The 72,089-nt window shown below is 42.0% G+C and overlaps 2 protein-coding genes across 3 annotated transcripts in view; one reads left to right on the forward strand and one right to left on the reverse strand.

Annotated features, from left to right (window-relative positions):
- Positions 1-2,529: 2,529 nt before the first annotated feature.
- Positions 2,530-55,754, reverse strand: LOC119661201. 2 transcript variants are annotated; one of them, XM_038070422.1, is made up of 3 exons: positions 55,612-55,754; positions 29,480-29,615; positions 2,530-3,640 (listed from the first exon to the last, which is right to left on the reverse strand). In XM_038070422.1, the coding sequence occupies exons 2-3, from the start codon at positions 29,613-29,615 to the stop codon at positions 3,078-3,080; spliced, it is 699 nt and encodes a 232-aa protein (XP_037926350.1). In that variant the 5' UTR covers positions 55,612-55,754; the 3' UTR covers positions 2,530-3,077. The 2 variants fall into 2 exon arrangements, with proteins under 2 accessions (XP_037926350.1, XP_037926349.1); XM_038070421.1 differs by lacking the exon at positions 55,612-55,754 and adding an exon at positions 55,304-55,447.
- Positions 55,755-67,077: 11,323 nt separating this feature from the next.
- Positions 67,078-72,089, forward strand: part of LOC119647230 — an 18,969-nt gene continuing 13,957 nt past the window's right edge. Inside the window, exon 1 of the mRNA XM_038048072.1 lies at positions 67,078-67,180. Within this exon, the coding sequence (XP_037904000.1) occupies positions 67,078-67,180 (103 nt within the window). The remainder of the gene's footprint in view (positions 67,181-72,089) is intronic.

A 72,089-nucleotide genomic window follows, 5' to 3' on the forward strand; every position in this document is an offset into this window, starting at 1 on the left:
GATTTACCACCGAACCAGACGAACGGCTCAGAGGGCAATAGATAGGATCGATCAAGGGCAAAAGGAGCATGTCTATAGGCAAGCTCGCAAGAACCTCAAGCTCGACATTGAACGAAGTAAGAGGGAATGTTTTGAGGAGCGAACATAAATCCGTGGGGTAGCGCCTATCAAATTGTGACAGGGCATTTCAAAGGCCGTTCGTCTCCGCAGATCACGTGCCCTATGCTCGTGCTGGAAATAATCTGGGGGTACTTATACCTTCCAGCGCCCGCTGAATGGGACGACTTTTCTACCAGTTACTAGGGGCGAGCTGCTGGGAATCTGCAGTCGAATATTCGCCAGTAGAGCTTGGTTTAGCCGAAAATGCAATTCACGGAAGGGGTTGTACCAGCAAATATTGACTGGTGGTGAATTTGCATACGCGGAATGCATTCAAGTCGGCCAATTGGAATCTTATACGAAAATCTCTGGCGACGATTGGTGTTTCTTCTTGCCTCGCTGCTATTATCGATACCTACTTGCAAAAGCAGTCACTTCGGTATGACACCGATGGTGAATGACCCAAAGAGTACGTTGTCTCCGCGTCTTCCAGTTCCGGAGGAGGCCACGGTGGTAGGGGTACGAAGACGACATAGATTGTGGTCGCAAAGCATCTCGAAGGTGCTGAGTTGTACACAAGTGGAGCAATCAGTGTTATTAAGGTTTGGTTAGAGAGTGCTGGACTAGCACTTATGGTGGAAAGGACGTAAGCGGTGCTTATCACAAAGTGACGCAAGGGAAATTATGCCTGCATTAGAATCGGAAATCGTATCATCACTTCCAAGCCGGTGAGTATATCTTGCTACATGCAGTCCCATTTTGGTGAAAAGTGCTGAATGTTTTAGGTAATGCACATAAACTGAGTGCAACCTACAGAAGAACAGCTTTCAGGGTGTGTTAGACTTTCAGCACCGTCTCAGATGATTCAGCGTTCATCACCTCGGGAACGATGCCGATGAACATCCTGGCAACCGAGACGATGTACATATTTATTTATTTAGGAGAAAGCAAAAATCTTATCCTACGTTTAAAACTACTTAAAGTAGAGAAGTTAAAAGGACCAAGCTGTTTTGCGTTGTAATTTCGGCAAAACCTAGGAATGGGGGAATGAAAGTAGACTTCGAGCTCTGCGGAGGGCACGTTGAAAGTGTCGGCGCTACGTGTGTTATAAGACGCAGGACGGCGGGTGATCTCGGCAGCGGCGGAGCAGTCCATCAGACCCGAGGAAAGTTTAAGGAATGTGCATAGATCCAGATAGGATCTACGCTGTTGTAGGAAGGGAAGGTTAAGAAAGCGGAGGCGGGAGGGGTAATCCAGACGAGGAAAGCTTTTCCTAAAGAAAAGGGAGCGGGTGAATTTACGTTGCACATTCTCGCGAGCAAGACAATCAGAATTACGGGAGGGTGACCAGATCACGGAGCAATACTCGAGGGTATTCCTCACGAGAGAATTGAAGAGAGCTAAGGAGGGTTGGATGGAGTCAAAATCAGAGGAGGAGCGAAGTATAAAGCCTGATAATTTTGCTGCTCGATTGATGACCTCAATGGGTGGCAAAGCGGAAAGTGACCCCGAGGTCTTGAGTGGAATGCCCGTTAAGAGAGTAGGAGAAATAAGTGGGTGAGGATTTTAGTGAGTAGCAAATAGAGTGGCACTTTCTGATATTTAGCGCTAAACCATTAGTCGAGCACCAACGAACCAGAGTATCCAGGTTAGATTGAAGGGAAAGACATTCCATAAGCGACGATATAGCGGAAAACAGCTTAAGGTCGTCGGCATAGAGCAAACAAGGACAAGTAAGGAGGAGCGGAAGGTGGTTTATAAAAAATAAAAATAATAAAGGACCCAGAATAGATCCCTGTGGGACGCCAGAAGAGGGGGAGAAGGAGCGAGAAGTACAACCGTCAAAAGACACGCGGCAGGATTGGTTGGAAAGGTAAGAGGCAAGCCATAAAACAAGTGGTATGGGAACGTTTAGAGATGAGAGTTTGGATAGAAGTATCTTGTTATTTACAGTCTCGAAGGCTTTAGCGAAGTCAGTGTAAATGGTATGCACTTCTTACTGTGAATTTAGACATTGGGCGACAAAGTTGGTATAGCCAAGCCGGTTGGAAGCAGTCGACCTACGTTTAACGAAGCCGTGTTCCTCTTGGACTATGTGTTGGCCAAAGTGGGTGGACAACCAGTCGCTGACATATCTTTCCAGGATTTTGGGACAGGAGGAGAGGAAGGGAAATGCGACGGTAATTCACGGCAAGCGTACTACCGCCGCTTTTCTGTATGAGGATGACGAGAGCCTCTTTCCATAAGAGAGCGTCTTTATAACACCAGGTCCATCTCTCCTTTGTTGCAGCTGAAAAGACCCGAAAGAGGGAGATCTATAAGCAGATGGCAACAGCGAAGGGACCAGTCAGAAAGGAGTCGTTGCTCTCTCCGGAAGATGGCAACCTTCCTGTAGATCTAGTGAATGAGTTTAATTAAAAAATCTTCGGATTCTTTTCAATATTTTTGTGTTTATTTTAAAGAAGAATTACAGAGAAATTATTGTATAATATTAATAAATATAATGAGAACTTTGCAGTTTTGTCCTTCGAATTGAAGTTTCGCAATAAGATGGACTGTCTTTCATTTCGCTTACTATGTTTGTGCTTTTGTGAAATAAAATAGTGGGATATGAACTGGATTAGGCAGTTTGAGATTGCTCAACGTAGATACTTCTGCGAAAGGTGAAAAGTGATGTTAAGTCAAAAGTTTCCCATGCAGGAATATACAGTCACATAATTGTCATCTCACTCTGCTAGAATAAAAGGGGGATGGCAAAACCAAATCGTAGAAAAATGTCTGCTATCCAAAGTATTAAGGAAAACCTTCAATCATGTTCTTTGAATCTTCACATTCCGTCTAAACTTAAAAATACAGAGGCATGTCTTTTGTTTTCGACTTTAAAAATAAGTAGTACATAGAAACAATATACAAAAAGGACTTTCTAAAATACTAAAACGAAATTCTATAACATCTCAGCACTCTCCCATTTCTCTCACTTAAAGACGAATTCCAGGATTTGTTGCTGCAACGTATTGCAAAAGTTCATCAGAATCCTCGCAGATAACTGGCTTTTCGTGGTAGCAGGCCACGTCGTGCCATGCAATACCGTCATTGTAGACATTGTTCAAAACGGACAAGCATTGTTCCTTGGTTTGGTTGATGTCATATTCAGCGTTGTCTGGTTGAGGGATCTTCTTGTGACCAGTTTGTGACCATGGATTGTATCCCCATCCTTGTGGAATGCGGTTGGTAGCTTGGATCTTCTCCCGGGTTGAGGACCAGAACCATCCGAAGACGTTCTTTGGTTCCAAATCGGGGCGGTTTTCGCAGCCGGCAAAATCGCAGATACGTCCTGAGGTCCAGATGTAGGGAACGTCATTTTGTTGGATAACACGGAAGATAAGATTGTTCTTTTCCTGGGTTTCAAGTGAGACTAAGTCCATACAGTATTCACGGCACAAGTTGCGACCATCTAACCAGTCAACCTTACGATTGGCCAAGGCTGGAACGTGGGTGCTCAAGAAAAGATTCTTTCCTTTGTAGGTGAATTCCTTTGGACCTGGAAGAGAAGAAAAAGGGTTGGTTAGTAAGTGTATTTGGAGAACTGGAATCAGGTGAATGTAGCAACGTTTTGAGGAAACAATAACTTATTTCTAGAAGTCCATTGCATGCGAAGCTTGAACTGTAACCCCAATAGATACATTTGCCCTTTTCACTCTTTAAACTATGGCAAGCTTCGAAGAATTCATCCTAAACGCTGTATCTTAATGAAATATTTACTGAACAAACTCGAGTGCCTAGATTACGCTAATGACCATACAATTGACTTAAGAAATACCGGTAATTGCGGAACGTGTGAAAATACCGGCGTCATTACTATCCAGAAACGTGGAAAAATCCAATTGTATGCATATCTATCTTTTCATTCCACTCGAACTTTAATCCACCAACACAGCTCCAGCTACTAAGCAACTTGAAGGCCTCAACTCGGCCCCCAAAATAGAAATCGACATGAAATTTTCCTGACATTTACCTGAAAGAAAATAACTCCAGGCGATAAGCTCGGATTACTGCATCGACTTTTCCAATTATAAAAATTTTACCGTGAAAAATCTTTGTGAAATCTGAAAACAGTGGAACCATGGCGGAGACGGTAGGGAAAATATCTTGCGTATCTTGAATGGCGTGGGTATCGTGCGGTCTTCTCAAGATGTGCATAAAATGCTTTTCTTATGGTTTTGCCGGAGTGGGTTCCGTTGGAGACTTTGGCTTGGGGGGTCTGAGATGCATCGAACATGGGCAGGAAGAAGCTTCATTGCATAACCTTTTGCACTTGTGTCATGATTTTGCTGTGTTAAGCCTCCGGTGCTGAGACTGGGTTGGCGCAAGCTGGTATTGATGGTAAGTCTTGTACTTGATGAATGTTTACATAATGAATTAACAATGAGTAATTATATATTGCATTTAGTGTTTGCTTTTCAATGTGAAGATGGTTTTGATGATGCTTGTTTGGATTGGAAACTGTTGGTCAAACCACTCAAAAGAACAGAAAAATGACAAGGTAAACTGACAAAGTTATGACGCAATCAGTATTGAATGACGCTATTAACGTGTTCCTCTAAGGTCGAGCTGCATGAATCTTTTCCAATATAAAAAGCGGTTCATCTTTTGATATTAAGCTCTCAGCGTAGGAGGTGATAAAGCATAATGTTTATCACAGAGGGTTTGACAAATTCGGCACTGCAAAGCTCAACCAATTCCTGGATAAGACACGCTGATTTAACACTCAGAGATGTACTCCCATGCTACAACTTGGTAAACCCCAAACAATGTCAAGTAGTAGACAAAAGAGGGCAAACGGCAAGTGCTTTGCTCTCTAAAACAGAGATGAGTCGGCTCTCTAGATTGGAAGCTATGCAACCGAATCTGACATATTGATGGCGTCCCCCTTGAGAAACGAACTGAATCTAGGATCCGCCGGCAAATTGCCAAAGCGACCACGATCTCGCCAAAGTGAGATACTAAACAATGAGAGTAGCAGGCTGACCCCCTTTCAGGTTCGAAACTGGAAACCTCCAAACCGAAGAAATGGTATCGAAATCTAACGAGCCCACACCAGAAAACCCATCTAATTTAGTTCAATTGGGAGAGCCGCAACTTCAAACACCCTGGCCTTCTGGCTGGCTCATCGCATTATCCCCTAAAAACACCTACTCAATGACCTCCCGCCTGCATTGTTATCAGACTTTCACGAATCTGTGAACATCTTCCAGAAGTGAATAGTATTTTCATCTGAAGTCTGACGAGGCCGAGCAATTTCATATGAAGTGGCTACATATAACCGAGATCACACCCCAATTTTGTCCACGTGGTAGATTAAGAAGCAATGTCCCGTTAAAGGGTTTTCATTCCCTATTTCCTAAGGAACAATAAAAATTCGACCTATCTTTCAGAGCAGACTTGATAGTGGACGGCAGGATGCAGGATGCAGAATGCAGACTCTGGTCTCCAAATAGGGGATCTAGACCCTTGCCGAGCTAGTCTGTCAGCCTCGCCATCACCAGCGATGTTCAAGTACCCCGGCCCCATGTGAGGAATGTATCGTCCAGTCGGCCAAGTATTGAAACAGTTTCGAATGGTATGACTCCGCCAATTTCATCAGCTCTCAATAATATGTATTTATGGTCGTCATTTTTGCGTGAGGTCAGCTCCATAAACTGATTTTCCAAGAACACCGCTCATTGTTGAAGATTCTTCCCTTTTAGATCTGGAAACTATATGATCTGCGGTCATCAGAGTTATTTGATGGTTGCCAAGGAATATCCGGATAGATGAGCGACAATATCATCGGTCGCTTTTCTATCCGCCGTTAATAAGCCTAAATGCGTTATTATCTGCTTTCAAATTTACTGCCAAATGAATAAGGGTAGATTTAGGATATTTTCGAGTTCCGTGATCGACATTGTATTATTTAGACAGGCAAGCCTTTGAATTTGTGCGTTTCTACAAACAGAGTCTTGCCCTCCAGACGATGAATACATACATCAGAATGAACTATATTATGGATGCGTATATCCAATAAATCCGTTGTTGAAAAAGTGTCCAAGTCATACCTGCCAGCGCCAGTTCAATCTCCAGGATTTCCAGGATTTGTTCTGGGGTACAATGGTTCCAAGGTAATATCTAGGAACAGAAACGTACCCTTAAATACTTGACTGTTTATACCAGTTGGGTTTCGGCCCCTGATAAGATGGAAAGCCCGCCTCACTTAACGCTCCTAATGAACATAACTAGTCAAGCCATCCTAGCGTCCACCGTAAATCCGTTACGGAGGCAGGAACTGTGGATTACTTGCAGATTTGCATTGAAGCGGTCACATACTACATCCGTAAACTCGCCGATAATTATCACAGCATCATCTTCGGGAGGATGGTACCATGGCAGGAGCCATTATTAGAAGTCTTAGCAGAAGAGAGAGGCAACACCGGAGACAACTCGCATCAACTGAATCTCGTCCAACCAATATGTTGATCTTCCTCCCCTCTAGCATGTGACGAATCCAACTGGCTAACAGCGGATCAAGTCCCTGTTGCCGCGTCACAAATCACCCCGAATAAGGCATAATTGAAGGCAGCTTCAATGTCCATGAATGCGCAAAAAGCGTATTCCTTGCCGGATGTTACCTTCACAATTTTTGCGCTAAACTTATTGATTACTGCCTTCATGGGTTTCCGTTTATGGTAAGCGGTTTGGCTGCAGTGAAATGGCTTCCGTGGCCTAAATAACGACGAAATCTATGAGCGATATCATGACCGTATGGTTGTGGATAAAATCTGGTTCAACAATTTATGGTGGACGGGTCACAGGATGGTTGAGGGTTATCTAGCCCGGAAAGTCTATTAGGGGAATATCTATACCTTGCCTGAGATCAGGACGCCAGACAGCTTTTAGGGATACCGAATTGGTGGACCTAGGAGGAAAACCGAGGTGCCTGGAATTCCTTACTAAAGCTGGCTTAGGTCAAATACCAGTTGCTGCGCCATTGATGATGATGATTAAAAAGCGAACTGCATGTAGTCTCCTTGACGTGCGCTTATACTTCGAGGCAAATTGGAACAGCGACCACCACCTTGTCAAAGCAACATATAGATCCCGAATAGCAAATAATGGGAGTAGTAGATACCCACCCTGGCTATCGGCTTCAACATTGAAAATCATCTCATCAAAGAACTGATATCGACATTTTTTGGAGCATTCGACTAACAAATTCTGCAGATGCTGAGCCGACACCAGGAAGCGAATAGCATTGATGTGAAGTGGGGCAGCTGACATCTGGCGAAAGCATACACTAGCGGCACTGATCGGTCCGATGATGCAGCATTTTATATTACCGAGGAGTACAATATGGATCCTAGATGTCAATTGTATGAAGCAAAGAGCGGGCAGGATAACAATCATAAGTGTACCTTACAGAAACCGTCACCGTAAGTCACACGACTGGTTGATCGTTAATATAGACATGCGGTCGCAAGATATACAATGCATCATAAGTCACTCGACCAGTGCCTTTATATGATCTAAAAAATCGGTATATCAGTGTACAGCTAATGTGTCCCACTTGGTCTCACATTGCCTGAACTTAAAGATATGCTAGACAAGTTGATTGTCGTTGATTTTAAACCACGCTCCTTCGAATAGGGGAGCAGTGAAATAATGCTAAGGGCCAAAGTCAGGATGCAGCTCTGGTCAACAAAAGTGATGTAAGCACCTTTCGCTAAGGCAGTTCTGCCTCAATCATAGACCCGATCTTTGTCAGCCCTGCACTGGTGCGTCGTATTCTCTGACAAGAAGGGGTACATCCACAAGCATCACCGGGCGACTATCTTTGAATTATGGAGGAAGCTCCGTGGCAGAAAAAAAGTATAGCTAATGCCAAAAAGGACATTCGGCTGGGCTACAAAAGGGTTGGACAAGCAAGTCTTCATAGAAGCGAGACCATCCTAGGAAACGCAGGCTGCCAAAGGATTTGACGCCTCCATACCTAGGAAATACACATTCGCCAGTAGAAGATACAACTACTGGTTGCATTATGCATTCACCAGCCTTTGATCAGCCTATTACTGACCCAGACGAATTCCTCGAAAGGTAGTAGATAGGATCGATTAGCTTCAAAAAGAGCATGGATGGTATTCCTCACAGATCAGCCTTACCCTTCAGGCATCTCTGAATGTGACCGCAATTCCTGCAGATTGAAAGGTGACATTAAAGCCCCGAATTTGATTCATGGAAAGCGTAGTACCAACAAATTTTGTGCGGTGATGACCTTCAACGTGAGGGATGCATTCAGTTTGTCAGTTGGTGGTTCTATCTGTCTCGCCGCAATGGTTAGTAGCTATTTAGCAGAAACAAGGTTTGGTATGACAATATTGAGAAGTATGTTGTCTCCGCGGGTATCCCACAGGGTTCTATACTGAGCTAACTGCTGTGAAACTTCATGTACAATGCTGTTAAGATTAAATTTTCCGATCCAGTAGCGGTCTACGGTGGTGGCGAAAGTATAGCATTAGTTGTAGTCGCAAAGTATTTAGAGTATGCTGAGTTATACTCCTACTGAGCAATCACTTCAGTTAAAGTTTAGTTAGAGGGGGCTGGAGTTACAATAACTGAAACGCCCGCATTAGAATTGGTAATCACATCATCACTGCCAAGCCGGCCCACACACATCCGTACTTGCAGGTTACTTTCATTTTGCCGGAATGGTGAGCTCAATCTTGTTTTAAACAACCCTAATTTGGGGGGGGGGGGGTATTACAATTATCGTTGAATGCGCATAAAATGAATCTAGTCTATAAGGGGGCATACCTTAAGGTATGGGTTGTCTTCAGAACCTTTTCAAATGAGGTAACATCCGTCATCTCAGGAATGATGCAGGTTTAGATTTTGCTGGGTGTTTAGAAAAAAGTGCGTTGACATGCAGGCCATCCTCACTACCAAGGAGTGATTGGAGAGGCAGCATGGTGAGGATAATTATAATCTTACCCAGTTTTCACGAGGCAAGGAGGATATCACCAATGCCTCTACAGGTCCATAAAGTCTCTGCGACGGGGAAGGTTTTAAGAATGAGCGCTTAAAATAAGTGACCACTTTGTGGACCCCGCAATCTCTCTTCGCCGTTTTATAACCAACGCCAAAGTTAAGACCCACTTCGAAAATTACTAATCAAGAACTTGGTAACATCACCCGCCTGAATTCATGGGGTTCCCTTCCTTAATTCACTGCATGCATTGGCGCTAATAGTTTCAACTTGTACACCTAATTTCGTGCCAATAGATATAAGCATGTCTAAAAAGAGACGGACTGACAGATAAATAGGCTATAATTTTTTAGATATATTAATGTACAATGTAGAATGAATTCGTCCCGGAAAACACCTGTAAGATGGGCAATCAACAAGTTTGCGGAAGAGACCTTCAAAGAGGCGTTGCTACAAAATGGAACGCTGGAAGGAAATGAAAAAGATAAGGCTTCGCAGATCGACAAAAAGTTAAAGCGAGCGTATGATGCGTTCATGTCATTCTAGAAACGAGAACCGAACTTTTGGTGAAACTCTCTTATCGAAGAATGCTGCAAAGCTTGCCTCAAAGCTAGAAGAGGCAGTCAGCGAAACAGAAACCGATATGGGCACGAGTAGTTACATAGGCAATATAAGGGGGCGCGGAAAAAATCACAAAAGAAAAAGCAATTTAAGCGGTTGTGCATGGAAGCTGATTCGAACTCTTCCAGGTTCTAGAAGCTGCCAAGAAAGTAGTCCAAAATAGAGCGAATAGCTTGAATCCCCAACGAAGCTCCTAAACAGCAGTCAAAATTTGGCGAGATGAAGCAAAATACTGGAGGCCATGAAATCAGTCCGACCAAAGTACCTGGAGCGCATCATTGCCAACTTCTCAATCAGTAGGATTCTATCCTGGGAATGTGATGAAGGATCGACATCTTCCAACAAGGGCTCGTCTGTGATCCCAATTTATGGATTATTGTGTATAGCTGCGTACTGACCAAGGTTCCTTAGAGGGTTATTACAGGGGTGACTACCATTAATTTCGAAGACAGCGGCAGTTCACATGGAGTGAAACTATCACAGGGTGGTGGGAGAGGTAGAAAAGGGCTATTGATCAGAAAGGCCATCAATGGGGAACTTGCGCGATGAAATAAGTCTGAAAAAGTAACAAGGGCGGAACACTAACGTACGTGTACGAGCACAAGATACATTCTGATTTAGCTGTTGCGACGTAATACCATGTGACAGATCCGCAGAGAAAGAGGTCGTTTTATTGGGCAAAAGTTCCATACAACTTTCTAGCAGGAACCGGGGTTCAAAGGTAAGAGGGTAGCAACCTATGTACTGAGTCAATACCAAGTAGCCAGAGGAGAATCTACAAGTAGCGGCACGGAAATACGTTATGTGTTCATTGAGTGCCGGTCATGGATACAGTAGGCGAATGCCCTGAGGTGCTGCACATTGACTAACACAAGCCTCTCGAAAAGTCGAATAAACGTACATCTTTGTCATGGTGGAAATATACTGCACCATGAGCGGGATTTTAAATGAGGGAGTCTGGTGTGCCATCTGAATTTGGGTACGGATTACAAAGGGTGCGCATATAGTTTCTTGGAAGGACTTGATCGAACCTTAAAGGTGAAAGTTAAAAGTTTTGACATGACAAGACTGTAATCACCAATACGTGTGAAATATCAAAGCATACCTTAACGACCTATCGGCCCTTTTTTCGGTGGACTGTTCAACGATCCACGCCTAGGGGATATAATTGGATAGAGCTAGAAGGGTGGTATCAAATCGATCAAGTCTGTTAAATGGTTTGAATGGATGATTGTGCTGGATTAAGAGGAGTCTAAAATGCACACTTACCTTCGGGTTGAGCATTGATTTAGGCTATGTTTGGTATGTACTCCACGGGGACTCGACTCGAAAGGGTTGCGGTATTACAGAAACCAATTGCTAGATTTGTGAGAGCCTCGTCTTGGGAAGCCTTCCATCTGGTTCTCCAGCAAAATGCCGCTCTTTTGAAGTGGGGAGTATTGCCGAAAGGATTAGATATTCTTATTAGCAAGTTAAGTAGACACAAACAACCTTGCTGACGGAAACCAGCGATAGCTTTAGAAGCTTTCCGCCTTCTATTAAAAAAGATAGTCAGACGGAGACCAAAAAATCAATGCTGTCGAAAGTCGAGTCTTCAAAAAATGGCTAATAAGATGCAACAGTTAGCTGTGCCTATTATACGAAGAACACAGATGCCGTCATCCATACCAAGATTCGGAAGATCCAGTGGGCAGGCCATGTAGAGCGCATGGATAACAGGAGAATTGCCAGAGGCCTAATCAAAGGCAATGTCCAAGGTGAACGACCACATAAGAAACACCGAAGCAGATGGGGTAGTAGACAACAAAGTTACACGCTTCTCAGTTTTCTCATTCAAAAAACGATCGCTCGACCAAAAAGAGGGGAGACAGGAACTTGAGGAGGCCAAGGACCGACATGGGACTGTAACGCCATAGTATAAAAGGAAGTACGGGAACGGACTGGATTTTTTAAAAACTGCGCTTTCAGTTTTATATGATAATTTAAACCATGTAAACTTTATTTCGTCGGTCACACACTATAGCTCGGTAATTAAAATTTCACTTGAATTGGATTTATTTATGGTTAACTATAGGACTCTTGCGGTGCGTCGAAACTCTACAATTTTGAATTTAATAAACCCATTAACTGCAACCATTGAAAGTTTCAAGTTACAGACTTGTTCATGCACTGTAGGAAAGTCAGAACTGCCCACAAACTAAATCTAAATTGAATGAAAGTCGACTAACTTCCAAATTAGAGAAATGGTCAACTCTTAATTGGTAATTTGCATTTTACGCTTTTTCAGCTTCACAGTTGCCTTCATTTAAATCTCCAAAGATGCAAATGAAAATGACGATGATAATGCACCAAACCAAAATTGATTTACATCACCACAAAAAATGGTATCGCCCAATAGATACTTGTATCTATTTATTTTGCATGACGTCGGTATCACCTAATTTATCCAAACATCAACCAGTTTCTCGATATAGCAGAGTTGATGGTATTTTAGTCGTGATTGATTAAATTGGTCATTTCGTATAAAAGTTGTAAAATGCGACTTTATCGACTTTTATCGGCTTTAACTTTCTACTGAGTTTCTGGTTTTGGATAAGTTGACTGGTTCGAAATATTTGACTTGGTTTTAGTTTGTTTTTGGCAATGATCCGATCACTTGATGGTTTATTGATTGACATTATATAATAAATGTAACGTACATATTTCTTGATTAAAAGATATGTGTATTATGTCATTTCCAATATAAAGAGAATGTTAAGAGGTCAATCAGTTAGTTCAGTTGGGCGATGGTTATCGCGCTGTTTTTGACAGTGAGGAGCTAATCAAGTAGCTTGTCGGTGAATGTGATAATTAGCTGGAAAATTTACCATTGAGGACAGACAAGTAACATGTTACTTGTATCCACAGTGGCTAATTATTATCCATCTTATTCCATGCCTCTCACTGCAAACGTGATAACAAATCCAAAACCAGATTTTCCTTTCCAAAGAGTTATTCAAAAAAGCCGCTTGCTTGACACACCCTGGGAAAACTTCAGACCATTTTCATCAAATTCTGTTATTTATGTAGATGCCCTTAAGAAAAAATGGAATAGTACACGGTTTGAGCTTCAAAATGGTATATAGATTGTGGGGTCTGGGGTGCAGGAAACCCTCGGGCTTTGTGGGCAAGTAAGACTTTGGTTTCGGATATATGGAGTCAAAATATCTTTTGAACTTTCGCATTCACTTAAGATCGTCACCTTAGCAGCGAGTTTCACCAGGCTGAAAAGTCAATCTTTCTTAATCTTTCTAGGATAAGTCTACATTCCTCCATGATGGGTGTCTCCAGACATCCCGGATTTGCAAAGAGGTCCGTAAAAGCTGTCTGACGTCTTGACCTATACCATCGCTCCATCCCAGGCAGGGTCTGCCTCGTCTTCTTTTTCTACCATAGATATTGCCCTTATAGACTTTCCGAACTGGATCATTCTCATCCATACGGATTAAGTGAACCGCACACCGTAACCTATTGAGCCGGTCAACGGTCTCAAAATTGAAGTCTCCTATCTTTATTCTTTGACTAGTGCGGTTTGATGTTGTTGGTTGGTTGGTTTTCGGTGCTGATGTGCAGCTCAAGAGCTCGCCCCAATTGCCGCCTGCTCGATCTGGATGAAGACAGTTTGTACATCTCAGGTCGTTCATCCCATGATGTCGATATCGTCAGCATAGGCCAGTAGTTGGGTGGACTTAAAGAGAATGGTACCCCTTGCATTTACCTCAATATCACGGATCACTTTTTCCAGGATCAGGTTAAAGAGGAACCATGATGGGGCATCCCTTTGTCGTAGACCGTTGTTAATGTCAAGTGATCCTGCTGCTTTTATCTTTTATCAGTGCTACACTGATGAAGGGAACAAGTGGTTCCCGAAATATCGGTATTTGCAAAATAGAAATCAACACTAGCGAATAGGAAAAACGAGTTTTATTTCAAATAATTAATCGCTAGAAACACCGCGTAATTACACTCGGACAGTGACTGTTACTTCTTGTGTAGTACCGTGGGATGGTCCTAGATGCAGCGCTAAGTTGAGACTAAACTTGGGAGATACGAGCTAAGATCACCTGAGTGGCTTTCGATATTTGCAAAAAACCCTTGGGAACTGCATTTGGAAATGGTTTCATGAAGTATGTAGACATAGTTTTTCCTGAATTCTTATAAGCGTGGATTATGTGATGGCCTATGTCAACCAGAGAATACAGTAGGATCACGTCCGACAGAGTTAAAAAAAAACATATTTTTGGGGTTGAACTAGTGAGTTACGCTTTCCTTATGTACGTCCTTAGCGTACTACAACAGTTCTACTCCCTTCCCTCGATACAAAATATAACTAAACCTTAAGACTTACCAACAATCAGGACTTGATACCTAGTGAACTTTGGCAGCATCAATAGATTACATCACATGGAAACTGGTTTTCAAAACAATTTTTCCAGCGAAGAAGGACAGTAGTGCGATGCTGTAGGGTCTGCCAATTCATTTTATTACCGACTGACAACACATCTGAAATGCAAGTCCTCCAGAATATGGCATTGCATTGCAAAAGGAAATGGATATCGGCGGTGTTTCTTATTTCCAATCGATACATAGCCATTTCGACTGGTAGCCAAGCCGCCACGAAAACCTGACCAAGCTGAGACAGTGTAAAGACGAATTGTAAATCTGGACACGTCATCCAGAATCTTTCTGCTCTGATTTACTAGACATAAGTACACAGGAGTAGATGATCTACAGAGGAGAATGGCCTTACTTTAACTAGAATCTACTCGTTCTATTTATCAGCTGCTCATTCCAGATTATTCAGGCTTATAGCTCAGCATGATGAATGCGAGTCCCTTGCAATAAAAGTCGAATAAAAATTTTAAAGAAGGGTTTTTGGGGAAAGAATTTTGGACACTATAGAGGGTCCAATGGATTCCTTTCGAAGGGATGAACGATTTCCAAAGAAATAAATAAAAAAAAAATCGGTCCAAAACCAGTGAACCACATTGTACCCTAGTTAGTTTAGTTTAGGGGGGGGGGTCGCAGCTCCAAGCACTCAGACCTTTGATAGGCCTATTGTTCTATCCCCGGAGATCGCCTATTGATCGGCCTCTAAACGATGGCATTCGCAGGTTTTCGCCAATTTCAGAACATTCTCCAGAGATAGAGAATTCACGGACTCTTCGTTCCAGAAAACCTTACCACGGTATCTTTGTCTGAGGTCTGAGGAGTCCAGGTAGTTGCATAGGAAGTGCAGGGCCGTCTCTTCCTCCTCTTCACATATGGCCGAGATCATCAATCCAATTTTTCCCATGCAGTAACTTAAGGGGCAGGGTCTCGTTAAAAGCCCTACTAGGGTTTTCATGCCCCACTTCTTAGGTGATAACAAAAATGCACCTCTAGCGGCCCCGGGTTCCTCTACAAAGATTTTCGCCTGCCAGCAGAAGTTCAAATTTCTCCATTCAGCTGCGTGAATCCTTGCCATTTCCGTCTTCAGAATAAACTTGACAGTAGATGGCCGAATGCCAAAAGTTGGTTCAGGCCCCACCAATGTGGATCCAGGACTTCGGTGAGAAAGTCTGTTAGCCTCCTCATTACCAACGATATTAGAGTGCCCTGGCACCCACATCAGCAATGTCTCGTTCAGTCGGCCAAGTTTCAGCAGCACCTGATGACAACTCCACATCAACTGGCTCAATATATCGTTGCTGTTTAGTGCTGATAATGCTGCTCAATCGTAGGAACAAATTCAAATGGTGCGACCCCTACATTTTTGCCGCAAACATGCTTCTGCTGCCAAGAAAATGGGGCATTTATCGATCATTCTTCTCTTTTAGTGATTAGGATAGAGTATGTCTTTTCGAAGGCGAATCTAAAGCTCATATGATCGGCTGGCATCAGAGCCACCTGATGTTTGCCAAGAAATTTCCAGATGAACGCATGGCCGTACAATTGGCCACCTTTCCACCCGCCAAAAGTATGAAGCATATATACGTCGTTAGCTGCTTTCCGTTACACCTCCAAATGGATTAACGGAAAATTTAGAAAAGTTTTGAGTGCCACGGTGGGCGTACTAGTCCTTGCTTCAGTAATAATGGAGGCTTCTGAATCTGCGTTAGCAGCTTCCTTCTGTTAGCAAAGTTTAGTTTCGGCCACCAGACAATGCATGCATACATCAAAATGGGCTTTATTATGGAGGTATACTTCCAATGAATCCGTTTTGGTGAAAGTCCCTAGATCTTACCTATCCCAGTCCTGCAGCACCAAGGCAATTTGCAGGATTTTTGGAATAGTTCCTAGATATGGTTATGGTTGCACTTTAACTTCGAGTCGAAATGTACTCCTAAATATTTGACTGTGTGTACCAGCTGGATGTCCGCCCTTGCTAAGGTGGGTACCGGGTAGCTTCCTCACCTGATGTTCCCAGTGAACATAACTAGTCCAGTCTTCCTAGCGTTCACCATTATGGAGGAAACAACCGTGCTTGCAAACTTACCGATAATTATTACGGCTAGATCGTCCGCAAATGCTTGTACGGAGACTTTTGTATCCTCCAGGAGCCATAGAAAGGTATCGATTACCAGAAGCCCTAACAAAGGACTGAAAACTCCTTCCTATGGGCAACCCCTAAGGTACCCAGCCTCAATGGAATTCTGTTCGACCAATATGTGGATCTTTCTTCGCTCTAGCATGTGAATGATCCAGGAAGCCTGATTGACAGCGGATCGATTCCATGCTGTCTTGCTGCGTTACAAATCCCATTCGATGTCGATGAATGCATGTGAAGCGTATTCTTCTTAGGACATCGCCTTCTCAATTTTTGCCTTTAGCACGTGGAGTGCTGTCTCCGTGGCTTTGCCTTTCTGGTAGGCATGTTGACTAGCGTGAAGTGGTCATCTAGAGATATATGTATCCCTTATGAAACGATCTACTACTGAAAGGACTGGATTCGGCAGACTGATCGATCGGAAGCTATTTGCATCTATGTAGGCTTCCTCTGTTTTGGGAATAAATATTAATTTTACATGTGCTAGGCAGGCACAGTATATGTTCGGAATGTGTAAACCCAGGGCAACCATTGGAATGATGCCATCCGGACCTGCAGACTTGTATTTATGAAACAAGTTAAATGCCCATTTCCAGTGAAACTACTTTGCAGAGTCCAATCTTTCGGTTAAGGGCTGTATGTGCCTGTCGGCTCCAAGATGAGATTTTGGAGGCTGATTGGGAAGCGCACTTCAGGCAAACGGTTTGCCGCTTTTTCATCACTTTCTGTGTATTTCCTACAGAGCAAAGGTAGATAACCCAACTACTGGTTACGTTCTTTGACAAGGGCCTGCTTTAACTTTGAGGTTGCCTCAAGAGAGTTGGTTTCTGCGCAAAAGCCCTAAGTTCGAATCCCGGTTGCGTCGTCAATGTTGTATTGTCTTCATGTTTGTCTTGCTACTGTACGGCTCCCACTCACAGAGCCCCATAGTGATAAGGAACCGTGATGATAAGGAAACTCAGTCACTGCATTGTTGAAAATGAAAGAGGAGGATTGGGGAAACAAAAATAATGAAGTCTTACGCTCCTAAACCAAGAGAAGGTGTATTGTTGAAAATTTAATACAAATTTTCGACCTTCGCAGAGCATATAGATATTGCCTTTTTTTATATAATTCTTGAATGCAGCCCGGAAGATGCAGTCCAATGCACTTTGATCTATTGATTCTTCTACTTCCCATGCATCATTTACCTTCAACCAAGCAAGAAGCCAAAAGCATACTATTCAATTTCGAAGCAAAAAGCAAGTCAGCTCCCAATGAAGATGGCAAGGTAAGGCTCAAAAGAAAAACCATGGAAGATACACCTGTTAGACAAAAGCCATCGTTTACAGGTACAGATACTACTTGACCTATTGCATCGCAAATTTAACTACCACCGGAGCACACTTTTGCTGCTGGTGCATTGTACTCGCGCTGTTAGCTAATAACAGGTAAATAGGAGATCGTTACAAGATAGAGAAAACAATGCAGCCATAATATGCAACACAGATACATAGATACAGCCTCAGTGTAGCTGCTGCAATTTACTTCTTCATTAACATACAATATTTAGTATGGAAAAGTACTTTTATTTTCTTTGTCTCCATCATCCTTCAGCAAGCTTCAAAGTGAACTGGCTCATAATGAGCCCCTTCAAAAATAAAATTAAACTACACTTGCTCATTGCCTATTAGTGAAAAAAAACTATCTAATAATATCCAACTTGAACTTGAAGAGGGACCATTTAATTAGCTATGCCTCCCCGAGTGTGGAAAAGGTTAAAGGCTCTCTCGGCCAACAAATGACCATGAGGTGTCCATTATCAAAATTAAAAATTTTCAAGAGAAGAGCTCGTTCATTTTTACGGCCCAGAAAAGCTTATAAACAATTCATATGTAAAAGAGGCGAGTAACTATTAATTTGAATGGTTATGCATATTTAACTATTAATGGTATTGTGTGCAGCACGTATGTGCATACGTGATTTATTGTGGGTTGAATGCATGACGTGCTACCAATTTTTAGGCCTGTTTTCACTGCTTGTTCCGTCATGCATATTATGGTCAGTGATTATGAATTGTAGCACGTCCATGAATGAAATGGAAACCTTTTAGAAAGGACAAAGTACCAATGTGCTTCTGTTACTTCCTTGATTATTCTAATTATTGTCCATGAGTTCATCGGCGATAACCACAAAGTCTATGGTGATAGTGCACAGTGCTCAGGCAGAATGAAAAATGAGTCCTATAAGGGTGCGTGTATGGCTGCGTCAGGGAAAGCCGGTTGGGGGAAGGACTTTTTTAAACATTTTCATACATAAATATGCCATTCAAGTGGAGTGTCATGCTGATTACCATCAAGTCTGTTATTGCTGCTAAAATAGGAGTTTTAACAAGTGTCTCCGTGGTGTTTTCATAACCTTTTTAGATTTATAAGAATTGATAGTAATTGATTTACACCTACACAAGAACCAGCATAGCTCAGCATGGTATCACCAAATCAAAACAGTTGAATTTGAGTCAGGATCCTTCGCACTTGTGAAGAAAAGGACTGCACCAGTCACTACCAGTTTCTTTCTCTAAGGTTCTTGAAAAAGTGCACTACAAAATGTAGTCTAACAGGAATACAAGAAGTTAATATCCTGGTGCACTCCCTCTTTCTCAAGGTATCCATCGTCTCTACTTAGGTGTGGACAGCATTGTTCCAGGGATTAGAAATCTGACTTTTAAGGACGGCCTCAAACGGTCACCAAGCTCGCTTCGATCGTTAGTACTTTGGGTTCGGTAGGTAGACCTCGATCGCAACCACGTTCGGGGTCTGCTTCCCGAAAAGGGCACTCGGGTAGTCGCTCGCCGGAACCCTCATCGGTCTCGCCGGTTTGTTGGTACCATCGAAAATACGTAACTCAAGCAATTAAATGTACTACCGGATGTACATTTAGCGCAACAAGAAACTAGGCTCGCTGGCTGCCTCGGCAACGGCTTCTCAAAGCGCAGTACCACGTCGCCTTACAATCTTTGACCCCCTAAACAGACGTTGCTTCCTGGTCGACACGGGTGCTGAGGTGTCGGTCCCCTCCCATCCGTCCGAACACCCTATTGCCGCAAAATTTACAACTGGCGGCCGCGAACTCATATCCCATCCAGTACCTATAGGCAGGCGGACGTGACTCCCGGAATGCGCCGTACATTTTCGTGGCATTTCACTCAGGCGGACATTTGCATCCCCATATTAGGCGCAGACTTCCTGTGTTACTATGGGCTGCTGGTGGACTTGCAGAACCGAACATTGATAGACCCTGCAACCTCATTACGTAAGTTAGGTAAGATTTCTACCTGCCAAAATGACACTCCTTCTATAATTTTCGAGAACCTTGCTGATCACCGCATTCGCGCACTACTCCGAAAGTGCAGCAACATCACTACTGAAAATAGTTTCTCTAAGCGGGTTAAGCATGACGGGCGGAACCACATCATCACTACCGGCTTTCCAATCTTCTCAAAGGTGCGTCCTCTTTCATCTCAGAAGCTTGCTGTTGTGAAGAAAGAGTTCGAGGACTTGAAGAAACAGAGTGCCTGCAGACCATACAAACCAATAGCTGTTGGTCCTCTCCCCTTCACTTGGTCCCTAAGCCAATTGGCGAATGGTGGCCATGTAGAGACTATAGGCGTTCGAATGCTCTGACAGTTCAAGACCAATATCCCATTTCAGTCATCCAGAATTTTGCGCACTCGCTAACGAACTGCCGTGTTTTTACACGACCTAACCGATGGGTATCACCAAATCTATGTCGCTCCCGAAGGCTTTCCGAAGACGGCTATCTGCACACCTTTCAGACCCGTCAAGTTCACTAGAGTGACTTTCGGCTTGTGTAACGCTACACAGACATTCCAGAAGTTTATCCACTCTGTCTTACGAAACTTGAACTTTTGTTTCATCTACATGCCAACTTCGGCACTTAAGTTATATCAGTCAGTTTACTTCTGATTTCCAACTCCTGTTTGGAAAAGACAACGTGGTTGCTCCCGCTTTGTCTCGAATCTAGGAGGTCACAGTCCACGCCGCGGTCGATTATACGGCAGCCCCCGAGGCACCAGAAGACGACGCAGAGCTTCAGAGCCTAAAGACAAATTCCAAATACAAATTCAGGGAGTTTCCTATTTTCGGCTCAAGGGACCCAGGCCATTCATTTTGGCCGGCTTTCGCAGAGAAGCATCCCACGGGACGCGCACCGAGGCATCAGGGCGACGAATCGGTTAGTCACTGATAAATATTTCTGGCAGTCCATGAACAAGAACGTAAACTCTTGGGCCAGAAAGTGTATCGCGGGGCAGAAGTGCAAGGTCAACAAGCACGTTCGAAAAATAGCCGGTCGAAATAAATTTCGAATGTTGGTAACCCGCTGCGCCACATCACTCCGCCCCCAGATGAAATCTAGGGGTTTCAGCGACTGAACTCGGAACTGTGTTCCCCATCATTCGGTGAAGCAAACGCGACGTTGATTTGAGGCGCAAACGGGTTTCAGCCTGGATAAGGAGACAGCCTTTTTATGTCCCCCGGACTCGAGCTGGAAGAAATGTTCTCCCCGCTCGAGAACAGGGTACGGGCCTTCGTATGGAGGCTGCAGGGGGTTCCGGGCAGCATCCTTCCTGACCAGGACATGCGTGCACGTGTCCAGCTCCTTGGGAGCGATGATTGTAAGGCAAAGGGCCTACGGTGTTGAGGTATATTGTATGTAACCGCCTAGTAGTGCGGGAAAATGAGCCCACTTCTTTTTTTACATGCCTGGTAACCTTATACTTCTGACATGCGATGCACTCCCTGGCCCATGAGTTGATGTCCTTATTCATGGAGGGCCAGAAGTATTTCTCGGTGACTAACTAATTTGACGTCCTGATGCCTGGTTGCGCTACGTCGTGAATTGCGTGGAACAGTTCCTTGCGAAAAGTGGCCGGAATGTATGGCCGGGGTCCATTTTCCGAGTATTCGCAGCAGAGAGAGAGAGGTTGGAGCCGAAGATGGGTAACTCCCGAAATTTATATTTGGGGTTGGATTTGAGGCTCTGAAGTACTGTGTCATCTATCTGCGCCTTGGCGATTGTCGAGAAGTCGAGTGAGGCGGGAATGTTAACCTCGAAGACACGTGACAAAGCATCAGCAACTATGTTGTCCTTGCCAGGTGGACGCTTTGTCGGGCTTTTGTTTCAAAGCATATGTGAGAGGCTTATGGTCCTTCTAGGGAGAAGCGTAAGTACTTAATGCTCAAGTACGCGGCGAGTAGTTCTCGATCGTAGGTGCTGTAGTTCCATTGAGCGGGGTTTAACTGTCTGGAGAAGAAGCTCAACGGCTGCCAGACTTGGTCCACCTTTTGGTAAAGACTAGCACCTACTGAAATGTCAGAGGCATCAACGAAAACGGCTAGGGGTGCATCTTGTCGAGGAAATGCCAAGAGTGTAGCATCAGCCAGTTGTTGTCGGGATTTATCAAACGCGCGGACAGTCTCTTCAGACCACACAATCTCTCGTGTGTCCTTTGTTTTGGGACCAGACAAGTACGCGTTTAAAACGGACTGATTTTGGATGGACTTGGGCAAGAAACGACGATAGAAGTTTAACATGCCCAAGAACCACCGCAAATCCTTCACAGTTTTCGGACACTCGGGTATCTCCCCTTCCTTTTCAATCTTCATGGTGAAATTGATGTTCCAGTGTGCCCGGTTGAGTTTCTTGAGGATTGTTCCTGCTTCTTCCCTTTTTATAATTGCTAACACATCATCCACGTATCTGATCTAGGATCTCGAGAGTGTCCCAGCTTCCTCAAGTTCATCCCCCAAGTTCTCCATAAATGCCTCGCATAACACCGTGGAGAGGGGGTTGTCCATTGCTGCCCCGCAGGTTGTTGATTTACTCCTGAATGTGAAATAGGATTCACTCATGCACGTGAAGGCCAGTTTCTTATACAATTTAGCCTTTTTCATGTGTCGCGATCCATTCCTCGAACAAGTGTAGAGCTTCCTTCATCGGTACGCTTGGGAACAGCGCTTTTACATCGAAGGGTACTAATATTTCAATCACTTTGTATCCCCTCGGTCTCGTGGGGGATGCCAATGACTTTTCTGACATTTCCCACTGCTCGTTTTCCTATTTTAGGTCTAACCTTTTGACTTCTTCCAAGAGCCACTTCGAAATATTTTGGGTCGGTGAATTCGTTGCTGCGATAATCTCTCTAACTTCGTTGCTTTTCTTTATGTATTTTGGGGAGGCATTTGATTCTGGACAGAGATGGGTTAGGCATTCTCAATTCGGCAGTTTTCTTAATAATGGGTTTGTATTCATCCAACGCCTTTTCCACTTTTTTAACGGAGTCTGGCAGAGGGTCCTTCCCGGTGACCTCAGCATTTCCTTTGTCTGCTGGTAAGTAGAAGACAGGTTTCAATTCATATTCTTTAATGGTTTCATGATGGTTGAGCGATGCTCTTTTCTTTGTAGCCATTCGCTTTGTGGGGGGTCAATAGTCGCCTAATTTCTGCTCGGGTACCGGCCCTTCCTTCTTGTGATGCATATTTGATTGCTACCCCGATGTCAATTACGGTGTCCTCTTTGGGGAAAGTGGAGTCCCTTATAGCGAAGTTCAAGCAAGTGAAAGCTGTTCCTGGGTAAAGTGTTCATTATATCTGTTGATGACATAGTTGGGTATGAATTCTTGCTTCGGTTTCTCTATTGCATATGTTCTATCATCATCATCATCAACGGCGCATCAACCGGTCTCCCGTCTAGGCCTGTCTTAATAAGGAACTCCAGACATCCCGGTTTTGCGCAGACGTCCACCAAATCGATGTCCCTAAAAGCTGCCCGGCGTCCTGACCTACGCCACCGCTCCATCTTAGGCAGGGTCAGCCTCGTCTTCTTTTTCTATCATAGATATTGCCCTTATAGACTTTCCGGGTGACTATTCAGCCGGATTTTATCCACAACCTGACGGTCATGGTATCGCTCATAGATTTCGTCATTATGGAGGCTACTGAATCGTCCATCCTCATATAGGGGGCCAAAAATTCTTCAGAGGATTCTTCTCTCGAACGCGGCCAAGGGGTTCGCAATTTTTTTTGTTAAGAACCCAAGTTACCGAGGAATACATGAGGACTGGTAAGATCATAGTCTTGTAGAGTAAGAGCTTTGATCCTATGGTGGGACGTTTCGAGTGTAAAGTAACTTGAAGTCTCTCTCTCTCTCTCTAAACTCTCGCAAACTGTATTTTCAAGTGGATGTGGAACTAGCGACATACATGATCAATAAGTAGTAGGACCGATTTCCCCGGGGTTGGGCATGATGGAGGAGAATGCCTTCACGAACAGAACGTGGTCTGCACAGTAACCTTTGCGAATGAGCACTCTGTTTAGAAGTATCGTCATCCGTATGATCAAACAGGTTTACTTAGGTGCTTGTTGAAAATGTGACGGAAGTGAAACAACTACTGGGTTCTGGTTTAAACCATCATTGAAGAAAATTTTTCACTGAGGAAACTATGAGCGAAATTTGTCCCGAGAATTTTGACTATTGAACAAAAACCCATTGCCTTAACTGAAATTTTGAGTCAACTGGAGGTCAATTTACGACCAGATCAATCAGTTTCGTTGTTCTTATAATTCGAAACCTCCCTGTGAATTGCTAAAAGGGAGCAGTCAACGCCAGGCCGCTATTTACGATACGTTAAAGCCGTAATAGGAAAATCCGACCTGGGCTGAAAATTATGCGAAAAGGCCGGGCTCCGTGTGAAAATCATACAGACCCGGGGTGAAAATTATGTGGGCCCTCCTACTATCATTTTTTCTTTGAAATTTCTATTCCAGGGTCCAGAGGAAACCCCGGGTCCGTGGGGAATCCTTCCTTTCGACTCTTTCTCGTCAGGCCCTGGTTATCCTAAGTCGCCTGGTATCTGAGTGAACCCAAAGTCCCTAGAGGCGGTCCCTCTGCTCAAATAGGCTTAAAATTACTCATAGAGATAGTGAAGCTGACACGTGATACTATCAATGATTTAAATTGGATTTAATAGTCACATTCCTGCTTTCATGGCAATATAAATATATAACAACCAAACGCTGAGTAATTTCATCTCCTCCCAACTAAACAATGGATTAAAATTAAAAGTCCACACACAGCACCGAAGACAGTGAAAACAGTCCTAAATTTCGTGAAGTGAAGTGATATTTGAATTTTAATCGCTCTATTTATTAGCTTTCTTCACCAGAGAAAGAAAAAAAAAATAAACTTCACCAAAAACATTCAAAAACAATGTCACAAATCCATTTTGAATTGCATTCCCCCGAAAAAAGGTATGTTAATCACAACGTGAACCGTATCTGAATTTAAAATGATCATTTCAATGGAAAATTTGCATTGCTCGGAGGTTCGTGAAGACCGCTTGCTGTGCGTACGCTATAAATTTGAATTAGCCACGGTTGAAACTATCTGGGCCCAAAGAAAATAAGATATTCGTTAACTGCGGCTTTTCATCTTCTCGATTCCCTTCTTTTACTCATTTTTTGGGCTTGAGTATAATGAATGGTCAGATATCTTGAAAATTATTTGCTTGTAATCATAAATTGACACGGTAAATTTAATGAAGCTTACCTTGACCTCGATATCGGAATGGTTCAAGTGGCAAAGCCTCTTTGTCAATTTGTTAATCATAATACCTATGGTGGCGTATCTTAAAGTGGTAGAAAAAGATTGTCGTTTTTATAACGGCGGATATCATAGTAATTCGATAGTTCCATTTATCATGGAATTTTGGACAGTGATGGCTATCGGTTTTGACAAAAAGATAATTTTGATGTTTCGGTGTTTTTGCGGAATTTATTACTGACTTTGAACTTAGCTGACTCCGGGGTTGAATCAAATTTCAAATCAATCATTTTTATTGGATTGCTGGCAACAATTCGCAAAGTTACTTTTAGTTTTCAACCAGGGTCGAGGCTGAAGAAATTACAAAGCGGCTTCCCATGGAAAGTTTCGCTAATTTGAAATGACTTCATTTTCTTGTGTAAGCACCGCTTTTGCTTTTGAACTTGACCCCTCAGAATTGATGGATATTTTTAGATATTCTTCAATATTCAAGGATGTACCAATTACTCTGTTAAATTATGGATTATGGGATATGGATTATAGCCGACTACCTCCCTATTCCCCTCCCCTCCCTTCCTCGACGATTACCTACCTTGTGGCGATGAGGGAGCTCAGTAAGGAAGACCCTCCAGGAAACGGGAGGTGACACCTGGAACCAAGCGGTAATCAAAACCCCAAGCCAAGGTGGCCGTAAACGGTGAACTCTGGGTACCAGGCGACCCCCAGTTTCAACTAGCCTTGTCTCGGCAAAAAGGGGCTCTGCCGAAATCGACTTACTTTCCCCGGAAAAATTGAGGCCATGCCAGCCAACTATGAAAAAAACAAAAAAACAAAAACATAAACCTATTACGCAAACACAGTTGAACTTCGATCGTGACGATCCAACCCCGAGTGATTCAAGTGGGAACCAATCCAACTGGGACCCAGTCCTTAACGGACGAGCCGAAGCAGGCCTCTTCTGTCAGCACTCCTGACCCCAGGCTCCAATCGGCGCCACCTGCTGAGGCTAAAGTCTTGTAGATGGGTAAGCACCTGTCCACGGACAGCAAACCGCCTTCGGGCAAACCGCCTTTGGGCAAACCGCCTTCGGGCAAACCGCTTCAGGCCAACGCACATCCCAAGAGCTGTGCCAAGGTTGAAGGGAAAGTAGCGTTGGGGGCACCTGCGACTAAGGGGAAACCGAAGCGGCAGCGGTCCTCGGACGATCCTAACTCTTTGACACAAAAGGCAGCAAAGAGGGCTTGGCCGGCAACGGATAGGCCTTCATTTGCAGCCAAGGCTATCGAAGCCGATGGATGGGTCCTGTATGACGACTCTAATCCATCCGGCATTTTTTATTGTTTTTAATTTATTTATTTATTATTTTTAATTAAAAAAATTTACATTTATTAACTCTGTTTATATCGATATTTCGGGAATCAGACGTATTTTGCAACTCATTGAATAAGTGAACATCTAGCTCCCCAAATATTATGTATGCTTCGTGGACGACCGGCATGTTGCGGGATGCAGCAGATGTCCGGCATATAAGAGGGAGTTGAACCGCACAGGCAAATGAGATTGATACAAATCAATCTCAATCACTGTGAGGCAGCTGAGGACCTGCTCTCGTAAACCATTCGAGAGTGGAATGTGAATGTCGCGGTAATTTGCGAGCCGTACAGAAGCGACTTGGGCGGTGAATGCGTCTGGCAACGCCGCAATCTGGGCATGCGGAAGTCAGGCCATTCAGGGAGTAATGAACCCCCCCAGCACCCGGTTTTATAAGGGGAAGGTCAATGGCGTCCATATTTACAGCTGCTACGCTCCGCCTAGTGCAACCTTAGCACATTATGAGATGTTAGACAGTCTAAAATTATTGCGGGTGATTTCAACGCATGGGCCCTGGAGTGGGGAAGCCGATCGACGAACATCAGAGGTCAAATGCTGCTGGAGTCTTTTGCGGAGTTGGATATTGTGCTGGCCAACGTTGGATGCGTGCCCACCTTTCGAGGTAGAGGGTCGAGTTCGATCTTCGATAATTCACCTGAAATTTGTTAGCACTTCATTGGTGAGAGAGATGGCTTGGCAAGTGAGTGAGCACTACACCAATAGTGACCACCAGGCCATCTTCCACAGCATTAAAAGCCGAGGAAGCGCGGCGCTACGATGCCACGACGACGTTTGCACCACGGCAAGAGGCAAAAATACTGGTGGAACAAGGAGATCGGTGCCTTGAGATCCTCTTGTCTCTGAGCGAGGAGACTTTCCCACACGACAAGGGGAAGGCGAGAACACCAGGAGCGTGAGGAGAAATACAGGGATCTGCGAAGCAACCTTAAGAAGGCCATACGGAGAAGTAAACGGGAATGCTACCAGAAACTCTGCATGGAATCCGTGGGGTACAGCCTACAAGATCCGAGAACAAAAATCACCTCAAGTGAAATGCTCACGGCTCTTGTTGCAAATAATTACAACTCTTTTCCCGCAGCAGGAGCAGGATGAACCCCAACTGGCAGCTAAGCAGGACGTCTTCTCGATCCCTGATGTTACCGAAGAGGAACTTCGAGAAATCTGCGGACGTATTGGAGATAGCAAGGCTCCGGGATTGGACGGAATTCCGAACAAAGCTCCGAAGGCGGCGCAAGGTGATGTGGGTCGCAAGCACATTCGAATCGTGCATGGCGGAAGGAGTATTTCCCGCCCGGTGGAAGAGGCAGAAGCTTGTGTTGCTTCCGAAGCCCCAAAAACCACCCAGCGTGCCCTCTTCATATCGCCCTATTTGTCTCTTAGACACCATGGGGAAGATGTTGGAGACGGTGATATACAACAGGCTGCTCCCGTTCATCGAGCTTGCGGATGGTCTTTCCGAACGGCAATATGGGTTTCGGTGAGCCCGTTCTACGGTCGATGCAATAGCAAAGGTCGTGGAGTTGGCTCGAAATGCAATGGCCATGGGAAAATGCTGTGCTCTGGTGACGCTGGATGTCAAAAATGCTTTCAATTCAGCCAACTGGGGCTGGATTAAGGGCGCACCAAATTGGGTGTTCCTAGTTACTTGGCTCGGCTAATCGAAAGTTACCTTTCGGACAGATTTCTCTGGTACGAGACGGACGGCGGGCCGAAGGAGTACATTTTGACAGCAGTTGTGCCTCAAGGTTCTGTATTGGGACCACTGCTGTGGAATGTACGACGGAGTGAGTGCTTGGCCTACGCGTGCCGGAGGAGGCAACGCTGATTGGTTGTGCGGACGACCGGGCGGTAGTTGCAATTGCAAAGCATCCCAAGGATGTGGAGCTTTATGCAAATGAAGCCATTCATGCCATCAAGTCATGGTTACGAATGGCCAAGCTAGACCTGGTGGACGAAAAGACGGAGGCGGTCCTCATTACCAACCGCAGGAAGAACAACACGGTTAATATCCGGGTTGCTAATCGTGAGGCCGTCTCAAAATCAATTGTCAAATACCTGGGGGTGATGATCGATGCCAAGCTGAGTTTCAATGGACACTTGGATTATGCACGGGGGAAGGCAGCAAATGTTAGCTCATCGCTTGCAAGGATGATGCCTAACGTGGGAGGGCCGAAGTATAGTCGCAGGTTGCTCATCGCGGGAGTGGTGAGGTCGATCCTGTTATACGCGGCCCCTGTCTAGGCGCGAGCGTTGAACCACGCTGTAAACCGGAGGAATATAAGTTCGGCATACCGGTCAATTGCGCTAAGGGTGTGTAGCGCATTTAGGATATCGTCGACGGAGGCAGTGTTTCATCGCGGGAATGATCCCTATAGATCTGCTAGTGAGCAAGGCAAACTGGCCATCAGGAGAGAATTGTGTGGCCAGTGGCAATAACGGTGGGATAACTCCGACAAGGGCATATATTGATCACGTGTATCGAAAAATGGGTCTACCGAAAGCACGGAGGATTGAATTACCACCTGGCACAGTTCCTTACGGGACACGGTGTCTATAGGAAGTACTTGCATCGCTTCGAGTTGGACGAGTCTAGCAACTGTCCTGAGTGCGGTGCTGCATCCGAGGACCCGGAGCACGTTATGTTCCATTGTCCCAGATTTCTGCAGCAGAAAAGATAGTTGAACAGCATCTTAGGGGCGGACATCGAGCCCTCTAACCTGGTGGAAGAGATGCTGAAGTCGGAGGAAAGCTGGATGGCGGTAAATGACCTGGCGCAGCAGCGTCTTTCTAAGATTTCCACCTCCATCCATACAATAAAAGGTCCCCAAATATTGATATAAACAGAATGAAATAAATGTATCTAATTTTCAATTTAAAAAAAAAAATCTTTTAATTCAAAACTGAAAAACCAGTTTGACTACAGGAAAACTAAGATCCAAAACTAATTTATACAAATGACGGCAATTATATCCATGTTTATCACTATTCGCAACAAAATTGACCATTAAAATCCTATTGCTGATACTAACAGATATAATGGACAAAATTCATTATTTCCATGCAAACCTACTACTTTAAACGTTCAATCGTTGAGCTCATGAAATAGTCCAATTGACCAGTATCGGTTACATAATAGATATATGAACGTTTTATTTCAATTATATAAAAGCTGTTCTACTTACGGCTTGAACATTTCTCTGGGACTGGCAGGGATAGGAACCGACCAGGCTTGTTTGGTGCCTGTCTTGTTTGTACACGTTGTGGTTCGGCTAAGCATGCCGCTATGCAGATAACTGCAATAAAAGATGTGATTTTCATCTGTAAAAAGAAAAAAAAAAGAAATAAATAGTAAGTTTGGTTCAATGTATCATATGTAGCTATTTTTAGGAAATTTTTATATTATTTTTTTAGCAAGATAGAAACTTGCGGGACAACCACTAACAACTTTCAAATTTGTAGAGACTGATTTTGCCTTTATAAATTATTGGTGTACAATGTCGTTTTTTGATTTCAAATAATATTTGGTACATTATTGCACAAAAGGCGTGAGTAAAGGCTAAAAAACAACAAGATTGTCATAACCTGAATACAAGATTTGTAAAATAAGAGCTTCCAAAAATGCATTTCAAGCAAAATATTGCTAGCCGAATTTAATGGGGGGTAACTATTGACTCATCCGCAAGAAAAAAAAACTAAACAGCAACAAGCAACAGGCATTTTTTAAATTATGATAACACATAATAACGTTTAAAAAATTTGCCTGGAATGCTATGCCTCTCCCAGTTCATAATCCAATTAGGTGCCTTTTGGATGTCTCCAGCAGCATCTTCTATTCTTGAAAGTGAGATATTGAATAATCTGTGGGTTCACTGAAAATCTCGTGAAGTATTTTGTTTTCTCAAAAGCGATTCAGGCACGGATAGAATATTTCGGAAATCCCTGCCCTTCACGTGATGGACTTATAGTATTTATCGCGCTTCTACTTCTTCTAAATTAACCACGTTTATAACATCTGGAAAACATTAGAATAATTCCTAAAAGCGGGAAAGAAGCCTATTTTTTATTGAAATGGCTAAATCTGTTGAGGATAGGTGTGGCCAGAAAGAACCATCCAGGTTGACCGTTGGCACAAAATCTCAAAGAATGAAAAAAAATGATCGAGCAGCTGCACCAGCATCAGTATATATCCAGCCCGGGTGCAGTGTCCTATCGACACGCGCTTGTTTGCCATTTCGCTAGTCAGTCTTGAGAATGTGGCTCAGGTTCTTTAGAAATTTCAGCATAGTCAGCTATAGAAGCTCATTTGCGGTGAAACTTGGTGCCTTTGGGGGTTTTTGGACCAGGGTGCGTCTGACGGTCCTTGCACATCTGGAAAACCCTGAGAAGTTATGAAATGTACAATGAATGGAAAAAGAAAAATTTGCAACTTAATTTCCTGGGTGAAGTCGGATAACTTGAGAGATCGAATGAAGCGATCAAGTAGTGGAAGTTTTGAGACCTGTCTGCATTGTTTGACAACGGGAGTTGACTCCCCCTATCTTGAATACAAGCAGATGACACTTTATTGCGTATAAGAGGCTACTTGGGCTTTGGAGAAACAGGAATTAATGAATAATGACAATAGTTCAATGAACACATCTGCAAAGAGTAGGTATCTATAATGATATATATAATGAGATCTTGCATCCAATGAAGATAATGAAACAATTTCCCACATTTTTTAGCAGATTGTTTCGCTCTCTCGTGATGGAAACATATGATCTGAGGAGCAATAAGCCACGGAGAAAGGTCACTACCAGATTCACTAGTAAATCATATCTTTAGTCACGCGACGAAGATGGTAGTTTTCGCATAAATGTGGTAGGCCTTACAATAAACTGGAATGGAATGTAGTAGCGGCAATATAACCCAATCCCATACAAAACATCCCCACCCAATTATCCATCAAAGGAGGAAATGTCGTCCTCATTGAAGGGAAGTTGATTATATAATGTTCATTATATTGATGGTGCGATCGCTGAGTTGATTGTACGTTAGTCTTGTAATCTTATTGCGCCGGGTTCGAATTCCAATTTGTCATGGACGTTTCTGTTCGTCTGTTTGTTCTCCCGCTGCCACAGGTTTATCACTCGCACAGTATTAAGAGAGATGAAAGCAAAACGTTGTCTCATTGAAAGTAGGGGGAAAACGAAGGAAGATACGGGTGCCCTAGAGTCAAAAAATAGTAAACAGCAGACATATTTATACTCATGATATTATATCCCCAGAAAGATAGAAAATTTCTAAATAAAGGATAACTAAACTTAATTAATGAGAGAGAGAATGGCGAAGCTAAGTTAATAAATTCAAATAGAAAAAAAATCATTGACCATAGAAAATGTGAAGCTAAATCAAGTATGATAAAGGAAAACAAAAAGATATTTGGAGGTGGAGAAAATAAATCAAGAATCCGAAGAAGTAAAAGGTTCGATCTTATCCTCCAGAGTCAACCACACAAGCTCCAGCGGGCCTATGAATTATGCCTGAGTAGTATACTGTCCATCTGGCCACCTATTGAAACTCAATACATATATCGGTGCGCCAGACGGCACTATGAATTGAACCCTGGCCGTGAAAGTCAATGTCCGGGGCTTTTCACGACCATGGTGAACAGAACGCTCACTACCTAGATAATCTGAACCGCTTACCTAAATTTCCCTTCGGTCAAACCGAGCAACTAACCACTGACGCGCTAGCCGTAACCAGAACATGTGCCAGCCACCGGTTGCCTGCGGACTGTTCAAGCGTTATTAACAGGCTTATCGGAGCATGTATCACTGATATACCCAAGTAAATGGAGAATCCGAGAAAGAGATTTGAATAGGTTTTGTCCTCTGACACCGAAAATCTCGTACATGTTACGCTTATTTTTCATTTGCAAAAACATATCAAGTTGTCATATTGCCTATTGAACTGAGTTCTAAGGACCTCACAATTCCACGAAAAATTGTGTATAGAATTTCCTTCCAATATATGGTATCCAATTTTCCTAAAGCCCAGCGGCAAAGAGGCTCGGAAGCCTGCAGGGAGCCAATATAAATTTACTTGGAGCAGCGAAAAACGCTTAACTCCTGACTAAAATCACGGGGGCACCTTTAGTATGATTCCACTGGAAGGTAGTTTTCGAGAGTTCGTTTTCGTCGGAGCAGCGAAATGGGCCTAACTCCTTCCTTAAATCAAATGAGCAGCTATAGCATAATTCCACTAGACAATAGATGGACGAGTTCGGGCTCAGAACTGTTTATTTGCAAATGAGTTCACTCAATTTACACTATAAAGTTGCTTAGTAATCACTTAGCGCTAAATCTAATTTTAGCTCCTTACCTGGCCTCCGCGCCTTCACTGCCAGGTTGTGTGTGCATCGCATAACGACCGTGACAGGACGAAACAAATTGTCACCAGGGCAAAACATATTTTGGTTAAGGGTTGAGGGGTCCTAAGTCTGCATCCACTTGATGTCGGACCGGACCAAATGGGAAGCTTCTGCCGTGGTAAGAAACCGGAAAGCCATTTTCGCCTAATATTTTTGAGATTTGGGTGTCCTAAACCAGGGGTCCATGGACCAAAAAAAAGAGAGTAAGTTGCTTCCCATTTGGTCCGCCAAGCAGTAATGTAGACGAACATGTGTCGGTGTATAATTCACACAACATCCTATCATCACATCCGAAATGAGGGCTTTCGTCAGCTGCATTGCTTTCCTAACTAAGATTGGCTGGAATATTCAAATTGATGGCAAATATTGAAAATTCCGACCGAAATAGCTTTATAAGTTGCATATTGGTTTGCAAATGCCGCGGGCCAAGCCAAGAGAACTTGTGATCCTGATTCAGACGAGCCAACCTCACTACCTAATGGGACAGGAGCTAAAGAAGAAAATGAATTTAATAAGGCCGAGGAGTAAAGAGAGTGCTAAAAAAGAAAGCGAAAAACTGCACGTCCCCAGTGGATTGCCCCAACAACTATCAAATTTGAAATATTTCTTGTAAATGACAGACTTGACTTCATGCCCGTGGTTGCGGCTAAAACACGATGACGTCCTACCCCTAAGAAATCGACCAAAAATTTAGAAGGATGTTCTCCCGAAAGCTCCTGGTTAGAGAAGTGAGACTAGATTTATCTCATAGAGATAAGCATATGGATACGAATGCCCATTATTAAATCCTGGAGTTCTGTAATATGGTATCCTAGAAGCAGAAACCAATTATTTTTATGCCAGTATCACCCTCAAGTGACAAAAGTGCATTCAGGCCTCTTATCACTTAAGAGAACAAGACAAAAGACCTCCACTGGACAGACCGCCTCGGAGAACGCATTTTGGGGAGGCACAAAAGGTGAAACAAAAAGTAAGATGCGTTTATGGATGGATTGGATACAAACGCCTTTTCTATAAAGCCAGATCCAACTCTGGGTTTTAGCCGCTCAGTCAAACGTCCTAAGACCTTTCTTTGGCCTATCTTGTTATATGATAATTCCAACGATTAGGGAGGAAATTTCATAGCGAATAGCGAAAAATAAAAGTAGCTTAGGCTTTCAATTAAAAGTCTGTTTCAAAGGTAGAGTACCAGTCGATATATATGTATATCCCCATCAGCAGTGCTGACTGGAAGGACTTTATTATATAGAATAAGCTGGCATCTTACTGGTTGTGCCACTCTTTAATTTATAACCCTTTTAATGATAGGCTAAACCACTACTAACCCCTTTTAGATATTTTTCAAAGAAAGTGGGGGAGAGGATATCTTACAGCCCTCGTTAAGATGGCGTATTTAATTTTACAGAAAGTATATAAAAATAAGCCTTATAGCGTTGACGATCATGAACACTTGGCGCAGAACAGTAGAGAAGGAGTGCGAGCGTCTCGGGAAGTCGTGAGGCGAGCTAAAAGGCATTTCAAGTAACTGCAAACGATGGCTCGTAGGTGTGATTGTTACGGCATACCTCACCAAGGGTTGAATGGTACCGCCCCTCAGGCTTTAGACAATGGTTTTTTGGTTTACTTATGCCTTTGTAGCATTTAATGATAGAGTGCCAAAGAATGGGGAATAACATTTTCACCATTCAATCTTCGTTATTTCGTGAGAAAATAGCGAAAATTATAAGCTGTACAACCCTTTTTGGAAGATAAGAATAATAAAGACAAAGTGGTCTAATTTTGAACCTATTTCATCTTTTTTTGGCATGTGGATTTACAGATTTAGCTGTCTCAGAAATGCGTTCTCAATATTGACAGCACCACACGATTACAGTGTCTTTTCTTGAGTAATTAAATGAAGTGCTAGAAACTTGGTTTCTGGATTTAGAGTATCTCATAAAGTTTCTAATTTTGATTCTATCTTTGATGCTTAGTATGATTACTCTATGTAGCTGTCTGGTCTGTTCGGATGTTACGTGGGCTTACTTTTTGGATGCATACCATCCTGGTTCTAGCTTCGCTATATATTTAGAGAACAGAGGACAGAAGATAGAGGACAGAGGACAGAAGACAGAAGACAGAGGACAGAAGACAGAGTACAGAGGACAGGGAACATAGGACAGAGGACAGAGGACAGGGGACAGAGGACAGAGGACAGAGGACAGAGGACAGAGGACAGAGGACAGAGGACAGAGGACAGAGGACAGAGGACAGAGGACAGAGGACAGAGGACAGAGGACAGAGGACAGAGGACAGAGGACAGAGGACAGAGGACAGAGGACAGAGGACAGAGGACAGAGGACAGAGGACAGGGGACAGAGGACAGAGGACAGAGGACAGAGGACAGAGGACAGAGGACAGAGGACAGAGGACAGAGGACAGAGGACAGAGGACAGAGGACAGAGGACAGAGGACAGAGGACAGAGGACAGAGGACAGAGAAGAGAGGAGAGAGGACAAAGGGCAGAGGACAGACAACAGACGAAAGCGGGCAGAGGACAGAGGACAGAGGAGAGACGACAGACGACCAACGATAGAGGACAGTTGCTTTTATGTCTTCTAGCGCACGTTACGTGTTCATATTTGTCCTGTTTTTTCATCTTCAACCCATTGAAGTAAGACGATAAAGGCACACCAACTGGTGCACCGATAATTGGGATGTCTCATTACCGGGAGTACAGCAATAAGACCACTAAGGTGGTGTCTAACGTTTCATTCTTTTCAATTGATTCATTAGTCGTCTTTTTCGCAACATTCTCGGATCATTTTAGTCTTGAAGAATTAAAATTGTTATTGTTGTTTCGTGCGATGAACTTTAACCTTTTCATAACATATTTAATTTGTCCGAATGATTCCTGGACTTCCTTGTCTTTTTGGACTGTTGGAAAATACTATTACACTCCACTCACTTTCATTAAATCTATACAAAACACTCAAAAAACAGCGATCTGGTAGCAAAACAACACAATAATATAGCAGAAGACAGCACACCAGGTGATTATGAAAACAAGTCGGAATACCGGAAGCTCGGGCTTCGGGTATAAAGGTTTTGTGTTCATCTTATCTAAGGAATTTCAACCAACATTTTTCTATCCGTATACAGCTACAAAACTACGAGACATACGTACATGTTACAGCTGTAGATGTTACGTTTACCCTAAACAAACTGCCTATTTCCGAATACTGTACACATATATGCACGTATATCAATTGATCGTGCCCATATTTCCGATTTACTTCTTATATCTATCTGAATAGGGACTACCCGCAAAGTTCATTAGCACGCATATACTATATACCTACATACACACATGTCTGGTTGGAGTAATCGATATTCATATACAAATGACTAAAAACTAAAACAAAATAATTCTTTCCGCCCCCATCCATAAGAACTCATTTCGTTGTGGTATTGACAAATTGGCATGTGATGATGACGTCATGCAGGCTGTAGAGGGCAAGAAATTCACAAAAAATTGTAAAGTTTCAACCCCTATAACTTTGTTAATAATAGTCGGATTTTCTTCAAACTTGACCAAATTGTGCACCATGTTCTTTATTACACCTATGCTAAATTTTGTACTTCTGCGATGAACATAAGGGGGGTGCCGGGTAAATTTCTAAAATATGGAAATATACTATTATTAACTTTATTTGTGCAGATATCGGAACCAGATATATTTTGAGGCCTAGATTTCATAGAGGTGCACTACTGTGATTTTTTTCGGATTTTTCGGTTGGATAGGTTCTGAGAACGAGACCTGTTACACTTTTTGGGGGTCACATTTTGAGCCCTCACTCCCCTATGCTTCACCCAATATCAAATATTGGACCAGTTTCAAAAAGTACTAATTGAGACCTTTCATTTGATACCTCACATGGCTACATTCTGTGAAAAAAAAATTTGCAGCCTCCTTTCACCTGTATGGGGAGCCCCCCTTAAACTTAACACAAAATGGTGCCAGTTACTGCATGTAAAGGGAACAGCAGATCACATACTCTTACCAATCTTCGTGACAATCGGTCTAGCCGTTTCCGAATAAATCGGGTGTGACAGACAGACAGACAGACAGACAGACAGACGGACAGACAGACAGACAGACAGACAGACAGACAGACAGACAGACAGACAGACAGACGGACAGACAGACATCGAATCGATTCTAATAAGGTTTTGTTTCACACAAAACCTTAAAAAAGATAATAGACTGAACTTGAACACTTATTCGGAGGTTTATTTTGTCTGTACAGCCTCTCTCCTCTGACTCTTGCTCTTCCTTTATAGTATTGAATTTAGAAAGCCCTTTTTAGAGGACTTCCGCAGTGATTTCCATTGACTCTTTCTAGGTATGAATATTACACCTCAGAAACCAAAATGACTACCAGCAAATTCTTGTGGCAAAATGTGCTATCATCATACTAAACTCCGACCCTCTAAGTCATTCCAAAAGTGCATTTTAGATATTTGATTTTTTTCTAATATTTTCCCTAAACTTCTAGACTTCTTCCAAGATATCATTATATGAATATTTACACGTTTCTGAGAATTAAAACCAAACATGTTAATTGCTAGAAAATACTTTTTTTTAGGATAAAAGATTTGTGTATCTTTCGATTAGCATAATTCATATTGTAATATATACTTCCAAGATTTTTTTATTAATTCATTTCCAGACAACACGCTTCTCATTACATTCGTGTTTTTTGTATTTTAGTTGCTAGCTAAGCTTCTTCATTCATTAGCTACTTATATTTAGATACGGATTTCTTAATTCTCTTCGTGATATCGTCGACTGATTCTGGTTTCGTGGAAATTTCTAGTAAACTTATGATCACCTGTTGATTTTGAACATTTTTCAATCAAGGTTGAAATCCGGTATCAATTCATATGAAGCTCTTTCAAAGTATCTCACATCTACTTTGCTGAAGAATGAATAAGATTGGCTGCTTGATGCCTCCACACTTGAAAAAAGGTTAGAATACTCATAAAATAGTTAAATGGGTGGAATTTTTTAAGGCTCTTGGACATATCTGATAAATCTTTTGTATGGATAGATGATATGAAGTTGATTTAGTTTTATTCATTTGTCATTGATGCCTGATATGCATGGGAATTAGATTGAATAGGTTTGATGATCACTTGGTACTGTTACGCATGTTAAGTAAATGAATTGAGGGAAGTTGGAAATGTTGATCGGTTTCCAGTTTTGAGCATGATTCACAGTTCAGAGTATTCAGAAAATCCACCTTGTTGACAATAGATATTTCAATGAAGCTTTTAACTTCAATGTTTTCCTGTGGAATTCGATTTAAGAGAGGCCAATCTATCGAAGCACGGCAATGTTCATTATTATCGTCATTCACTGTAAGAGTATGTAAATATTTAACTCAATAAGATCGCAAATATTTAACCCTGCAATATTAATTAATAATCTCCAACAGGAAATATTTCTGAAGCTGGTTGAAATGCACGGAAAACTGAATATTTCCATCGATCCTCCGATCCCAAGCAAACCATTAAACATAAATTCTATTCTATAAACTATTCATCCAGAAACAAAACGAATCGAACGTAACATCCATATGCCTCCATGAAGACAATAAAGCAATAAATTGTTATTGCAAATTGCAAGTAGATATGTATCTACACATCGTCTCGTATCTCTCTTCCCATATTGCAATATAAATTTAATAAAATAAATCATTTACGGTTCCAACAACAACAACAAACAACAGTTATCAATTGCAACAATGTAAATTAAGATAACATTGACTGGCAATAAATAAAAGAAAAAGGAAATCATGACATTATCGACAAGAGAAAATGCAAATTTTTGCAATATCACTTCATGAAACCACGGAAAATCGAAAGAGTTGGATGCATCACTTGGGCGAGAAACTCGAATTGAATGCAGAAATGTGGTTTTTATGTAATGGACGAGATTTTGACCTGCTAAGTGAATGTTGCAAGTGAAATTTTTCTAGTATTTAGATTATTCGGTATCTTTTCTTTTTTCAGAGGAGGTGGAAAAACAGGGTGATGTGTTAGGTAATTGCTGGGAATTATTTTAGTCAAATACATGAAAAGGGCGGATCTATAGGTTTTGATCAAGAATGCAATTGGCGTCCCACATACATTACTTCGAAAAAAGCAAAAACTGGTATTTACTGTGTGAAAAATTGTAACTTTTTCAACCAATAAAGTTTAAATTAAAATTAATTAAAATAAAATCCCAAAAAGCAAATTTCAAAATACAAAAAGTTATTCGCAATAGAGCACTGTGATTTGGAAGATATTCTGTTCGGTTTTGGTTTGCACAATCTGTATGGCGAAATTTTCGAACGCCAGATTAAAATGTTTTTTTTTTCCCACAGAAACTGTCAAATGTTGTTTTGGAAATTATCCAAATGTTTATCTGAGTTTACGAAAAAAATGCAATAATACCGCAATTCTGAATGTTAGTTTAAGGGGGGGGGGGGTTGATGATTTTGATATATGAAGCATAAATAAATATGGCGGCGTGATGTTCGAGGGGGTAGAGTGCAAGCATCGCAATCTTATTGCCCTGAGTTCGAGTTCCACTTTGTTTTCACCTTGTGCCTCTCTCACTACTATGAATTTATCACTTCCGCAGCTTTAAGGGTGATGATAACGAAACTGAAACACTGTCTCAAAGGAAGAACAAAAAATAAAAAAAAAGCAACAATAGCAAAAAAGAGACTTCACAAAGGAGTTCACAAGAAATATACAAAAAAGTTAGTACCGCAGATATGGAACCGCAGACAAATGCCTCACCATCATAAACAACGGAGCCATTTAGTTTAATTAAAAAACTTAAAATGAGGAAGAATAATCGTCTTCGAAATCACTGGAACCTTCTTCGATGAGATATAGAAAAAAGTAAAACTATGCAGATAATAACTGGAATAACCTGGATTAAACACCAACAGTCCCTGTTTTAAACCATCTCTAAAAGTTCTTATTAAAGGATTCAGGCTGCCATCCTAATTATAATTCACACTCATATAATATTTACTAAGGATGCAATCAACATCTAGGGACTAATTATATAGTTGAATGGAAGTCAGCTGATGTGTTGGAAGCAAAGAACGCTTCAGAGGGAAGGTAATTATTTTAACCTACCCATAGACAACTCCCTCAAATTGCCAAGGATATATTAGAATAAAATTAGGATTGGAAGAATTGGGCCGTCGGTGTGAGAGATAATTAAACGACCATTAGGGTTGACTATTGCTAACCACAAGGACACATTTCTTTTTGTTTTGTTTTAGGGATTAAGGAGTCCTAAGTTCGAATTCATTTAACATCGAACTGGACCAAATGGAGGGCAACTTGCTCCCACTGTTTATGGTCACGGATTCTTTTTTTTGGGTTAACACCCCAAGTTCAAAAATGAAAAGTGGCTATAAAGAGTGGGAGCAAATTGGTCTCCATTTGGTCCGGTCCGGCATTAAATAGATTCGGACTTAGGACTCGTCAATCCCTTGAAAAAATCGTCTAGCTCCGGCAAAGCTTTTGTCCGAACTATGGGCGGATCCACGTTGAATATAATTCACACCGTTGTTGTGTTTTACAAATTGCCTCAGAGGTGAGGCAGCGTCTGATAAGTTGCCTCTACCCTGGTACGAAACGGTAGCCGACTTCGTCCCCCTTCTGATTTCATAAGGATACAGCTACATCATATATGAAGAAAATTACCCTTTACGTTTCTCCACTCCCAAGTAGTGTGATGGCCTCAATTGCCAAATTTGTTGCAAATGGCAACATATTCTCCAAAAGGCTGGAGTACTGCATATCCCGCTCTAAGTTCGGTCTTAGAATTGTGATAATATTAGCCTCTCAACTTATTTTCTGGTTAAAGATGCTCCACCTCAACTCCACTAATGCCATGCCGTACTCTTTATAAAGAAAACGTTTTCCGAAGCCGTAGCTCTAAGGTGACCAACTCATCGACCATCTAGGGATAGTGGGGTCCATTGCATGGTATAACTCGCGATTGAATTGTTGTCCTTCCTCAATTTGTGGCCTATCCATTACCACATCTTCCTTCTCTCTGTTTGCATATTATAAAAAAAAATCCCACCACGCCCGAGTTATCTCAACTTCTGCATGGAATGCACATTTTTTGGAAGAAGTAAAAAATAAATGTGAATCCTCAGTGGCACTTGGCCAATATTGCACATTTACTCTATAATGATGCATCTTCCCCCCTCTTACTGACTCTAAACAAATGAAGATGCAGTTTTATGATTTTGTGGAAGAAAATTTTATTAAAACCGGTTCATTATCTGTCTACCTGTCGACCGGTCTGTCTGCCAGTTTTCCCGTTTATCTGTCTACTTCTTTGCTTGTTCGTCACACGTACCTTTCTCAGAACATCTGTCGATACGAAAGTTGGTGAAAAGGTCGGAACTGTGAGATCCCAGCCAGACATTGAATCATATATTTCAATGTTGAATTTAAGGGGAGGTTCTCATACAAGATGCAAGGCGAAATTTCTATAGTGTGGTGTTTCAAATGAAAGGTCTCTGGTAGTATTTTTCGAACCAGTTGCTAGTTGAAACTAATCATTTGTAAAGGGAGTTTGGAGGTAAGAAATTGTTCTATAAGAAAACCCAGAGAAAGATTCATAGTAGCGCCGCATTACAACCCTTAGGTCTCAAAATACCCTCCATACAGATATCTGTTCATCAGGTCAGTCGAAAGTTTAACGAAGGTACATTGAAGAAGGTTCTGCGTAGTTTTAAACAAGGAAGTTTAAGGAGGAGGAGAGGAGGGAATGGAAAAGTATGAAAGAGAGTCACATCGATTTAATATGGAAGAAGGTACGCATTATGGAGGCAGCCATTCTGGGAGCGCGATTGCAAATGATCGTGATAGAGCAACTGAACCCAGCGCATGGGTTCTTTTGGCACTAATATCCTAAATTTTTCAACTTTGTGGCGTAATCTTGTAGATATAAGGAGCGTCAGTTTGCAGATATTGACGAGCACTTAGTAGGGAAAGTTAGGTAGCAACGTATGATAACTTTTGTGATTCGAACCTCAATAAGTACCTCATGTACTCTCACTTGTTAAAATAATGTTCCCAATGAAGACTTCTGATTAAATTTCATGCCTTCATAATGATTGCAATATGATTCACACATTTTGCTGCTTGTTTGGTAAATATTCGTTAATTATGTGAGTAAAGGATTGCTGTGTTCCTCACTCTTTTCATAGGTATAACAATTTACACTGTTACATAAACAAACTATTTCGTGCGTTATCTTACTCGTGCAAACCGTAGAGTGTGTCTTGGACATCTACTTAAGAACGATCATGAAGAGGTTGCCTTCATTCAGAGCTTGGCATGCCTAACTCAAAGACAAAACAAGAGAAACCGCTCTTAACGAAGCAATGAACATGGTGGGATGGTTCCTGCACTACAGGCGACATACCCTAGTTCCCATTCTGAATATAGACGAAGCATTCAACTAATCTAGTTCCAAAGTCATCCAGAAGGCTATAACTGGAAGCAAAAAATAAAATAATCCAATCTCATCCGAGAGGTACCCACTTGACCAGAACAGCAGAGTGGCAGGGACTGGCCAGGCAGGTTCTGCTCTTGAGAATCCCTCGGTAGGCGCAGTCGACGTCCTGTTGGTGGCTAGGGTAGAATAACCCGCATTACCTAACAGTCACTGACTTCAGATGTTGAAGGCTGGGGGATTTGACCAATCTGTAACAAAATCCAGTCGAAAGAGTCATTGACTCAAATGCGGGCAAAGACATATATGATTACGGCTGTTTGTATGGGGTCTATAGGGGACTATGTCGTCAGATTCACCATATCCTACATATCGCATTGTCGAAATTACAGAGAGAGGGAGAAACTCTTTCGTATTGCCCAGCAGACTGAGAAGATAAGGTAAACAATTCTTTGAGGACCTCCTCCAAAAACCTCACTGTAATCGCAGGAAAAACGTGATTGGAGTTCTGTGGAAGCATCTTCAAATATTTTATGTATAAATGGCTCCGGTTGCCTCCGCGAAATCTCCAGATCCGAAAAAAATATAAGTTTGGTTCACCATCAGATGGCTTTTAGGGTTCGTAGTGCCTTTGGAACAAATCAAATGAAGCAGTGCTAACTGTAGCAGGTATGTTTCCAGACGACTTATTTCCGTGAAAAGTGCGTTTGTTGTGCCAGGGAAATAGGTTGTATCCTTCGGGAATGAACACAGAAGAGAGACATACAGCTAGGATGGGAAGTGTCATCATTGACTGCAGACTTGGGTCCTTGGAAACACAAATAATATAAAATATAGGAAAGGCTTAAGTTAGAAGAAAACCAAGATTTAGGACATGCTGTTGAAGAAGGCAGGACTATAAGGGTTCAATGTCAAACGAAAAAAGGATGTATTCCTAAAGATAGTTTGGGAGAGATATCAAAATTATGATGCTTAGCAATAATTAGGATACCTCCATCACTATCTCTATTACAACTTAGGATGCGTATAACTATCGAGTATGTGCAATCAAAGGTGGCCTCTGGACCATATAAAACCAACCGTATTCCATATTAGTGAAAATAAATCTCCGCAAAACTTAAATAAAATTTAAATTTGTGCCAAGTATCACGCACGCAATAAATTATCATTTGGAGATGACGATCATCAGTCAGTAACGGTTACAGTTGCAATAAAAATCTCATTGGATGATGCTGATGATGATAATGTGGAGTCCTTGACACCAAACACATATCGTCATCTCATACGATGTTCCAATATAATATTAATAACATAACAAGTTGACTTTATCTCTCGCCAGCCACATTTATAGTACACGCTTAAAAAACCCAAGCCAAAGAGTTCCATATTTTCACACACATTTGACTTGTCCATAAATCTGTTGTATATTCTCAGAAAACGTAGACCATGCAACGTTTAATGTCCACATGATGCTGCTACTATAATGCAACCATAAGATACTTATGGATTACATGACATTTGCACTTAATCATGCACATTATTCATGCATTATCTTTTCTTTGTAAAGAAAACAAAGTAGAAGATTTTTTTTATAAGAAAAGTTCGAGAATTATTACGTAATATCCGCTTAACAAACTCTTTTCGAAGTTTTTGTCCAGTTTTAAGCTCATGGAAGCTTCGTCCCAGACGCTGGAGATAGTAAATCTACCACGGGCGACATTTCAACGCTGGTGTATCTTAAATAAATCTTTGAGAGAAGATTATCATCTGACTTTTTTTCATTAATTTGTCTTTAAGATATTCGTCTCAGGTGAGTTGAAATCAAATAAAAAGGTTGGATTGGATTGCAGGTGCAATAATCTGTCCATTATGAACCGTATTTTGCAGAGTATCCAAGTATTGCGAAAATCATGGTGAAATTTAAGTACTTTGATGTGCAATTGTAATATACGGTAATCGCAGGTCGTCTTTATTATTCAGTCCTGGGCATCGAATGGGTTTTTTATTGAGATATAAGCCACTTACACGTGCTGGAACTATTGATATTTGGATAATTAGGTTAGACGCTAAGCACTCACGTCTCATTGTACTATTTCTGAATTGTTCGACGGCTTTTTGTCTTCAACGCTTGCAGGTATTGCGAATGTAATAAAATCTCTAAAGGCAGAAAGTGCGCAGAGCCTATGTTAAACGAGATCTTTTTGGGGGTATTTTCATCTCGAGGTGGCAAAGATAGATTTCAAAATCGATGAAATGAGTGTTAGGAACTCTGTATCCAGTCAAAATCTAAGTAGCATATAGAGAATAGAGAGAGTATCTCTAAATTTCTCTGTCGCCACCCAAGAAGGAAGCAGGCTTCAATAGGCATAGACAACAAACATCACAGACAATAGAAACGTCCCCCTTTTATTGATTGCTCTGGGCAAAGGGGGAACTACAAATGCTGATAAAAAACCAGTTGCTGACAAGCCTTAGAAGATCGGAGACGCACGAGGGATCCTTCCAAGAGTCTTAGCTAATCTAGCATTGGATGCTAAACACACCTTAAGAACCTGAAAGTGGCGTTCTTTATGGTCGGTTTATCATCGAACGTCTCAATTCCGCATCGCCCGCCCTGTTGTCCTCTATAGTTCTGAGTGTTGGTCGACTATAAAAGACAATGAACGGCGCCTCTCGGCAATGAAGACGAAAATGTTAATACTTTGGGCCAGTTGTTTAATACGCTATGATCAAATCCGAAATAAGAAGATCCGCAGTCGATATGGTGTTGCACCGATCGTGGGAAAATTGCGGGAGGGGTGTCTTCGATGGTACGATCACGTAATTCGCGTTAACGAGCATTCACTGATTGATCTGAACATCAAAGTTGATTGGAAACGACCAAAAGGCCCACGAAAGGAACAGTGGCTTGATATACTGGATGGTGATCAGCCCTTTGACAGAGCGAAATGACGAAACCGATCAAAACGAGTCGACCCCACTTCTGAACAGGACAAAGACTGAAGAAGAAGAAGTCAGGGTAGGATAAAGTCACGTATTGGTATTTTATGTTAGAATGGAGAACGAGCGACTGATGTTACGCAAAACCAATGACTTCAGAGATGAACGTATTAGCCGAGCCAATAATTAGTGGACCCTGAAACAGAGGCAGGAAAGAAGTGGATTTTGTATACAATGCTGTGCAGTGGTTAAGTCCTTGAAATTAAAAGGAAAGGTGATGGTGAAACTAAACCCGAAAAGGATTCAGTTTATAACTGCTTTGAATCTTCGCCTACAACAACGAAAGAGTCTGCGTTTAAATGTGACTGTAATATTTTAAAGGGAACTCCTCAAATTGGCTGAAACGAGTGACAGTCAAAGCATCGAACAAATAACACGAACGACTACTACTATTGAGTGGCAAAATGAGAAGGAATGATTCACCTATAGGACAATAGGATAATTTCCCAGGCGTGTCAAAGTAGACTAAACGACGACATGGAAAATGAAAATTTAACCATAATTTAATATAATTCTTAAGTAGATACGGCAGGTATTATGCATATCTTCATGGCTTCTGGCCTGATGATTCCCCACATTATCTGGCATGTAGGATGACAGCATAATATTTGGACCATGTTGCTTTTAAATGTCCGAGATTTGCCACGCACAGGGCGAAAGGGAAGGTTTAGCCGGAGCGCTGTTGTCACCCGAGAACATCGTGAAGCATACGCTAGCTTTAGAAGTAATTCGGAGAGTAGTGGACAGATTCATGAAGGTGGCCCACACTATGCTGAGCTAGGGTTAGCTTCGAAGGAAGATCATATTAACAACACGAGCCATGGTTACTAACTTATCCACCCCCACGACGTAATACGAAAATTGCAGTTCTATCGAGTGTCGAAGAAGGAGGAAATTATTTTAGTGAGTAAGAGTCTTACCATTATAGCAGTTATTAAATCTTTCCACCTTTCAATGACTGAAAAGAAGTTCCAGCGGAGTGTAAAAAAATATAGCATTCCTTCAAGGTAGAAGGGGGGGGTACATCTTTTTCTGTCGCATAGCAGTACACTTGGGCCTTTGATGTGACCGGTGTGGTAGACGAATTGGGTAGTCTTCACTTAGTTAGGGCTTTCGTAATTAGTGTGTGAGATGTGGAATTCTTTTAAAGTAATGTCTCACACAGCGGTTTCCGCCGCTGTGGTAGCCACCGAATACACAGAACCGCTGCGTGTGGCAGAACCGATTCCCAATGACACTCATTGGATTATTGATGGACAGAATAGTCAAGTATTTTTTTTTTTTTGTTTCCGCATTGTGAGACCAACAAAGGTAATTGACACTGTATCCGTCGGGAAAAAAGAAGAAGGTTGTGTCAGGAAAGCAGTCACCTCGCATTGTTAGTCGTTTTTCCTCTACTGCTTCTTTATTAAGCCGAAAACAAGTCGAGAAATCGGAAGCTGAAGGTATTAGTATGAAGAGTATTTTGAGACCTAGATACCATGTGCGTGGATCACCATATTTTGTTTCAGACAGGTTGGTTGGGTGGTTGCTGAGAACAGGTCATTGAAGTAACTGACCCTTTTTTCAGACCCCCGGCACTCTTCCCTTTTAAGACCAATGTTGAAACAAATGTCGGTTTCGTAAAATACTAATCGAGGCCTTTCATTTGATACCCCACACGACTATACTCGATTAAAAAAAAAACTACACCCCTCTTTTGGATGTATGGGGACCCCCCCCCCACCCCTTAAACTCAACGTGGAATGTTACTCTCTACATGCAATGAAATTTACAGGTCCCACATTTCTACTAAATTTTGTATCAATCAGAGTAACCGTTTCTGAGATATAAGGTGTGACAAAGAGACAGATAGAGAATAAACACACAAAACCTAAAGAACGCTGTCCACGTTGGCTTTTGGAATATGCATACGCTCTTCGATGACAGTATTGAATATCCCTGAATGCCTGTCTTTCGAGGTTGGGTGAGAATTTCAGCGCTACTAGTTGAGCATAAACAAAATAAGGTGGTGGAACTCTGGAACTCTCCCTTCTGCCAAATTATGCTCTTGCCTTCTGGTAAGCCATATGAGAGTAAATGCGAAGGATTGATAGTTACGGATTCTACAAGGTCAACCTATTTAATCCGAGAAGTAGTTGCAAATAGAATATTGATTGCGAGATTCCCTGCACACTACACACAATTCAGGAAAGACTTTCTAGAGATGACATTGTGATTTCGGTTAGTGACTTACATGCCACCAGTTTCTTCGAATGTGGATCCTGCCACAAAGCCAGTTGGACTTGGTTTGACCGGAAATATTCCACCAATCAGATCGACCATAGCAATAAAGGTTCAGTATCTAGCTACAGAGCACTCATCAACACGAGCCGCTGTTTTGATAGCGCCGTTGTTCAGCTGTGGAAAGCCTTCTTGCTGCCCAGAAGCTACAAAACAGAAGCAGAAGAAAAGGAACAGTCGTTTAAATCCTTTGGAAAGAAATCAGTCTCAGGCATGACAGTTATTACTATTAGAATACATGAAGCAGCATCTCACGAGCTTAACCGATAAAGAAGATCTTCCGATCCCAACCTTATTAGCACCCTTCAGACTACTATGCAACAATACTTGAAATTAAGATCCTGCTTCAACTGATCTTAATTGGTTTCGAGGAGCTGTTCGATTCCATCAGCAGAGGGCGTATCTGGAGTGTATTTAACAGAGAAAATACCTTCGATATACTAATAACTATTATTAGAGCAACATCTCACGGTGTCACCTGCCACATTAAGACCTAAAAGAATTTAAGAGTTTATGTTGATGATACATATGTGCCGGCTCTCCATAAGACACCCACTTTGGCTAGATGCCTTTGAATTTTAAAAAGGAGAGGGGGGTACACCGAAGGTAAATACAAACAGATGCAAGGTTCACAGTTTGACTAGCCATCATCACGTTTTATATCTACATAAATTAATCTTGAATTTTGAAGGCATGGAACAATACGCATAGTTGGGTAACTTTGTCTCTTATAGAGGCTCTGATCTAGATGACCTCATTATTCACGCACTAGCAATGCCAAATCAATATTCCCTGTTTTGTCAAAAGTTTGGAAATTTAATGGAGGAACTTGGCCCCTCCAATATGAAAGGAACCATTAGATCGATGTATGGACCAGTTTTCCATAGATGTGTTGACTAGGAAATGGAAATCGCCCAGGATGGGTTTTCATCATCATCAGCAACGGCGTAACAACCGGTATCTAGGCCTGCCTTAATAAGGAACTCCAGACATTCCGGTTTTGCGCCGAGGTTCACCAATTTCAAATCCAGGATGGGTTTTACCTTGACAAAAGCCGTGAAGTGAAATGCTATGCAATGGAAACCAGGACCAAGATTGGTTACAATCGCACAAAAACCATTAGCAACTATCATTGACGCATAGATTTACCATTCCACCCCCGAATTGAACCAGCCAACGAAACCGTGAGTAGACCCTTCTAATTGACTTCAATCCATCCTTACTTTTGCACCTGGTCTGATTGGAATTTTATACCTGAAAAATGAAACTCTGTTAGCTCAAAGTCTGGGAGCTATGCAAACGATAAACATCTGTTTCGAGGCTGCTCTTGAAAGGACTTGGGATCAAGGAAAAGTTGTGTTTGAAACTGCACGTTAACTGGCCTTGCATCCGTATTTCCTTAGTGAACGGTATGTTTGTCGAAATATTCCATTTAAGACGTAAAGTATATCGGTATGACCTCAAGGTTATTTATGACGAGCCTAAAGCTCTACCACTTGCAGAAACACTCCATTTGAATATTTAAATCATTTCGGTGCGTTTGAGTTTACTCAATTAATTTATGGTAACCGTTTCATTAAAAAACGATCTTTTCTCACTTTCCGCATAAACATAAAAAAACTGTAGTCGACACAAATGCAAATTTACTATTACCTAAAACAGCAGATACGCATCTAGTCGTAGCCATAATTTCCAAAAAAAAAAGATTAAATAACTCTTAAAATGTAAAATAAATACTTTCAAAAGGGGCATGGCAAGACCAACGAGCAGATAGACAGACAGACAGATGGACAATTTATTACGTGAAAATATTGTCGCCTTGGTGATTTTCATAGCAATCGTGACGATGTCTTTCATATGTGAGATGGTGAACTCAATTTTGAAATATGCAATATTTGTCCAAGCCCATAATGACGATTGCATTGCAAGCCAACGGAGGAGTGATGGTCAGATGTATGGTTAAATAGATTGAAGTATCTCAACTTGATGCGGTGTAAAATGTATGAAAATCGATGAAGTAATCGTCACAGAAAAGATTAAATAGAGGAGCAGGTGTTCACACGTGAAGCTGAATATTCCGACTGGTTGGTGTTAAGAGGTAAACATTGCAGTTGGGTCCAGATGAAGAAAGTTTGCAAACAGAACATGCAGTGATATCTTTGTTTGTTAGATAATCATTAAATATAAATAAGTATAAAATTTGCTGTTTTAGACTAAATATCTTTTAATGAATTACTGCATATTAGTATTTCGGGAACTATTTGTTTCTTTCTTCGGTGCTGTAAGTCTGTAAAAAAGTCAAAGAAGACTAACACGAACAATTTATTCCCATCGCCGGACAAGAATTTCAAGAAGGCGGACCAATTTTTCCCACTTCAGTACGAGAGTTTTGAAGAAAATATAACATTTCGTGAACTATTTCCTTTTGAGCAAGGGTAATTTTCAGCGCACTTAAGCACTAACCACAGTTACCTTCCCAATCAATGAATATGTGTCCATCGTAACAATTATCAGTAACGTGGCTATCGTGATAGCGACGACAATCTTAGCAACTGAGTTAGAAACACAGCCCATTGACAAATTTATAATGTTAGATAGCACTACAATTACCAACAATGAAACTATACCTTTTGCCGCATCAGCAAAGAAGGCATCAATTCCCAGGCATTGTTCAAGATTTTATGGTGATGAAAAATCATTGCACATCTTCGAACGTCGACGGTAATTGAAGTATAAAAACTCCGCACATAAGGTCTGCTGGTGTAATGCAGTACATTGGTGTGCACCCACGTGATCGCAAGCACATGGCTGAGGGCATGTGGCATTGCACAGCTATTTATGGCTTGTCACATGGGGCACAAGAAAACCATCACGGGCTAGTTAACTACCTCGTCCCTAATCCAATGATACACAATGACATTCCATGCCTCTTTTCCACTGGATTTGCTTCTCCTGTATACAGTCTTCTTGCATCTGCCGAGGTAGAACAAGGGTCAATTTATGCATTTATTCCGAATTTGTGAGTGAATCTGCAGCAACCACTATTATGTGACACTTATGATAGTTTGTATCGCACCGCCGAGTTCTGAACTTGGAGGTTCCTGACGGGTTGATAGTACAAAAAGACCAATACAGAAGGCTAAAAACTACACTTTAATCCAGAGTAAATATTGCCTTTTGGAGCAGTCATAAAAATTCACACATGGCTCGACAACAAGGTCAAAAAGCAACAAAAATAACTACGTTTTTCCGGGGGCCTAGACTAAAAATTTTAATTAAAAGAGGGGTTAAAAGACCCGCACAACCGAACCAACTTTTCTGCAAAATTTTTACCCCCCCTTTGTCTCTGCGGTCCTGACGAAAACTAACTTCGCTTTATACTGGATATCTGAATCCTGTCCAGTATGAAAATCGGCGTGCGATTAGGTTTGAAGAAGTGTCACGTAAAAATACAACCACAGTAACATGAAGACCAAGGAATCTTGAAAAATAATCCCGTGAAAATATCATAGGATCACATCACTGTCCCCGACTACAGTGTTGGCCATAGTAGCCATACCTTTCAACCAGAACACTGTTGAGGAACAGTAGGGAAAAAATCTGGAACCATGGGTCTTTGGCGGAGGTTATGAAGCAGGCATGGAGGCAAAAAAAAAATACAGGTAGCTCCAGCTGTAATTTCAGCGACCAGATTTATACTGAAAAATTTAAATAATTCGCTGAAGACTCTTCGTCTAAAGCCCGGGCTTACCAGTGGAAGCTTTTATCCTTGAAATTTGAGGTAAAATTCAAAGACCCTTGTCCGTTAACAGTCTAGCCTAGAGGGCACTCTATCAAAACTGTAATTTCTACTGTTTAGAATTTGCCATCTACATCTCTCCCCAGCTTAAAACCATGGCATCCACGCAGTATAGTTAACCATTTCACGCTTGCTTTTTTGGGTCTCAAGTCGCCAACCGGACCGAAATCGGTATGAAAAGAAGAAAACACAGGTATCGTAGCGACTAGTGTCAAAGCAGACCAAAAAATAGCGATTCAGTGTCATACAGCTCATTTTGCGGTTATGCTGACCCAGAAATTGCTGCCAGACGAGTATAGATAAATCCGCGAATCTGCTGAGGCCTGGAAGTGTTGGCCGAAGGGAAAACTTGGCGAATAGTTCATCTCGCGGTAATTGTTTATCTATTGGTCTATTGGTGTTTAGGTGACATTCTTCGGGGTTACGTCAAGTCCTTAGTCTACGAAAAGAAGCCAAGCACTTTGAAAAGCTGGGGGTTTTGAGGCTTTTGCGGACTAACGTCGGATATGTTGGACCGAGTCATTAAAAATGAGACTGACGGCTTGAAGATCTGCCAATGATGATGCCAAGGGATTTGATATTTGACGCCATTGCGGTTTCATTTGAATTCCATTTCCTGCTTCCTGCTTTCACAAAACCTTACACTTCTTAGATAATTTTTGCTATTGAATTGGCTAAATTTAAAATCCTATTTTTGATCTGAATATCAAAGATCTTACATAATTTATGTTGCATTGAACAAGCCCTCAAACAATCAAAATGTCTAGAGGCAGACAGACATGCAGGCGCAGGGATTAATCAAAGAGAAGCATTGGCCCCATGCATAGGACCTACAATGGAGAAAAAAACTGGAAGCTACCTTCTTAGCAAATATCAACCGCAATGCTACCGAATTGTGTCTCCACTTCTATATGGTCACCTTTGGAAGTCCTTCCTTACTACTTCGAGCTCCGTTGGGCGGCGAAATTACTTCACAGACAGGAAAAGGAACCCTTGGAGAAATGAGGTCTGAAAACTGGAGAAGTGCAGGGAGCACAAGTTTTCCCACCAAGTCAGCAATATGAAACCATATATATACCCCAACGCTCATCCGGTCGAGACAAGGTGAGGAATCTGATTTCCGAGCAGATGAACATATTCACACAATGGGTTAAGTATTTTGATGAACTGCTTAACAATCACGATGTTGCCATGTTTTAGGTCACGTCTACTGAAAATGACGGACCAATGTTACCATCAGCAAGCATGGAAGAAACGGTCCATGCATTCATCAACTTAAGAATCATAATTCCACAGGAGCCGATGGAATTATAGCCGAACTACACCAAGAGATTCATCAAATTATGCTCAAGGTTTGAGACAAAAAAATCAATGCCTGCTGACTGCTGAACAAGAGATATTTTTCATTGCAGCAACGAAAAAGGTGTAACGTTGCTGTGTACTATCTCTGCTATTTTGCTACGCCGGGTAACCCTGTATGCCCAGAACATTATCGGCCCATAACTAAGTGACTTTACTTCATACAAGTCAGTTACAGACCAGGTCTTCTTTGTGTGGCAAGTGCTGGTAAAACTGCTGGAATATTATATTATTTGATGATAGCATAGCCAAGGTAAAACTATGCAGAATTTGGTGTATTTGAAAAAAATAATAAGACTGATAAAGCTGCTCTGACTAACGTGCAAGGCAGCAGGCAGCAAGATCGTTCTCGATACTTTTGACCATCTACACCGGTCTATGGCAAGGGGATGTCCCATCATGCATCCTGTTTAGCCTGGACCGGAAAAAAGTGGTCGGTATTGTTGATAGAAATGCCAGAGGCAATATTCTCCTTGAGTCCTCCCAATCACTACCCTATGCTTTTCAGAGGAGAAACTCTGTTGTTTGATCCCTTACAAGAGAATGGACAATTCCGTAACCTATATAATAGTGAAATTAGTCGGCAGGTCAGGGTTGAAGGCAGGAGTCAGGATGTCTGCCATTAACTACAATAGTGCTGTCGAGGGCCTTCCACTGGCCATACTTCCAAAGACACCTCTGGAACAAGCATTCATTAGTGAGGACCAGGAAACTATGGAATACCTTGACGTCAGGCAAATGTGCAAGGGATAGAGTGCGTGACTTATAGTGACCGGCATATGCCTTCGACCAGCTCATATACTGGTGCATTGCTCGACGGAGGACATTGCGAAATAGCTTAGGACTATAGTCTTTAAATTGCCAGGCTGGAAAAAAACAGAACTGTACGGATGTACTGGGGATGATATACCATACATGGTGACATTGTTTCTTCCCAAAGCCGGGGTCCTAATTGCTTAGAATAATGATTTCCAAATGGGATTATTTTAGAGTTTCCCGAAACGAGGTAGAGGGCAAAGACAAACTCCTCAAAATTACCACATCAACTATAGATTTGGCAACATACCTGCGTACGTGGTTCTACTAAGGTTTAGAGTGGACAGCGACTTGGTGGAAAACGCCGTGTGGGAGGAGGCGCGTAATACACCGGCAGTGGAGAAAAATTCCAAACACTACCGGAGCCAATGACCAGTACTATGATAGTCCAGGCAAACAACCACCATACATCTGCAATGAATAAAAGGACGACAACACCACCGTTTGGTTCTGGATAAAATCGTGATGGATGGATCATCTAATTGGTGTTGGTGAGAATGGCCATATGGCAGATAAACAAGACATACCAGACCTTGCCTCAGTGATGAGTGAGCTCAGAAATGTTTGAAAAGGTCTATGGACAAATATTGGTTCCACCTATGAGTGTCTCATGTAAGCGGAGAGACTTTGTCCCAAACCAAATAAAATTGCCCACCACCTGCTTCTTTTGACGGTTTAATTAAAAATTAACTTTGAACTAATAAAACTGCAAAAAGCAAGGGAAAGGAAACCTCACTGAAGTTTACTTTAAAAAAAGGGGAACTAAGGCTTGCGCATCTAAAATTGTGCAACTGGAATAAGAATGTCAGACTAACCAAATCGAAAAGTGCCTCTTTCAAGTGAAAAGCAAAAAGGCGGATTTATCTTTTTTGTCCACATATTTTTTTTTACTTCAATAAAAACCGTATTTCGGGAACCAATTACTCCTTTCTTCGGTATTTATTTCCTGAAATAAGCTCTGAAGATAGAAACCACGGATTTCCTCAAAGCAACAACTGGTTCCCGAAACACAGTATTCGTCTAAATAAAGCAAATTGAAGCCAAGAATTGAAATCCGTTTTTTCTTTTGACTTGAAATACTGGCTACCGAAACTATAGGTAAAAAAATGGTAAAATGGATTCCTCCTTCAAGTCTATTCTAATTTCGGGCGTAATTCTATTTTTTCAAGTTTGTCATGGACTGAAATATTTCTCGTTTGACCAACGATGGAAAATTCATTTTTTCCATCAAACTGAAGGGGTTGAGCCTAACATATTCCCGAATTTAAAAATACAAATTTCAATAAAGATAAATTTCACAAATAAAATTGAACGAATTTATCTAAAAATCTCAAGAAAATGTAACTTTTTAAATCCCAGAGCAATTATTCTTCCAAATAGATTTCACTATCCTATAACAATGCAGTGAAACCGAATCCCATCTATTGCGAATTTCAACAAATGATCAGAAAAATATTTCTGCAATAGTCAAAAATAATTTTCTAAAAGAGCAGATGAGATTCATCACAATCTTAATTTGCTCAACAATCAGTTTCTAATATAAATAACTACATTTAGCTACTGAAAACTTCTTAACCACAACATGATTGCAACGGTTCGAATTCAACCACTCATCATTCAGTCACCTCACCACAAACTAATTATCATTATCACTTAAACCAATTTCCAATCTTTCCCAGTCCACAAAGCCACTTTAGATAGTTTCAGAGTTCATCTTGGCAGGCACGCACTTAACATGTTCCTCATTTAATTTGAATAAATAACAATAATTTAGTTTGTGTTTCACTTTACATAATAACGTCTATTACCAGATCACTTGATAGGAAATCCACCATTGGAAACCGAACAAAAAACTAATTATCACCAACAATTGAACGAACTAGATAGCGCAGAAAGCAGTAATGGATGGCAAACCATCCAGCAAACAAGGACAAGTATTGCACTCAACCGTTATTATCCAACAATTCTATTAAATAACATCCTCAGAGGCGTGATGTGAGGCCAACTACTCTTTTTGCCACGCAGGATGTCCCTATCCTCTGGTCTAGATCAACGCAAGGGCTGGTGTTCCGCAAGGATCTAGTGTGTATCCAATGATGTTGTCAATGTATCTTACCTTGGAGGCTTGCGACAAACGAGAGTGGATGTTACAACCAAACGATATAACACTTGAACGAAAACAAAAGTGAATTTTCTCGGGTAAAGTGGTTTTATAGTAGGCGCTCGCAGCTCGAGACCAGCACGGTAGTATTCGTTTCACCTAATATAATTCAGATATATCTTGGAGGAAGGGAAACCGAAGAAATGAAGATATTCAGTAGAAATGTGTATGTGGGGAGGCCACCTTAAAGTCAATTCCAACTATCTCGACGAGGATGAGGGGTGAATTTTTAGTAGAGATATTTCAAAAGCGACTTGCGGACGAGTCTGCACAACGTTTTTGCAGTCCTATAGATGGATTTTATTGGGTCTGCAAAGCAGAGGGAAATGCTGGGGAGTAACGAGCCGATGGAAGATCCCAGTGCTGTGCATCATTTGCATATACTCTTATGTTGTTTACACATATATGAAGCCCATACCGGGGCTAACATGACGATAGCAACACGAACCACGATTAAGTTTATTAGCTGGTTTCCAAGTTCCGGATTATCGATGGAGCTCATTTTGCCAAGAGATTCTTAGTAAGAGCGTGTGGGCTCTGCATGCGTCATAAGAAGAATCCAATTCTTGAAATATCACACTTCGAGTGTGCAATACAACAAATAACACATTTCAGGGTTAACCAATTCGGGCAAAATGGCTTGTCAAGAAGCTTAGATGATTTCTAACATAGTTTTCTATTTTTGGGAAAAGTTTGAATTAATTATCAATAAGAGGTGTGGCTTTATCAGTCAGTGCTACACGTGATGGATTTCCTCTCATTATGAACTTTAAAAACAACCATATTTGACTAGAATAGTAAATCCCAATTTTCCGGCTCATCTTTTCACCATCTCAATATTGTTGCAATTCAAGGCACATCTTGGAAAGTTTCTATCCAAATCGAACACGGATATCTTTAGGAAAATTTCATCAAGGCAACCATTTGTGTCATATATACCTGTGTAGCCACTATCGGAGGTACTGAGCTTAAAAAATAGCTCGATTCCGCCACTCATGGTTATTGACATCCGTCTCTGGATAAAATATGTTTCAGAAGAAATGTGAATATTTTTTTTCTTTCTTTTCTGGTGTCGTATAGCAAACTTTATCCAGTCAAACCTGCTTCGAAGATGGAAGAAAGATCTGTTGATTTGTTTTGTTTGTTCACGATGGGTTCATTAGGATTGAAGACCCCGGTCACATGCGGAAATCTACATATGAGCATGGTTTTGTCTGTAATGTGAAAATATATGGTTTTATTAGGAACTAGAAATTCTGCTGAAATATAAAGATTATCACTGTTGCTAGAGAAAATTTGATTTTTAAATGGGCTTTAATCACCCGATTGAGGCTCCGAGCTTCTGATTTTTGGAAATTTTTAAGCCACCAGAGAAATATATTCAGAGGTCAAGCTCCTTCTGCAGGAAATTCTCTGTTTGAAACGACGGGGTTGTTGGACTCACGTTCGATTTCGTTTTGTTTAATTCTTTTATTCTTGATACCAATCTAGTTTTTTTTAATTACCTTTCATTCGAACAGAGCGCGTTCTCTCTTTAAGAAAAAAGTAATTCGCTTGAACCTTAGTGTTCGCTGGCAGTAATTCCATAATTCAGCAAAAACAATAAAAATGAAGAGTGGATTAACGCACACTTATCTACGTTGCTACTTCATAAAATCAGAAATTTGAAACAAATAGTATCTTTGAAAACACCCATCAGGCCCTACGAGGAAACTATTATGAGCATTGAATTTAGAATTTGCTTAGCTCACCGTCAGTTCAGCATTTGACAACACACCCTTACCTAGCGTAAATGAGTACTTCCAGATGGTTAAAAAAAGGAAGTAGACTTTCACATAACACCTGTCTTCCCAATCCCCCTGAGGACCCCAATACGATGGGCCCTGAAAACCAAAACTACCGAAAACCGCAATATGGTCTTATTGAGACTAAAACAATAAAAAAATAGGAAAAAAATAAGGTAAATGTTGTATTTTCAGTTTTACCCCGTAAGGAGTGAAGAGTTTATTCGAAAGGAGGCAAATGCAGGCTCCCTTCAACCCGGATAACAACTCACGGCTGCCACTCCTCTTAAAAATTAACGGCTCGTCAAATTGAGTTTTTCCTACATCATGATTGGAAAAGGGTTTGAATTTTCAATCCTGCCCCGTGAAGAGGAAGGGGCTGCGGCCATTCTCCTTCCAAAATTTTTGGGCTCTGGAAAGTGAGGAATTGTGGCACATTCAAAGGTTATGGCGCCTCGAGAAGGACTTTTTTCGTATCGGTATCGCAATCCAAGTCTTAATGAGCAAGAGAAGTTAGAGACGGGGGCCGTCTAATTGCGTTTCCAATCCCTCTCAAACCACGCGGGCGCAATAGGTTATGTAGGAGCAAGAAGTGCCCTCTGTAACCACCTTTGCGCATCGTGACGATGACTACTTTAAAATCGGTACACTGTCTGTCCGTCAGCCCATCACACGCGTTTTTATTGGAGACTGTAGCAGCGATTGACACCAAATTTGGTGGAAAGGTGGGAACTGTGAACTCTCATGCATGGAGTAAGTTACATCCTGCTATGTCGAATTTAAGGGCAGATCCAAACACATGCAAAAGGGGGGTGTACATTTTTTTTCACCAAATATAGTCAGCTGGTCTTAGCTTTGATATTTGTTGGAAAGGCGGGGAATTTGGGGTGTCGAAAGTGATCATTTATTTAACGGGGCCATTCTGTCTGAAACTGTCAAACCGAAAAATCAGCAAAGGATCAAGAGGTTGCTACTATATGGTGGCTAGGCTCCGAAATACCTTCCATACCGACAACCCTTCAAATAAAGTTAATAATAGTGTATTACTAAAATTTTCGGTAATTGGCTGCAGAACCTCCCTTAAGTTCATCCTAGCACTACAGCGGCAATGTAGGCTATAATATTGAGCTCGATCCTACCAAGCTTTGTGGAAATTGCGCTATCACTAACAAAGTTATAGTAGGTCAAAGTTGTCTCTTCTTTGGAAATTCAATGAATGAATGAATGAATGTCAATATCACCCGAAAGTGGGTTTTTTTTCACATAGTATATGCGTATATTACGTGTTACATACTAATGGGACAAATTCAGAATCAAATGTCTTTATAAAGGAAATACACAAAACTTTTCATACCTGAAGTGTCCAACTTCCGGTTTCCCGACTTGTTTTTGTGTAGGAAGGAAAAGTGCATTTTCCCACACAGAACCGGACTCCTGTCTTAGACACGCCACCGACTCTAACCCGGAACCGCTTGACACATTACCTCAGACCAGGCCTATTCAGGATAGGAGCAAAATCCCATAGTTCAGAGAGCCTCAGCTACCCCGACATCTGTCCTACCCATCTTTCTCTTTTTTGCCTTAAGAGTGTCTGCATGACTTCCGTCGAAAGGTGATGGTGATCCCTCTTTCAGTAGAAGAAAAAGGAATGGCAGGCATTATCCACCACTGTCTTGCAATAAATGTAATCCGGCGACCGTGATTTCCCAATTGTATGCAGGTAAGAATGAAAATATCCATGTCAACTGAGCCGCTTGTATAGTCAAGTTACCGCACTTTCGATTGAACCACGCAAAGAAGAACGAAGTGAACCACGCTCATCAACAAGCAACACCCAAAGGAACCTCTCCCATTGGACATCAGCTGGCAAATAGCAAACATTCTAGCAGCAGCCTTGTCTGTGGGTGTTGCGAATCTGCCCGGAGAAGCTCATCTTCGTGTCTATTATGAACTGAATAGGGAAGATTGTGGGGACCCTCTCATTGATCAAGACAACAATCTCCAAAGCAAGTGAGATTCCATGTTTAGCCAGCCATGGAGTATGGAACCAATTTTCCAGTGCCTCAACCATTTAGCACCACTTCAAAGAAATGAAGGCGTTTTGGGCACCTTGGGATCGTCTTTGCTCTTGCTTATAAGCACAAGTCTCGCAACCTTCTAGCGGGAAGGTGGAACATCTGCTGCCAAACATACGTCGAATACCCTGAGTAGCAAGCAAAGTAGCAAAAAACATAAAAAGGATTTGCGCAAGTCTATCAAATGACCTGAAAATAAAAATAGAGGTTAAACAACGACTGATTGAAATTCACAATTCTAAAATCTTTATTAAGTGATACAGTCTGCCAAAAGAAGGATCACTAACACTTTCTTGCTTTTTGCCTGGTCGCATTGCTCTGCCTCTCGGTCCTTACCTCCAAAATGTTTGTACAGCCAGCCATCAACAGCAGCTTCCACTTCCAAATGTTGATGCAATTCCCTTCAGCAGGGACCAGGGGAGAAGCCGGGCAGAATCACCGCAAGTCTTGATCTTTCTATTTCCTGCTCTAGTATCAGAAAACGAAATTGTCCCCACCGATTATTTACCTTCGCTTATTGCGCTCGTCTACCAAACTTGGTCCAGCTGATCAGCTGTGCAATCGATCAACTGGTCGCGGTCTCGCTAATGCTCCATGCAAAATATATTTTCAGTCGTCTCAGCCAGAAGCAAAACGTTGGACCTACATCCAATAATGTGTGACCTGGAAATGTGCAGGGTCAACGTTTCCTTTTGACCCTTTTGCAATATTCAAGAATTGTCATTGCTTGTAAATTGACAATTTTTTTTAAACATAAATGAGTTTTAGAGTTTCAGGGGAAGGTAACAGGTGGTAAATTTTGATAAATAAAATGAAATTATTAATTTTAAAATTTTAAATGGTTGATGTAAGTCAATGTCGATTTACACGATTTGTTCCATCTTCGCTGCTTCCACGGAGTAGGGTGACCGGCGAGCAACAAGTTAACCAGCTTATTCCCGGCCTTCTGATTTGTGCCGTAGTTCCTTTTTCCCTCTATTATATTTTGCAGATCTAAGCGTGACTTCGTTTTGACCTCTTGAACGCTGAGCAATCTGCCGAAGTCTGAAGCATTTTTTTTATAGGCTTGCAATTTTAGCGGTCCACCAGCACACAAGTAATTTCCAGAGATACAATTTCCTTTTGGGAGCCGATGTATTTCAAGCTGCAGTGATAAGGCTCATTGTTGAATGAACTAGCATTTCAGTCGTTGTTCCTGATTAACCCTTCTTGGGAAAGCTTCGACAAATTTTCCAATGGACGTCAGACCATTGGGAGGAGCCATTGGTCACTGGGAAAGTGTACTGATGATCGCTGGCCGTGAAATCTTTCACTACCTTCCGTTGTTGGACTGCTAAGAACTTCATAGCAAAGGTTACGTCAGGGATAGTGCTCTCGCAATGTCGAAGTGCTACCGATATTTAGGACAATAAGCCCTGTCCCTGAGGGGCATCCCCAAAATCACTGTGCCTCAAGAATCTCTTCTTTCTCACATTCTGTCCCATCAGGTCGTAAGTAGATGTAGATGCTTGGCTTTTCACTTCCTGTAACTTTCCTTTGAAGACCTGACGCCCCCTCCTGGAACTGGGACCATGTGCCACATTTTCTTCCTACAGACCGCGGTCCTTGCAGCATTTTGCCGACTCACAATTCTTTGCTTTGTGCTTGGGCTCGCCACACTCATAACACAAAGTTTTTCTACCCTGTCCTTTGCATACCCCTGCTACATATATGTCCGTATGACCAGCATTGAAAACAGTTGGAATTACTCTTTGCCTTATTCTGCAACTCATCCACCCGATCTTTTCTTGCAATGAAGAAGTTGACTCGCCTTCTTCTCAGGAACAGTGACAGAGACCAATTGTCGTCTTCTGGAGTTGACAGACGTAACTCCCATTTAAAGGGAGGCCTATCCACTACCACTTTCGTCTTCTAATTAACTTGTCCCCGGGTGACTGGCTTGTGCGTCGACCAAATTCTTTGTTTAAAATAGTATCAGTCCAGCGTACTTAGATAATACATCGCAGATTGGTGTTCACGAAGGCTTAAACCTTTTGGGTATTAGTGGGGGTCACTTTCCATGTGTTACTCCCATATAGCAAGACTGAAAGATCATTAGCACACAACAATTTTAACTTGATCTTGGTGTTGGGATAACTGCCTTTCCAAGTTTGAAACAAGACAACGAAGGTGGATCTGGCGCTGTTAATGTGTCCATCAACATCAAATTCAGTGCCACCCTCGACAAAAGCCACGCTTCCTAGATAAAAAATTGACCAAAACATTCGACTTTCTACCCATTAAAGCAGATAGGAAGAGTATGATGATCGGTCTGACTATAAACCTTGGTTTCGTTTGTGTTTACCTTCAGTTCAACTCCACTTACTTCCTTTCCAAATCCAGAGCCATTTGCCCAAGGCTCATAATCTGGTGATTGGGCCGATGTCATAAGCGTGTTCGAGGTGTTTAAGGAAAAATGTCATAGTCCATCAAACTCCTTCACGCCCTTCTGATAAAAGACATTAGTTTCTGCGGAATGTCACCTCCCCTTTTTGCTTACAGCACGCCATATACACTTCCTATTCATGCTATCGAAAGCTTTCTCAGAGTCGATGAAGGACAGGTGAAGCAAAGATTTAAATTCCGCACACTGCCCTGGAGCATTCTGAACGGAAACCAGTCGGCTCTTTGTAAATCAAGCTTTCGAGATGTTTTTTGATGCGTTCCAGGATTATTTTAACTAATATCTTTGCGACGGCAGGGAGCATGCAGATGTCCCTCCAATTGCCACACTCAAAACGGGTGCCCATTTTTGGTATCTTAATGATCATCTTTTTCTTCCACTCTCTGGGAAAGATCTCGGATTCGCAAGAATTCCGTACGATTGAAAGTAATAGATCTGCAGAAACTGCAGGTGCAGGGACTTCACCGGATGTAATTTGGTTACCAACTGTATTGAAGTGTTCTTTCCACCTCTTCAGCTGCTTCTAATCATAACTAGTCGAGTTAGCTGCCATCACAGGGCCACCGACAACTTTGTGACCGTATGCAAGTTCTTGTTCCCTGACTAGCTAACCAATTCTCTATCCCCGGGATTTCCCACTGTATGGAAGTACCAGCCCATCGCGCTCCTTGAATTCGATCATGTGGTCAATATAATTCCCTGTACGGTTACGGTCAGTTGAAACCTAACTGTGCTCAATAAATGTGCAAACAATGACGAGGCGGTGGAAACTACAGAAACTCACGAACCTCCCACCATTATCGAGACGGTCGCCAAGACCGTGTTTCTCCTCTACATATCCGAGTAAACTGTTTTATCTAGCATTGCTTTGGTAAAGGATATGAAAGTTGCTGCATATAATAATGTGAGGTACACTAGCTAAGTTGGTTCAAGTTCGGATAAGATCGAATGAAATTCTATATGAGATGCAGCGGGAAATACCACAAGGTATTATCGGAAAACTCACGTGAAGCTAAAACAACAAAAACCCTCTGGACTGCGTTGGTGCTGAGGGATCCAAATCTCGCGATAACTCAACGACAAACGGAGTAAAGAACACACCTATTAGGATGCGGGTCTTATCTACAAGCACAACGTCAAGGAAAGGTCTGAATATAGCTGCAGAATCGCTGTATTCTACAGCGATAGAATATTCGTTTGATCACTGACGATCTCATGATATGCAGGTCTGAGAAAAATCCACAGCAAGTTTGCCAAAGCAAACACCCTTGCTCCAACGCACTCCACACTTGCAAAATGCATTTAATTGGATCCTAGCATAGGCACATACGTAGCATTATAATGAAGAAGGCTAATGATTATTAAATCGGATTTAGTGTTTCGCAATTTTTTAAAGCTGATGGAAAAGAGGAATGCCGCGTTCAATTAAATGAACTCCTCCAACAGCTCAGTTGATTATGACATAAAAATCGGATCTGTTGGTTGCAATTGCTACCAGTGTATAGACAATGGAACTGTCAGCGATTACATTGAAGGAACCACCAACAAAAAGTCATAGTGTTAGGTTGATTTACATGTAGGAGAATAATGAGCAAAATTTATTGTTTCATATCTTGGAGGCAGTCATTTTTAATTGTCAGTGGCACCGAGATTGATGTCCCTCAACAAACAAATTTGACTATCCTATATAATATCTGTCCATCACATGTGACTACTACAGTCCTTCAAAATGTTTCAACATTAATAAAGTTTCTGACACTCTTTCGGATTACTCAGGTCTTGCACAAAATTGTGGAGGACTAGAGTGACCTTAAGGTCTACAATAATGAATGAACCGCTTAAAAGGCGGAAGTGGCTGTGGATAGTAAGCAAGGACGGTAAATTTATTCATAGGTGCATGTGTCGCCCTAAGGCTATGTGACGCCACACCATAGAGAAAATGGTGAACTTCGCAGCAAGTTTGACGAAGATTTACGCACTACGCCCCCTAGCCAAAGCCACCGGGAGATGTTATCTCCTTGGAAGTATTCCTTAATCTGATTGCCAGTGCAGCACTGAGTTGATGCACTCAATTGAAAGTTGCAAAAGCGCATCTCTGGTTCTATTATTAAATTATTTCTTTTTTCTTCTCAAACTGGAAATTACGTAAAATTCGAGTTTTTTTTCATGCTGTTCACCAATGGAGCATCTTCACAGCATATATGGCAATGATCATGCTCCGAACATTGCCATTGCATTAATTCCCATAGTCACGAATTAAAAATAGTTAAAGTGAATCGAATAAAGGCACCAGACTTGTGATTTAGGAGGTTATTTGATTTATACCCACACTCGAGATAAAGAGACATCATGATCGATGGCACGTATATTTGTGCAATTCTATGTTTACGACGTGCCCGGATTGTTGCGAAATCGTTTTGAAATGAATCACAATGTTGATTAGGAGGTTCTTTAGGACCATCAATTTCAAGTATCTCATGGAGTTCTAAGAGCAATCTATTATTGGAAGCCCCGGTAACCTGATCTCTGATTAATTTATTCAATTTTCATTGAAATATAGAAAACACTAAAGATATTCGGAGGGCTTAGATGGATGCATTTTCCCACAGCAACTTCGTGTCTTTTGTCCCCAATAAATCCCTGCTATCACGCTATAAAAGTCACCTACCTCTCATCTATAAAGTATGCATCTGCATGCACATCTCTAATAAATAAACTTTCTGCTAATAAATATCTAAGATAAAATCAGAGATTTGTATATTGTTTTGATGAAAACTAAAAGCAAAACTAGTTGTTTTCGAATTCAGAATGGTAAAGTTCATTTTGACGCAAAATTCGACACTTGAAGAGAAGATTATTCTGCGTCAACCACTTAACCAATTTTTTATCGATCAAGCATTAAACTCGTGACCAAGTTATAAAAACTTGAAGTACTCAAAATGAGCTCCATTACAGATATGTTAGAAGGAACTTAATATCTTGAAGTAAAGGTGAGTCCATTGGTGTGAATATTCAAAGTGGTTATTTTCCAGTTAAAAAAAATTGCCAATGGAGGCGCCTTCACGATTTCCAATCACGGAAGCAATTGAGCTCATCTTTTTTGTTTGGTAGGTTGGAGTGCCAATAAGGAACTTTTGTAAAAGGAATAATGACGCCAGAGCTATTATGTTGTACTGGAAGATATCGGTGCCTGGTACGGATAATTATGTTCCACGTGACAACATACAAGAAGTTACTCAAGAATAAATTATGATAGAAAGAACTTCATATTTGATGCAGAGTAATACGGAATCAATTTTGAGACTTCATAAATAATTTTTTTTAGAGAAATTTGTGTGGCAACTGCTTTTTTTTTCATTTTTTAAATTAAATTATCCAAATTAGATACTAGTTACGAACGTGAACAAAACTTGAGTTTTAATACTGATTACGTAAACTCCAAAGGAGCAAATAAACTCTTCTTAAGAGCACTTAAGGATATCTTTGAATTCACGACTCATTATCATAACTCTCTTGTGGTGCCTATTTAAAACTACGCGATGATATATGTATTTTACAGTTTTGCGATCAGAAATCTTCAAAGACTCAATTACCTGCCTAGGATAAGAAATTTAAATAATTACGAGAACGGGTTCGAAAAGAACTATCAAGACCGTTGATAGTCACAACCTGTACAAAGTTGTGGCTTCGGATCTAGACTGCGGAGTTGAAAAATACTTACCCCAATGCAAGATGTCATGCGAACTGTGCCCATTAGATAGTTTGCAGTCGGGAGTAACTGACTGTATTCTAACGGAACCTCAGTTTGACTTTATCGTGCTACGATGGGCAATAGCACGGTGGACTTCCTGACCCCCATAATTAGTTTAGTGGGAGTAGCCGCAGCTCCCCCCTGACCTTTGCTAGGCCCGATGTACTATCCCCGTAGATCGCTTATTCATCGGCCTCTCGTCTACTGCATTCGCAGGCTTTCGCGAATCTGAAATTCTTCTCCAGAGACCAAGAATGCGTAGAATCTTCGCTGAAGAAAACCTTATCAAGGTGTCTTCGTCTGAGATCTGAGGAGGCCAACAGCTACATACGAAGTATAGGGCCGTCTCTTCTTCCTCCACGCATTGGCTGCATATGACCGAGATCACCACTCTGATTTTTTCCATGGGGTAGTTTAAGGAGCAGTGTCCCGTTAAAATCTCTACTAGGGCTTTCATGTCCCACTTCTTAAGGGAAAACAAAAATGCCGTGTTAGCGACCTCGGGTTCTTTCACAAAGATTTTCGCCAGCCGGCAGAAGTTCAAATTTCTCCATTTGGCTGTGTGAATCCTTGCCAGTTCCCCTTTCAGAGTTGACTTGACAGTTGATGGCCGGATGTCAAAAGCTGGTTCAGGGCGCACCATTGTGAATTCAGTGCCAGTGTGTCAGCTTCCTTATTACCAGCGACGATTGATTGCCCTGGCACCTATATTAGGAATGTTTCGTTCAGTCGGCAAAGTTTCAACAGCACCTGATGACAACTCCATACCAACTGGCTTGATATGTCGTTGCTGTTTAATACGGACAATGCTGCCGCAGTTCTCTGTCCTCTGTTATGGCTCCTGGGCACCTTGCTATGGTTCCTAAAGCGTACAAAGGTCTTCGTACAAGCATTTATGGACGATCTGGCCGTGATAATTATCGGAAAGTTTGCAGGCACAGTGTATGACTGCCTGAATGCAACATTGCACATAATCCACAGTTGTTGCCTCCATAATGGACGAACGGTGAACACTAGGAAGGCTGGACTAGTTATGTTCATTAGGAACGTCAGGTGGGGCGGTTACACGCTACCTTACCGACCTTACCAGCGATGGAAATACAACTGTTACAAACAGTCAAATATTTAGGAGTATATATCGACTCCAAGTTAACGTGGAAGCACCATATTCATCCTGCAGATTGCTCTAGTTCTGTAGGAGTGCAATAGGTAACGCCTGGGGACTTTCACCAAAATGGATTCATTGGATGATACATAGTAACAATAAAGCCCATTTTAATGTATGCGTGCATTGTCTAGTGGCCTAAACTGAACTTTGCCGAGCCTCTGAATCCGCGTCAGCCCGGTTGTCTAAGTATTATTGGGGCAATGAGTAGTACACCGACCATGGCACTCGAAGCTACTCTAAATTTACCACCAATCCATTTGGAGGTAAAACGTAAAGCAGCAAACGACGCATATAGGCGTGATAGTATGTGCACGTGGAAAGGTGACCAATCATACCGTTATGCGTCCATCTGGAAATTTCTTGGCAAACATTAGGTGGCTCTGATGCTCGCCGATCATATAGTTTCCAGATACGTATACGTGTCGTATCACCAAAAGAGAAAAATGGTCGATAAATGTCCACGAGTCTTTTGGGATTACAGACTTTATAATCTTCACCGACGGGTCAGTCATGGAAAACGGATTGGACGCAGGGGTGGTCTCGGGAAATCTGAGTATGGAGTTGGCTCGACTTCTCGGAAAAATTACGACCATATTCCAGGCGGAGATATATGCCATTTTGTTGGCAGCAGAAGAATGTTTGCGATGAAAATGGAGGGATTGCATCATTCGAATCTGTTCAGCGTTATCAGCACTAAACAGCAACGACACATCAAGCCAGTTGGTGTGGAATTGTCATCAGATGCTGCTGAAACTTCGCCGACTGAACGAAAAATTCCTAATGTGAGTGCCAAGACACCCAAATATCCCTAGTAATGAGGAAGCAAACAGACTGGCTTGCCAAGGTTCTGAATCCATAATAGTGGAACCAAAACCAACTTTTGGCATCCGGCCATCTATTGTCAAGTCTACTCTGAAGGGGGAGGGCAAAGGATTCACACAGCCAAATAGAGAAGTTTGAACTTCTTCCGGCACGCGAAAATCTTTGTAAGGGGATCCGAGGCCGCTAGAACGGCATTTTTGTTGTCTCTTAAGCAGTGGGACATCTAGTAGGGCTTTTAACGGGACACTGCCCCTTAGACTATCACATGGGAAAAATGAGAGTGGCGGTTTTGGGCATATGCAGCCAATGCGAGGAGGAAGAAGAGTTGGCCCAGTACTTCGTATGTAGCTGCTCGACCTTCTCAGACTTCAGACGAAGATATCTTGGTAAGATGTTCTTCAGCGAAGAGTCTACGTATTCTCTGTTCCTGGAGAATGTTCTCAGATTCCCGAAAGCAGACGTTTGATATTAAACCTAAACAGGTTGTATTAATAATTGTAATGGTGGACCTCGGCGCAAAACCGGGATGTCTGGAGTTCCTTATTAAGGCAGGCCTAGACCGGATACCGGTTGTTGCGCCGTTGATGATGATGATGAGGTTTTATTCATTTTTACTAGACAACAGAATGGAATATGTAAAGTTTGAGGCATACTGCTTCCCTGGTTATTTTCGGAGATGAACGGTTTCGTTCTAATCTGGTGACTATGAAACATCGTTCTGCGCAATTATCCAGCCTAGAATGAACCTGTCCAACTGTCGGCGTCGCGACATCCTTCTCCAACGCCCCGGAACTTTTGAACGTTGCTTTCGAACTGCTGGATTCCGCAGGGATGTGCAACTTAGTGGATTATTTTGTAATGCAGTGGACAACATTCACGGAAATCGCTACTTAGTTTTTGCGATTTTGCAGAAATGGATGAGAGGCAGCGAAATGTTACCAGTTCAACCTTTCGGTCTTTTTTTTATTCACAAAACGTGAAAAGTACCTTTTTGACTAAAATGGTATAAAAAAACAATACTGAGGTAATGATGAACCAAAAAGACAACGCTGATTACTCCTTCTTCTTCTATCATTATTGCGAGATGAGTGCAGTGACTCTCGATCATTCATTTAGAACTTCACATCAGATCTAATTACCGCATAGCAATGATGATGACACCACCATGACCATCCCTCATTTAAATCATCATCATCAACGGCGCAACAACCGGTATCCGGTTTAGGCCTGCCTTAATAAGGCATCCCGGTTTTGCGCCGAGGTCCACCAATTCGATATCCCTAAAAGTTGTCTGGCATCCTGACCTACGCCATAGCTCCAACTCAGGCAGGGTCTGCCTCGTCTTCTTTTTCTACCATAGGTACCTTATAGACTTTTCGGGTGGGATCATCCTCATTCATACGGACTTAGTGACCCGCCCACTGCAATCTGTTGATCCAGATTTTATCCACGGCCTGACGTTTATGGTATCGCTCATAGATTTCGTCGTTATGTAGACTACGAAATCGTCCATCCTCATGTTGGGGGCCGAAAATTCTTCAGACCATTCTTCTCTCGAACTCGGCTAAGAGTTGGAAATTCTTCTTGCTAAGAACCCAAATTTCCGAGGAATACATGAGGACGGGCAAGATCATTGTTTTGTACAGTAAGAGCTTTGACCCTATGGTCAGACCTTTCGAGCGGAACAGTTTTTGTAAGCTGAAATAGGCTCTGTTGGCTGACAACAACCGTGCGCGGATTTCATCGTCATAGCTGTTATCGGTTGTGATTTTCCATCCTAGATAGGAGAAATTTTCAATGATCTCAAAGTTGTAGTCTCCTATCTTTATTGTTTTCGTTTAGCCAGCGCGATTCGATGTTGTAGGATCTTTGTTCTTTCGCGCTGATGTAGCCACGATGTACTTCGTCTTTCCTTCAATCATGTGCAGTACAAGATCTGGCACTGCCTGCTCGATCTGGATGAAAGTGAACTGGACCTTTCGGGTTATACTTGAAGAGGATGGTGCCTTTTGCGTTGACACCTGCATCACGAATCACTTTCTTCAGGGCCAAGTTAAAGAGGACGCATGTTAGGGTATCTGCTTATCTCGAGATCCTGCTGCTTTTATCCTGCCTCGCACATTACTCAGGGTCGGGATACCGAATTCCCTCATGGGCGAGTACACAGCTATGCTATGCTGTCATAGGTGGCCTTGAAGTCGATGAGAATATGGTGCAAAAAGGCTCACAGACTTGGTGGTTCTCCCAAGCTTCCTTCTTTCGTCTATGAAGTCGCTTCTCTGCTCGACCGAGTACATGATAGGTCTTTGCGCGTGCCCGCGTTCCTTGAGAATACAGCATTACATTACATGCTATCTTACATTCATCATCGAAACAGCCATTCCGACTTTTCTTGCGGTTAGGGCCAAGTATGTTTGTGGCCGTATCAATGGTACCGTCCTTCAAGTGGTTGTGAAGATCATTTGACGCTTCATCTCCAGGACCTTTTTTAGCTGGGATTATTGCGGCATAAATTTCACCCATACAGATGATAAGTAGGTCTGTGTTGTGGATGGCTTCAGTATTCACACTCATCTGATCTTATTGTGTCCCGTCTGGGGTGTCCCACGTATGTTTTTGGACCGCTTTCGGTGCAAACCAGGCACTTCCAACAACCATTTGGTGAGACATTGCTAATTGAATAATTCACAGTCCGTTATCATTGGTGTCCTTATGTAAGCTCTGCAAGCCGACGTATCGCCTGAATACGGGCTTCGTCGCTTTGACCGCCGCTCTATCTTTCTCTCATATCAAGGAAATGGATGAACATCATCTTACTAAGGTTTCCATAGCTCTGAATAGTTGCCTACAATTTACACTTTTTTTCGGCTTTCTAAAGAATCCCTAGGAGCAAAACGAACCTTCTTCATACAGTGTCAACTATCCTTGTTGGTCTTATAATACGGAAATCAAAAAATATCATTTAACAATTCTATCTTTCGGATCAGTGTTGTTAGGAATAGGTTCTGTCACACGCGGCGGCTCGGTGTAGTGGGTGGCTACCACAGTGGCGCAAACCTGTCAGAAGCCTCGCTAGTATACCTCCGTTGTTTAAATGATCTATACACTAATTGCGAATACCCTAATGAAGCGAAGAATATTCAATTCTTCTACTGCTTCTTCCTGCTTCGTGAGTAGAACTACTTAAATTTAAAGCTCTGCGATCGTAGAACTATCGCTTTAAAGCCAGTATAATATCGTATTTTCTCAAATTGCCTCGATGTGAGGTAAACGATCTCCTCGATATGGTGTGCCACGGAAGTTTTGCTGTATCCACTGTGCGAAATACAGTCTAGGCCAGGGGTTTTACTAGGGACCCTGCTGTGGAACATAATGTACGACGGAGTGCTTGGCCTTCGCGTGCCAAAGGAGGTAATATTGATTGCTTCTGCAGACGACCTGGCAGTGGTAGTAGTTGTGAAACACCATCAATACGTGGAACTGTATGTAAGCGAAACCATTCACGCCATCAAAGCATCGCTCCAAATGGTGAAACTGAATCTGGCGGAAAATATGACGAAGGGGGTCGCTATTACCAAACGCAGGAAAAACATCACTGTCAGAATCCGGGTTGGTAATAACGAGGTCGTTTCAAAGTCAATCATTAGCCTGGGAGTAATGATCGATCCCAAGTTGAGCTTCAAGGGGCACCTGGATTATGCGCCCGAAAATGCAGCAAAGACTAGCTCATCTCTAACAAAGATGATGCCTGATATTGGAGGGCCAAAGTCTAGTCGCCGAAATTCATCCTGCTATACGCGGCTCCTGTATGGACGTGCGTAATACATAACACAGTGAACCAGCGAAGGGTAAGTTCGGCATACCAGCTAATCGCGCTGAGGGTGTGCAGTGCATATAGGAAGGTATCTGGTGAGGCAGCATGTGTCATCGCGGGGATGATTCCCTTGGATCTTCTAGCGAATGAGACACACCGTCTCTATCAGAGAAGCAGGGCGAATTCAGCCGAAGTGACTGCGAGCTTCCGAAGGGTCACTAGGAACCATACACTGATCCCGTGTATTGAGAGATAGGTCGAGCGCAACATGGATGAATTTCCACCTAACGCAGTTTTTTATGGGACACGGTAAATATAGCAAGTACTTGCATCGCTTCGGATTGGATGAGTTCCAAGACTGTTCCGAATGCGCAGTTACAACCGAGGACCCAGAGCATGTTATGTTCCATTGTCCGAGATTCGCGAATGAAAAAGGGAGGCTAAGCGACGCCCTCAACGCAGTTATCGAACCCCATAATTTCGTGGAGCAGATGCTGAATTCCGCAGCAAATTGGAGTGCGATAAAAGCAAACGGTAACAGCGATACAGAAAAAACTGCAGAAACTGAATCGAGCC

Source organism: Hermetia illucens, chromosome 1, assembly GCF_905115235.1.
Source record: "Hermetia illucens chromosome 1, iHerIll2.2.curated.20191125, whole genome shotgun sequence".
Taxonomy (NCBI): domain Eukaryota; kingdom Metazoa; phylum Arthropoda; class Insecta; order Diptera; family Stratiomyidae; genus Hermetia; species Hermetia illucens.

Excerpts from the sequence above, each read along its gene's own strand:
- LOC119661201 (XM_038070421.1), bottom strand. The coding sequence starts at position 55,330 with ATGGTGGATTTCCTATCAAGTGATCTG. Across the intron at positions 29,616-55,303 it reads ATTTCCTATCAAGTGATCTG|ATGAAAATCACATCTTTTAT; the intron begins GTAATAGACGTT and ends TTCTTTTTACAG. Across the intron at positions 3,641-29,479 it reads CCCAGAGAAATGTTCAAGCC|GTCCAAAGGAATTCACCTAC; the intron begins GTAAGTAGAACA and ends CTTCTCTTCCAG.